Raw genomic sequence first — 72,089 nt, 5'->3', positions numbered from 1 at the left:
CTCCAATCAACCCAATCACACACACTACGATTGCAAGACGCACACAACACTACTCCTATCATGCAACACACTAATCATAAGCACAGACACACATAGATCTATCGAGCACCACACTCCAATCAAACATACATGCACATACAAGAAAAAGAGAGCAATCACACGAGATTAGAGAAGGATTAACCACTAATTAGTTGAGGTCTAGTTAATCTAAGCATCATAGGAAATCATAAGAAGTATGAGAGAGGCATAGTGAAAGAGAATGACTCATTGATTAGTGTTAATTAGATTTCATGAGCAAGGAGAAGCTCAAGGACTCCATAGCCACACACCTCAAGAGCTCTCACCAAAGAGTGCTCTCAACAAATGAGCTTGAGAACCCTAATTTCTTTTACACACTGCCTTATATACCTAGGGTAAAAATATGCAATGTTCGGGCGCCCAAGGCCTTTAGGGCTCCTCCACTTACTAAATCTGCTACCTACGCACACTAACTGTCATATTCTTTACATCTTGGAACTCCCATTGAGACCGTAAAACATTAAAATATTACAATGGCTTGAAATAAATCGGGAATTTACGATACTTGACCATTTTGAGAAAACGTGAAAAATGTGTAACTCCAATCTTTACTGCTTCTTCTTGTTGATCTTCGATGTGCATACGTACGTCTTCGGTCTTTAGTAGCTTCTGCTAACTGACGTTGACTCAGTTAACATGGTTCGAGTTGGATTTTGGTAGGAAATTACCTCGCCTGGGAAAATGAGAAATGCTTGAAGCTTTTTTCATTCTTGGAGACATATGGATGATCACATATTTCTTAACAACCGACAATGTCTTTTGAACGATAGACCTCTCTCTTGAGAGGACCCTTTCACCATATATCCACTTGATATCCTCAAAATCAAGCCCACTTATGATACCTACTCCACTACATACCTTGACACAACGATCCAACTGCTTCCACCTTTTGCTGGTGATTATATTTCTTTCACTACTTGGAAAAAAGACAAATTGTTGTGTCATAATGTGTCTTTTATACATGTTGTTGCAATGCGACCTAGGGAGGCCACAACTAAAATATGTATATCACAGGTATTACCCATTTTGTATAATGTATCTCACACTGTATACGCATAAGTAGACCTTGTGAAACTAATCCCTTTCTTGTAGAGAATGGCTTTTCACAACAGGTTCTAGTTCTGTATATCAAATCTTTTTTATGATGAATGTATATCCTGAATGCAAAATTGATATCTAGAACTTGATTGATCTTTGGGTGGGTGATATGTCCACTCGGAAGTTAATGGCCTATCCTCCACCAGGTGGTCCTTTCCTTGAGGATGGGGAAGGGATACACACACACCCACACACAGAATTGATTGTTTTATTCTTGATATTTTTCTTGGTGCATACAAATGGATCTTATTGAGAAAGATGGATTATGTTTATCTGGCATCATGGCTATTGAAAAAACTTGGAACGCCTTGTACCTTGGTTTTTGCGAATAAATGGGCCAGGTTGTAGATTCACTCCTGAACTTGGTTACATTTGGATGCTAGCTCATATTTGCAAGCTACAATTCTCTCTCGAGATAAGATGGTGGACTAGGTAGAATCCATGCCTCTGTAAATACCTTAATAGTGCCTTTATTTTGGGTTTTTTTTTTGTATTTTCACCTTGATAAATTGTACATGGGTACCCAAATAGACAATATGTCTTGAGAATTTGAATAGTTCTTGTAATTGTTTTGAAAGTGTCTTCAAACAGCTGGATATGTTTATGATAATGTTTCTCAAGCTCATTATGTGTGATACTTACCGTTGTGAATAGGATTTTGTTGCCAAATTTGAGTCCGTTTGAGAGACTTGTACCAGTTCTATCTAACCTATGCAAGGAATTGCGCTTGAAAATCATACTACGTGCTTTGGTGGCCGTATTAAGTAGTAGCCTTGAAACGCCAAGGGTTACTGATAGTATGTAAACCATCGCAAAATAATCCACTTATTGGATAACTAATCATAGTTGTAAATAGTAATACCTCTTTAAGGAACTACTTGCATGCATGTGAGTTGGAGTAGGGTTGATCTATATCAACCATGTAAAGGGAATTGAAGGAAACCCATCTCGATAGGGATACAATTTTTTTATGAGTACATATTTCAACAAAAAGCTATGGCGCTATATATGGGTGTTGTGTAGAGATCAATATGATGCAATAACTAGTCTTTCCTTTGCCACTCTTTTGCAGTTGACCTGTTGGTGTGGTTCAGCATATTGCCATAGTGTCAACCTCTGGCATTTGGTGCAGAGCCTAACATTGAGGCCGAGCAACATGGTGATGGTGGCATTCACAAGTCTGATCAATCCTTCTAACTGGGCACCTTTGCAGGGATACATTCAATAAGATGATGTGTATCTAAGAATGCTACAAATTAGTGACTTACCTTGCAACTCTCTATGATAACAATAGTTATCCACCACATGTATTTGAAATGATTGAAGAGACTTGTACATATCTGGCGAGATATCTTGCATATTTACCCTAATTGTATCACATGATAAACCCTAGTAACTCATTAAAAGGAGGTGATAGAGAGTGTTCTAGGTGAGTTGGACATCAATAACAAGCGGTTCAGGATGCTTGGATAATTGTCTACCCAAGATTTTTGGAGCATATTCTAATATTTTTTTGATGTTGCATGGTGGCATGTAAAGTTCTAAACCTTGGTTTGCTATGGGTCTCCTTCTGTCATCCTCTAGACTAGTGAAGATTTGAGTGTAAACTGCTAATCAATCTATGAAAAATATGTGGTTCTATTGTTAAAAATATTGGTCAGATTGAATCATTCTAATGTGTTTTATCTTCATTTTTCCATTCATAGTAAGTATTGTCTGTCATGGGAATCAATATGATAGGTTTTATGAACTTAAACACACACACACACATTAGTCATTGACAAAATATTGTATTAACTCCTACTACCACATATGGCTATGAACTTTGAGCCTAGGAGTTAAAAGTACAAACCTACCTCTTCGATCACTTTCAAAACTTTTTTAACATTGGAAATTCATAGTCACCTTGAACCATTGTTTTAACCAGGTACAAGTGATGTTTAACCAACTAAAATTACAGAATCTCGATTATCTCTTGAGCTTATGTATCAAAAATAGGGAAATTTACACAAACCTTGGGGTATTACAAGCAAAAAACTTCAAATTTTGACATGAAAAATAGGAGTATTTCAAGTTTGCTCCCTTTAATTGGATAAGGATAATGTATTTTGGCCCCCTTAGAGATTCATCCTACCAAGGAATAAGTGGATGAAAATTCTTTTAGGAAATTTTTATCCCATGTGCAAGGGATATCTTCATCTTGTTAAATAAGGTGCGGTTTGAATCATTGTTGTACACACACACTCACACACACACACACACCTACAATGGCTCTGTAGAATTGTTAGCTTGGCAAAATAGGATACTTGTAGCATAGAAAAATAGAAATTGGCTCTCTCTCTCTCTCTCTCTCTCTCTCTCTCTCTCTCTCTCTCTCTCTCTCTCTCTCTCTCTCTCTCTCTCTCTCACACACACACACACACACACGCATGCATTTACACATGCCTCACACTATTTAAGGGTAGCCTGTGCTGCCTGGATATACCTTTGTTACACACATACATTACACTCACGCTCACTATGCGTATCCATACCCATCCCCATCGAATGCAGGTTACATTCCAAGTTATTGGATTATCTCCTTCTTCGTAAGCTCAGTAGTTTTGGCGTGATAACATTAACAATAAGTTAAATACTACTTTTATAAGCATCGGGCCTCACTCTTGTGGCTGAGATCTCTACCTATACAAAGGTGTAAACCTCAAAAGCTCTAGACGAGATCACACGATCTTGGAGTCGTTTATCGTCGGCCACTCTCGATATGGCGGAAAAAAAATTAGATATTGCACCCGTGGACTCGCCCTCCTCCTCTTAGGTGGGCAGCTTCCTCTACATTGCATAATTGTGTGTTCTTTCCTTCCTAGGGAACTAAAAATAAATAGTACAAGCTTATATTTCTAATTTAGATATAAAATTTGGGTAAATAAATTATACATGACAAAAAAGTTTTGAGTTATTAACCATTTTAGACATTCATAACGATGGCAGTTTAGAAATATGTCTATATGCTTACTGATGTGGGAATAACCATAGGTTGGTCATAGTGCTTACTGCTACATTATGCTATGCCCAGGAGTTTAAAGGAATCTCTTTATCAAACAAATTACTATTATGCGAAGGAGACAATAACCCCGGGTACATAACAAGCACTCAAATAAACTTTTTCAATGCTAGTTACTCAATTTTAGCTCGATTTCTCCTAAAGCATGATAGCTAATACCAATTTTTTTTCTTAAACTCAGCAAACACTACGCTAAAAACCATGCCTAGAAGATGTTTCTCATAGTCTTTAGGGATAGAATCTAATCATGCTCTTATCTAGCTCAGTATTATGCTATGAAAAGTTATTCCCGCTCCTACCTAACTCAGTACTTTGATTTGTAACTCTTGTTTTTCATTGACCTATGAGTCTAAAGGATCTAATCATGGTTTCCATAAGCGTACGTGGCTCTAGACAATGTTGGAATTAGGGTTGCAAGAAAACACACACATCTTGGAGAAGATGAAGGAAGCTCAAGGCACACAACAGAGAGTATATTACTTAGTGTGCAATGGAAATATAGATAGCCCTAGAATGATGGGCGTATGTACAATGCACGTAGAAAAAAACCTCCTAGTGAGGGAAAAAATGCCCCGAGAGTCCTAGGTGTGTTCACACACATCACTACCATATGTATATGGTGACAAATCCTCCCTAGAGTGATGCGGTAAACGAGAGCTGGCACATGAGTAAAGGGAAGTTTCATGCCCTGAGGACATGATCAATCCACAAAGGGGAGTAAGCCCACAGTTTTGCGGAAAGCTTCCATAACTAGAAGTGGCCATAGTAGGTTGCTTCTTGCTCAACCATGATATACATGAACTGCCAAGCATGAAACAAAAACCACTTGTGGACACTCGCGTGTCAAAACAACCAGCCCAATCTGAGTCCGAAAAAGCATGTAAGTATGGCGGCAATGATCCCCCCTTGGGATAAAACAAGACAAGATGTAAAGTGCCACTCAAGTAGCAAAAGATCCTCTTGACAGACTGGCAATGCTTACACCCTGGGATATACATAAACATGTTGACCTATGAGACTGCAAACTGAATATCCGGCCTTGTCTAACATACATAAATGAGGCATCCAACAACAATTTGGTAAAGAGTGACATATGTAGGATCATTAGTATCATGAAGACTCAATTTCAAACCTGTTTCCATGGGAGTGGAAAAATGTTTGCAACCCTCAAGTCCAAACTTACATAGCAATGTCTCAATGTAACTTTTATGACACAAGGCAATACCACCATCACACTGCTTAAACTGTATACCCAAGTAATAATGCAACAGTCCCAAATATTTCATCTTGAAAGTAGCATTCAAATCAGCCTTAAATTCAGCAATATGTCTCTCATTTGGTTCAATGATCAGCAAATCATCTACATAAAGAACCATCATGAGAAGTACATCGCCCTCACGCTTTACATACAATGTGATTTATGTTGGACTGTTACAAAAGCCTCGTTTGACCAAATGAGTGTCAGCCTTCTCATACCAAGCACGAGGAGATTGCTTCAACCCATACAAAGCTTTGTTACATTTGCACACCCTATCCTCTTGTCCTTTCTTGACAAAATTGTGAGGTTGCGTTAAACTTCCTCAACTATGTCACCATTCAAGAAAGCAGTAAGAATGTCTAATTGATGTACATCCCAACCAAATGAGCTACCAATGCACATAGAAAATGCACAGTAGTCATACGACAAGTGGGAGCAATAGTCTCTTCATAATCTATGCCTTTTTGTTGTGCATAACCCTTTGCAACAAGTCGAGCCTTATAACGATCAATTTCACCATCCGGCTGTGTTTCAACTTGTAAACCCACTTCGTACCAATGGCCTTTTTGCCAGGAGGCAAATCACATAAAGTACATGTGTCATTCTCTATAAGTGTATCATTTTCTTATTTCATGGCAGCCATCCAATTTTTTGAATTATGTGCTTCATCAAAAGACAGAGGTTCCTCAACATCGTGTAAGCTAGACATAGCCAAAGCATAACAATCTGATGCATAAGATGCATGGTGAGAACCTGAACGAGTACGACTAGACAAAGGTGCATCCAATTTACTGTCACACAAAGTATGCACCAACTATTTAGGCATACCTCTAGCCTACTCATTCTCTAGACAGCTATTTAGGCATACCTCTAGCATGCTCATTCTCAGCCCTTTCCTCATCAAGTACATCATGTACATCTGCATCAGTAATAGGCTGCTCTGTAACATTTTCAAAACCCCCCATAGGTTGTACATTTGCCTCATTGGAATTTACATTCGTACTTCCACCACTAAAAAGAGGAAACAAAGTGTCATAAATGTCCTGTGAGCTTACATTATTGTCTCTAGTACATGACAACAAGGCTTGAACAGAATCTTCCACAAACACAACATCCCGTGAAACTAGAATATGCTTTGTTTGTGGATGATACAACCTATTACCTTCGCTTTCAGCATTGTAACCAACAACAATACATTTGACAGCCTTATCATCCAATTTTCTGTGTTGTGTTTGTGGCAGCAAAGCATATGGCAAAGGGCCAAAAACACGCATGTGCTCAATAGAAGGCTTTCTATCATGCCATGATTCATATGGAGTAATAGACTGCAAAGCTTTCATAGGACACCTGTTTAGTACATAAGTGGCACACATGATGGCCTCAAGCCAAAACGAATGCGACAAAGCTTGACTTTTGACAATACATCATGCCATTTTTGTAAGTGACCTGTTTTTCCTCTCAGCAACACCGTTTTGCTGAGGCGTACAAGGCATTGTACATTGGTGTTTTATCCCACGACTAGCCAAAAACGCATTAAATTCATGAGACATATACTCCCCCCCTCGATCGGAACGGAGGGTGCCCATAGTACAATTTGAGATATTTTCAGCCATAGCCAAAAATTGTTTGAAGCACATAAATACTTCGGACTCCGCTTTAAGCGGAAATACCCATGCATGCCTGCAGTAATCATCAATGAAAGTCACGAAGTACAGGTAATTGCCCAAGGACGGAGTTTGCATGGGCCCACAAACATCACTATGCACAAGCTACAACCTGCATGTGGCCCTAATTGAACCATCCTTTGGAAACTTAGAACGCTGCATTTTACCCAAAATGCAGCCTTCACAAACATGTTTGACACGTGCTTCAAGAGACGGCAAAGAAGCAACCATATCAGATTTCTATAAACGCAGCAAATTGGAAAAATTCAGATGACCAAAACACACATGCCAAAGTTTTGCATCTGAAATAGCCTTTGAGTCCACAACTGCATTTGCAAAATTTTGCCCAACTTGTCATACAAAGTGAGCTTATACAGCCCATGGCATAAAATGCCAGATGCAACAATTTCATCACCGAAACTGAGATCATGTACAGTACATTTGTCATCCACAAATTTGACTACAAGACCAAGTCTAGCAAGTGCAGATACAGACAAAATATTCTTCTTGATCCCAGGTACATAAAGTGCATCAACAAGTGTAAAAGAACTGCCATTTGCAGTAGTAAGTACAATCTTTCCAAGTGCCTGAACCTTATAATAGGCATTGTTGACACAAGTAATTGAATTCCCATGAGGGATAGACTCAAAAGAGGTGAGCAAATCACGATGTGTTGTAATGTGCTTTGTAGCACCACTGTCAAAATACCACACAAGTGAATCTGCAGCAACTGACATTCATGCATCATGGACAGCAGGATTATAGGTACACTCTGCACTAAAAGACCATTCTACATCAACATAAGCATCACGGTCTCCTTTCACAGAAGACTCAACAACAACTGCATTTGTAGTGGAACAAGCATTTGCAGTGGAACCACCCTCTTTCTTCTTTGCCCCTTTGGCCTTCAACTTAGGACACTACTTGATCAAGTGATCATTAGCTTTACAATAATGGCAATCCATCTTCTTTTTGCCCTTATCACCAGAATTTCCAGATGAATTGTTACCAGCAGAAGCATTAGTAACATGTGATTTTCCACTCGCAGAAGAACCATGAGAAGTGGCTGCATTATTGTTACCTCTTTTTCTTTAAGCAGCAATAAAGGCATGTTCAAATGCACTCTATCTAGTCCTAGTTTTTCTGAAAAGAGACTCTTGCAACAACAATGTGCATACTGCATCAAACTTAACAACTTCAGGAACTCCTTGGGTCATAAGTCTCCAAGTACTAGCAAAAGTCTGGTAAGAATCTGGCAAGGCATCAAGAACAGTCTGCACAAGGGAACTGTATGAAATGACTTCACCTATAGAAATAAGTTGCTCATTGATATCCTTGACACCATCAAGGAAAGTGTCCATGTCATCTTCCTCATGCATAATCTTCGATTCCAGCTCTTTACGTAGCAATGCAATTTTTGCCTCATTGCGACTTGCATAAAGACCAGTCAGATTATTCCAAGCCTGTTTGGCAAATTTCGTTGAACGAATGTGCGGAGTAATAGTGCATTTCACAGAAAACACGATCAATGCATGAGCCTATGCATCTTTTACATCCCAACGAGCTTGCTCAGCTGTAAGCAAAACAACTCTAATAGCAGCAAGACCTACAACATCCTCAACATAGCCTACATCCTCAGAACCAAGAAGAACATCAATATCCTGCACAATATTCCAGACACCTTCAACACAAGAACATCTTGCATCATATAAGCCCACATAGGATAATTGTCCCCATCCAATTTGTCCTCAGCAGCAACAAACATCTTGAACACATATGTGTTGTTGTCAGCCATGGTAAATGTTGCACCTGATGTAAAAATTGTCCAAAAAGAGGAGAAACAAAGCGGGAACAACATGTACTATATAGCACAAACCGTAGAAGATTGTAAGGGACATGTTATGCAAAAAATGGCACTGATAGAAATTCTACACAAAATGAGGAAATAGCTTGTGCAACACTGTGTGTAGTGGAAACGGAGGTTGAAATGAGCCCGAATTAGAAATCTGAGCAGACTAAGATCTTTAAGCTTTCCCAAAAAATTTGTCGACCTACAAACGCTCGCCAAAGATCATTGAAATCGGAGAAAGTGAGCAGGTGTGTGTTGGAGCTGCTGGCAGGAGGACGTAACCTGCTTTGATACCAATTGTTGGAATTAAGGTTGCAGGAAAACACACACAGATCGGAGAGGACGAGGGAAGCTCAAGGCACACAACAGAGAGTATATTCTTTAGTGTGCAATGGAAAGATAGATAACCCTAGAATGATGGGCGTATATACAATGCACGGGGAAAAAACCTCCTAGTGAAAAAAATGCATCGGTGGTCCAAGTGTGTTCACACACATCACTACCACATGTATATGGTAACAGACAATACTCCTTGCCGTTCTTTGTGAATTGTATGTTCAGGTTGCGAATAAAGTATATCGATCAATACTCCAACACACACAAATAGGCAAAAGGACGTAATTGACCTGTCAATTTAGGTCTAAGAGAACGACAAAGATATTTCAATATTAGAAAGATAGGTTTTTTGTTGGGATTCAAGCCCGAAGTCAGCGTGTAAACCCCATAGTGGGAACTTCTTTTATAGCATGCAGTAGAACTTCAGTGCAATAGGGTAAGTTTGCATGGCAAAGCCTTATATTGTACTCTTTTAATTAATCAAAGAGTGTGTTTTTGGTGTGTCGAATCAATCTCTTTCTCTCTCTCTCTCTCTCTCTCTCTCTCTCTCTCTCTCTCTCTCTCTCTCTCTCTCTCTCTCTCTCTCTCTCTCTCTCATCTCTTCTGTGGCTTGCTTTCTCTGCAGGTTGCACCATGGCTTGCCTTCACCCGCCATATCCAGGCTCCAACAACTGGTATGAGAGCTTTGCTTAGGCTTGGCATCAATGGCCTCGGCTCAATCCTTGCAACATGGGAGCAGTCGCTTAGACAAGAGAGAGGAGGCTAATCGACTTGCACCAATTTGGGCATAAATTGCATCAACAGGAATGCCTAGGCCTGCTGGTGAAATTCCGACATTGCAAGCCCGCTTAATTCATCACGTACAGCCCGCTACTTCCTTCATCGTCGTCGTTTGTTTGTGTTGCCACAAAGAGCTCGTTTTTCTTTTGTGCTCACACTTTATACAAAGTGTCCAACCTAATTTAACCCCTCAAGCAAAGTGGGCATTCACACCCTCGCAAGGGCTTATTCCATGCTTACACCTTCCATGCTTGATGCTCAGTAGCACACTAGCTAGTGATTTTGAAGGCTTCTATTCAAGCTCAAAAACAGTGAATTGCAGATTTGCGAGAAATTAACAAAACTTTGGCTCGGAGCACAATTCAAACGACATCAAATCAAAATTTTCAAACATGGAATCGAAAGTAGATAAATTCAATGGATCCGGTTTCCACACCTGGCAAATTAAACTAAAATGCTATCTTATGCGAAAAAATGTATGGAGTGTCGTGAAGCCGCTATCAACCGAGGAAGTAGGTACATCGGCTGCAGTTACCAAGGCATTATCTACCGAGCAACAACGCACGGACGAGCAAGCATTAGGTATTATTTTGACATCTCTTGAAGATGATTTTATTCATTATCTGGATGACGTGCAATCTGCAAACACTGCTTGGATGGAACTAGAGAAAGTGTTTGGTCCTAAAGCCAAATACTCCAAAATGAGCCTTAAAATGGAGTTGTATTCTCTTTCTATGCGCGATGACGAGAATATTGCAGCTTTAGCTAACATATTGAAAAGCATTGCACTTAGTTGATTTATGTTGAAGCCCCTATCCCATATGAAGATCTTATAGCTGTTTTTCTTAATAGCCTACCTGCAAAATTTTATCAAATTGTAACTATTTCAAAGGAGAAGGATCCGCTCCCCTCTTTGGATGGTATTGTTAATTCATTGCAGGAAGAAGAGAAACGAGTACCACATATTAGTTCTGCCGTACCTACTGCATGTAGCTCATGGTTGCACTTCGACTGCAACCATGACCGAAACTTCAACCAGGTCTACTACCAGCACTAGACCTTGTGCGGTATGTGGCCTCTATCATAATAATCAATATCTAATTCTCCTAAATGATTTTCTCATATTAAACTGATCATTTAATGTGGGGAAGTGCCAGGGGAGAAAAAGCTAGAATATTGGTTAAGCTAGCAGACCGGCCACAGTAGGGATCCAAAGGAGGGAAAATAGGGATCCAAAGGGGGGGCCATCTGCAAAAGAGCCATGTGCAACAATGGACTAAAAAGACGCTAAGGTTCAGCCCATTAAGACTTCCAAAATGCTAAGGTTCCAAAATTCAAAGGTTGTGTCCAAAGGTCAACCCTAGGAAAAATTGGATGCTTTATGTGTGCCCTAAAAGTCTTTACACATCCCTACATGGGAGGGGGCGAGCCCCAAAGGTAGGGGATGAGAGAGAAAGACACACACACACATACACAGGCTCCCTTTACACAAAGGGAATGAGGGACACATGTCAACTCCCTAGCCCAGATGCCCACAAGGTGTGCCCAATTCCTATTGGAAGACCCTTGAAGTGGACCAATGAGAATTAAGCTAGAGTAAATGTAGTTTAATTAATTTAAAAACATTTAATAAAAGAAACCAATGAGAATTAAGTCTCCTAGAAGACTATTGGGCAGTCTCCCAAAGGGTCCAATGAGCATTCAGAAGCCTCATGGCTTGCCTGATTCCTATTGGCCAGGAGGCAAAGGGGTCCAATGAGAGTTTAGTTTAATTATTTAATTACCTAAAGCTCTCACAAAAGGGGAAAGGGGGACACATGTCAAAAGGCTATCACTTATGCTGCTTAATACCCATTGGCTTGACTTGGGGAGGTCCAATGAGGCAAAAGCCAGACCAAATTAGCGACAAGGGCTCCCCCAAGAGAGAGAGGGGGCTGATTTTTGCAAGGCATTATCACACACACACTCACACAAGCTCATGTGTGAAGAAAGAGAAGACTATCTCCTCCCAAGCTTTAATGGAGAGCTCATCACCTACTCCAAGCTTGTGAGATAGAAGCCTACATCAACACTCTCTTGGCATGTGGATGCAAATCCAACCAAGAGCCAAGCTTCAATGCATGCTCATCTCCTCTACCAAGCTAATTACTAAGCTAAGCTATGCTACATATGAGTGATTATGTGAGGAGATGTACATCTTTCTCGTAAGATACTCCTTCTTCCTCTCAATCTACTCTCATACCCTGCTAGCTCTCACCATCTTCGAAGGTGTGTGAGGTCTTAGGTCTGAGAACGGGGATAATTCAAGTTGTGTTTGATTAAGTGTTTTGCTTAGTGCATGAAGCTTCCATCTTCATTGCACTAGCTAGTCTTGAAGGAACACAAAGAATTGTATTGTACAATGTCTCTCTTGATGGGAGAAACCATAATACAAAGCCTTTTGGAGGGGGGACCGGCTCCATGCAAATCCGGTCCTCAATGGTTGTCAATAGCTTAATTTCTCTCTCTTTTGAAAGTATTGTTGATGCTATCTAACTAGGTGTTATGCTTTTTGTTGCTCTCTCCACTCAAGCACTCTTGTAATTCTCATTAGGAATCTATTCTAATGAAATGCCCACTATGTTCATGCTAATTTCCGCTACACATAAGTTATTAGGCCATTAAATGTTACAGCCTCAATAATCATCAAACCAAGGATTGTTTCAACAAAAATCCTTGCATCCACTGTGGAAAGACCAATCATCCTTCGGATAAATGTATTAAAAAGAATAAATGATAGATCAACATGGTTGAAAGTGATGAAGATGATGAAGCACCGATTCTTCTCGTAGATAGTGATGTCCTGTATTTTCAGTTTGTTTTATGTTTCTTTTTTTTATGTCAATCAATTGTCAATAAAATGTACAGGTTATAGACACTGCCACACATCAGTGGTAAGACCGCCCTTTTATGTTTGGTTCTGAGTTCTGGTTTGTCTCATGCTGATAGTTGTTTGAGGGAAGTGCACACACACACCTATTATTGTCAAGGGGGGGGGACTTCTACTCATAGTTTCAGGTGATTGAACTCTACCATGGTCTATCTCGAGTCCATTGTCAGTGGGTTGGGCTTGAGGGGGATTTTATTAGGATTTAAGCCCGAGTTCAGCGTGTCATGCCCATAGTGGGAACTTCTTTTATAGCATGCAGTAGAACTTCAGTGCAACGGGTAAGTTTGCATGGCAAAGCCTTATATTGTACCCTTTTAATTAATCAAAGAGTGTGTTTTTGGTGTGTCGAATCTCTCTCTCTCTCTCTCTCTCTCTCTCTCTCTCTCTCTCTCTCTCTCTCTCTCTCTCTCTCTCTCTCTCTCATTCATCTCTTCTATGGCTTGCTTTCTCTGCACGCTGCACCATGGCTTGCCTTCACCCGCCATAGCTAGGCTCCAAGATTTTTGACCTAGAATTCTAATAGGGATACATACACACAATCATAATATCTTCGAATTGACTGGTTTAAAGGATGTATGTATTACCATCTTACTCTTTTTCCCTGTCCTTTTTCTCAGGTAACACTGCAAATACACTTCCTGAATATGGACCCTCAATACCCCAAAAAATCTAGATGCTATCAATGAAACACTTAGGCTGGCTCGTGCCAAAATTTACAAACATAACCGTAGGCGGTATTTGAATTACCATGTAGATAGATAGATACCCTTTCTTGCTAGGGCTGCCAAATAAATTTAAAACTACTGATTATTTTGCCCTCGAGATGGAATTCCCTATCGAGCTCACTTCTTCTAAAGCAAGTGTCTATGTCTTACGTTGCATTGAGGATGCAACAGGTTCTAAACTTATTGCTGGATCTACAAATATAAAGTGTTATCCTCGCGATTCCTTACTGCAACTTATGTCTTTCAATGATTGGATCAAGCTATTAGCTGCTCTAGTTTAAATTATAAGGTGTTCCTAATGGCTTCAAAAAAATTAAAAGGTGCTCCTAATTCAAAGATTCCACTCAAAAACAAGAAAAATGATGCGTTAATCTATAGCACGTAATGATAGGCATGATGAAGCACATATATTTGCAACAATATTACCTAAGAAAGATGAATACAACATTCTGTGTGTCTGTGTGTGTGTGTGTGTCTGAGAGAGAGAGAGAGAGAGAGAGAGAGAGAGAGAGAGAGAGCGAGGAAAACGCTATAGAGAACTTAGAAAAAAATGCCAAAGAAAAAATGAAAGACCAGAGAAACACCTATTTCTTTTGACTTTCCACCTTCATCTGTCTTTTCAATTCCTAAATTCACCCTTCACTTACGCACTTAATATGTTTCGAAAGAATTTATATTTTTTTGAGATTGGGGAGACCTAATCTCTTAGAAGTGGAATTAAAGCAACTTCCTCTTCTTCAAAAAAAATCACACACAGTCACTTGCTACCTTTTCCTCATCAGGTGCAGAGTTAACCAATTTTCTTAAAAAGTTGTGTGGACTTAACTCGGCCTTCATTACTACACCGTCATTACTACACCGACAACTCCATCTATCAACATGTCAAGTAATATTTTTAGTCGCAATCCTACGGTGCTAGAAGCAGTTTAGAATTTCCAACAAGATTTATGCTCTCAATGAGTCTACACTTTTGGAAATGTTTCCCAAAGTCTCAAAATGCTTTCCTTTTCTTTCTTGAAAAAGTTGAGGTAGAAGAGGCAAGCGTAGACAATCAACTTTCTTAGCTCCTATCTCACTTGAATCTTGGATTTTTAAATCCAACTTACCAGTTGCGTGCATGGATGAATGTCGGGTTCATATTCTTAAAGGCACTCAATTCTTGGATAAAGGAGAGTTAATCAATGCTCCCTTAGCCATGAATTTTTTGGATCCGGCCAAATGCTCTACTAATACTGGGATTTATGGACGCACAAAGGGTATTATGGCCTTGTCTAAGCCAAATGCATACTACTATTTAAATTCTATTTGGAATATTTACATGCCTTACATCAAATGTGCCTGTAAGTTCCTCGACAACAAAGCTGCGTGCAGTATCATTTGGTTTGATCATGCAGTCTGGTACATACTTAATCACTTGGAATTATTGTTTCCTAACAAAGCTGCGGAGTTTCACTTATCATTAATAGGTTCTTGGCTTGGAAGCCAATCTTGTAACCTAGTTTTAGCACAGATCGCGTTCATTCACTTCCCCAACATGATGCTTGAAGTTCTCAAAGAGCTTAAAGAGAATGAACCTGTAACTTTTCTGACATGCTATGGTAATTAAAACGGAGTAAAGACTCTTTTTAGTCTGCTTAAACCCAATATGGAGGAAGAATCTACCCCATCCCTAAAAAGACCTATTTCTTTGAAACTAACACCCCTAATTCGCTTATGTCTTTTTTAACTCCCTCTATTACTTATAGTTCTTACTTTGACAAAGGAAAGACTAAAAGTTATATTAGTAGAGGGAGGGCCAAAAATCTTCTTGTAAAACATCTTCTTGATATGTGATTGTAATATTTTCAGGTAATTACTAACATGGCAGGCAAGAATACTTGATTAGTAAGGAGGAGGCTCATAACCATATTTTCGTGCATTGTCTTTTTGTGAACAAAATTATGGAATTATATCAACCTAAATCCATTTTTATGGAAATCTTTTATCAAAATTTTGGTAATACTTTCCTACTTAATTCTTTTATGTTGGGTTGGAAGTACACATATCCACTAGAAAATTGGTTCTACAATATCGACTTTTTAAGACTATACATTACACCTACGTGTAATTGCATTAGTCAAAGTGAGTTACATCTCATTTTGATAAATTTGGATCACACATTTGTACTCCAAACCTAGACATTTGCGAGGATCATGAGATTCGGGCTTTGTTTAACAAAGGATTTAATCATATTCCCCTTCCTCCACTTAACCCTCACTCATTAGCTTTTGTTGCCCTTCTTGATTGCTTAACCAACTTAGTTACTAAACTCCAATTGGAGTCAGAGGTGATCCACAACCTCTCTTAACTACTTTTTCACACCTTCTCGAACAAAGTAGTAAACATGAACCTACAGTGGCTTGTAACTAAAACTACTTGGTATACTCTTGATATACTCACAAAAATCAGAGATCTAGCATCTAAGTTATTTATTGTGGGATTGGACAAGGCCGAAAATATAGCTACAATTATATGTAAACAGCTAGTGCACTTGGCAACACTACAAGGATTGAATGGTGACGAATTCTCCATCTTCTCTCTTAACCCAAATGATACTAGGATTTTACTTACAACACAACTTCAGGAACTAGGCTACAATTCTGCTTACAAAAAACTTCATGTACTCTTTGCAACTTACAAAGCACACAAACATAAATTTAGATGGATCTCAGATGCCTCAAATGGAATTTACATAGAAATTACATCTGGATGACGAAATGTCTTAATTTGATCCTTGACAGAACTAGAACACCACTATCCAACTAAACAAAAAACAACTCACAAGTTTCTTGGATCAACTACAATCAATTTTGGATAATTAAGTATAGTACCGAGCTATTCTTGAACCTCCCAAAACAAACTACACAAGTCTATACGGCGAACATTACACAATGCTATAGAAATATTTCCATTTTTGGACCTAATGGTTTACTCTTTGTCTTAGAAGAGCTGATTCAAATAGCCTTTAAAAATAGAGGCAAAAAAACATTTCTTGGCTATTTCTCTCATTAAGGAACCAACATGGGTTTAAAAATACATGCACAATGCCCCTTTTCACTTTAACCAAATGGAATTGATAATTCACTGCCATTGGCTTCTCAACAATAGCTTTATCCAACTTGGAGCGAATTGTTTTAAACAACAAAAAGGAATTCCTATGGGATTTTCTTGTTCACTGGTACTATGTAATCTTTACCTGGCTTACTTTGAATACAAATGGTATATCATACAATTACATTACTCGGAAACACAAAAAAAACTTACACAATTTATACATATTGCAAGATATATGGATGATATTCTTAGCGTAAACAATAAATTTTTCAAAGAACAACTTATCAACATTTACCCCTTAGATGTGCTTCAAATAGAAGACACCAGTATTGCACTAAATGGGGCACCCTTTATGACTAGTACAACTTATCTTCCGATAAAAATCACGCTACTTGAACCATATACATGGGACTTTACAACAAGATATAGTTGGAAAAGAGATAAATTTCAATTTACTACTATTGAATTTATCAAAGAAAACAGTAATCGCCCGTATAAAAACGTGATTAATACTTGCTTAGGTGTTCTCTACCTCATTAGTACTCTTCTAATGATTCCTTCATAGCATTTGAAGAAATCACTAAACTGATAAACAAGTTTATGCACAATGGGCTTCTAAAACCTAAAATAATGAATACCATTATTCAATCTCTTAAACTAAAGCCAACATAAAATTTGATGAGGCAGTAGACCCCACTCTATGGCTCTACTGCCTCATAGAGTGAGTGTGCCTGGGTTTGGGCGGGAAAACACACACACACACACACACACACACTAGTCATTGACAAAATATTGTATTAACTCCTACTACCACATATGGCTATGGACTTTGAACCTAGGAGTTAAAAATACAAACCTACCTAGTAGGTCACTTTCAAAACTTTTTTAATATTGGAAATTTATAGTCATCTTGAACCATTGCTTTAACCAAGTACAAGTGGTGTTTAACCATCTAAAATTACAAAATCCCGGTTAACTCTTGAGCTTGTGTACCAAAAACTGAAATTTACACAAACCTTAGGGTATTACCGACAAAAAACTTCAAATTTGACCTGAAAAATAGGAGTATTTCAAGTTTGCTTTCTTTTACGGCTGATAAGGGTAATGTATTTTGACCCGCCTAGAGATTCATCCTTCCAAGGAATAAGTGGATGAAAAGTCCTTTTAGAAAATCTTATCCCATTGTAACTCTGCCATGCTGGTCTAGAGGATCTCCAAATTATGTAGTGGGTAGTTGATAATCGGACACCACGAATGGTTTTGATACAATAATTCGACAAAAATTTAAGAAAACATTCTTCGCCCTCCCCTACAAGGATACAATTATGCTCAATGTGTGAACCACATCAAACGCAATAATAAAATACTGACGGTGGCATTTGAGCAAGGACAAATAATAATTTGTGTCAACCTGCAAGGCCGTTCCGGAATTATGAAAGCAAAAATCGTTGCACTCATTGTTGACAGGCCGTTCTTGGCGTGCTTGCCACTTGCATAGGGGATATCTTACTCTCGTGATTAAGGTTCTATGTGAATCATTGTTATAAACACACACACACACACACACACACACACACACATACCCCTACAATGGCTCTGTAGAATCCTTGGCCTGGAAAAACAGAATTGCTCGTAGCATAGCAAAGCAAAAATTCTCTCTCTCTCTCCCCTTTTTTCAAAGCTAAGCATATAGACCCATGGATAGGGAGATACCTCATGGACCCTTCCCTAAAAATTTAAAAAGAAACCACCCAAGAAGAACCGTGCACCCTTGCAATCTTGGGGGTTTTCCTACTCTCCCACTCCTCTCCTAAAGTAACTAACTAAAAAAAAGAGGGAAACTCAAGAGTCATGGGCCTAGCTATAAAAAGGGAAAAGGTCCCCTCACTTAGGACACATGTTACACTCCAAGAAGCTGACACTACCACACATACACACCACCTACCTCTCCATGGAGTCTTCCTCATAGGTCTGAGATTTTTTCATTTGTTTTATTATTAAGTGGACATCTATAACATGTAAGAGACCTCTATGACACATGTCGTCCACCATTGGGCTAACTTCTTATTGTTTTATGGTGATGGAGACAGGTAACAATGATTTCTTTTAGTTAATGGTCTAACAAGTGGAGGCTCAACCCCAAGCTACTCTACACACTTCTATCTCTCTCACTCCCATTTTTAACAATTTTGTAATTTGCAAAGCATTAATAAATACAAGCATGGCTGTGGGTGTTCAAAAAACATGTCGAGGCACTTTTACTACACTTTCTCTACTGAGAAAAACTATAGTAGGAGGTCACCCACTTGGTGCTCTTTGGTCAAGCCTTCTTCATCATAACTCAAGGCATTCATCTTGGCTGCCGTTCATCCCACTAAGGGATCCCATGACAACCGGGCACACAAACGGGCACGCAGTGGAGATCATACACCCCCCAATCGGGGACGGGTGCGCCATGGCACACCTCAACGCTCCGTAGCTTTTGCCACGGGATCTTGATGGAGCCGGGCGTTGCCCGCGCACTCATCCACTAGTAGCACGATCCCCATGCCCCCCTCCTTCCTTCTCATCTATTCTCACCCAACCCTTTGTAAAACCCATCCCCCACACCAAATTCACCTTTAACCCCACCCGTGTAAAAATTGCTAAAATTTTACTCTATGATTAATTGCAAGTAGCTCGTGACCTACATGGACGCCTTGTCTCACCCCGTAAAACAAGAAAATCGGCCTTTTATGTTCATTCATTTCGTAAACCCCTTTTTGAATTTACGGAATGTAGCAAGCTTTTTTAAGCTCTTCTTCTTTGTTCTTGGAATCATAACCACTCCTCTATGGGTGGCAAATAGGTATTCACCTCATAGAAACTGCTTTTACTTATAATTGTAAGAATTCCACTTGGATGGGGTGGAACATGTCATCACAACCAAACTAGATGATTTCTTAAGTCGGGAATTAATACATTTATGCCAAAATGGCCTTGGGCATATTCCTACGAAGCCCCCTAACTTCCTTTTGGCCTATCAAGAGTTGCAAAGGGTACTCGTAGCACTCATAGAGAAGGATTGCTTAATTTTACCACCAAACTTGAACACTTCTCTACTAACTTCCCTCTTCTTAGCCTATTGTGAGCACCATTTACCAACAAAGAAGGTGCATCAAACACACCTGATATTGGACTCAAAGATAGGGGAAATGCGCAAAAACTTCTTTATTACATACATAGACAAGGCTCCTAATAATATAGCCCTTGTATGTAAGACCCTTATATCTCAAGAGGCCAACAAACGATTGGAAGGAGATGATTTCTCCCTTTGGCCACAAGACATGGCAGAAGTAACTCATACCATTTCCCACTTTTTAGAGAACATAATTCCACCTCTAAACCCAACACTACCTTACCTCACATCCATCTACAAGCAACATGCGAAAGCATTCCGATGGATCACATGTGGATCCGCTTGTTTCTACTTGGAAGCATCCCTTCTTATGACTTGTTTACTCAAAACAAGCATACTAGCTCTCAAGACAAGAGCTCATAAACTTGATCAGGAAGCACTCCTTTGTCACAATATCCACATACAATCATGTTGGATAGTAGAGTCAATTTATTAATACATCATTAACCACCCAGAAAATGCAACACAACTCTACTTTGGCGATGTTGAGAGATGCTATGAAACATCCCACATAGAGGAGGGCGTGGACTTATCTGGCTAATAAATAAACTCATTAGGTATGTGTTTTCCACAACACAAGGAGAATTCAAATCTTTTAGGCGACCACCTTCTCAATGTGTTGAAGGCACATGGTCCTCCTATAGACATATAAGTGGGATTTCCTTCAATATTGATGAAGTTATTACTCTCAACACATGGCTAATTAGCAATGTATTTATTCAATTCCAAGGAAAGGTTTACAAACAAAGTAATGGCACCCCTATGGGATCGGCGTGCTCTCCCCTCAGGTGCAACTTGTACCTTCACGCCTTGGAATAGAATTACATCAACGACACATTAACTCAACCAAACCCAAAGAATGTGCTTGCCAAACTTGGCACTCCGTACAGATACTTTGATGACATTTGTTTGATTGACTCAAGTGATCTAGCATACTTCATTGAGTAACATAGGATCTACCCACCGTGCCTAAAAATTGAAGCCTCAACAGGTACAAGCACTTAGTTTCTCAATCTCTCCCTTAACATTTGCAATAGTACACTTCGCCAAGCTACTCTACACACTTCTACCTCTCTCACTCCCATTTTTTACAATTTTGTAATTTGCAAAGCATTGATAAATACAAGCATGGATGTGGGTGCTCAAAAAACATGGGTCTTTTGTCACTTCTTATTATTATTATTTGTGGAGAAAGTTTGAAGGTATTTGGGGCCAATTTGATAACCTACTCTCTCTCTCTCTCTCTCTCTCTCTAAGTGCAACCTGCGTTGCTTGGATATACATTTGCGACACACATACGTTACACTCGCACCCACTCTGCTTATGCATACCCATCCCCATCGAATGCACGTTACATTCCAAGCTAGTGGATTATCTCCTTCTTCGTAATCATCGAGCCTCACTCCTATGGCTGAGATCACTACCTATATAAGGGTGTAAACCTCAAAAGGTCTAAACGAGATCACACATTACATTCTGAGTTAGTGGATTATCTCCTTCTTCGTAATCAACGGGCCTCACTCATATGGCCGAGATCACTACCTATATAAGGGTGTAAACCTCAAAAGGTCTAGACGAGATCACACAATCTCGGAGTCGTTTATTGACAAGTTTTTCAAAACAACCACTCTCAATATGACCCCAAAAAAAAAAACTGATATTGGACCTGTGGACTCGTCCTCCTTCTCTCAGGTGGTCAACTTCCTCTACATTGCATAATTGTGTGTTTTTTCCTTCCTAGGGAACTAAAGATAAATAGCCCAAGCTTATATTTCTAATTTAGATATAAAATCTGGGTAAATAAATTATACATGACAAGGAAAGTTTGTAGTTATTATCCGTTTCAGACATCCATAAAAATGGCAATTTAGAAATATGTCTATATGCTTACTGTTGTGGGAATAACCATAGGTTGGTCATACTGCTTACTACTACATTATGCTATGCCCAAGGAGTTTAAAGGAATCTCTTTATCAAATAAGTTACTATTATGCAAAGGAGACAATAACCTCGGGTACATAACAAGCACACAAATAAACTTTTTCAATGCTAGTCACTCAATTCTAGTTTGATTTCTCCTAAACCATAAGAGCTAATACCAATTTTTGTTCTTAAATTCAACGAAACCCTACACTAAAAACCATGTCTAGAAGATGTTTCTTATAGTCGTCAGGGATAGAATCTAATTGTGCTCTTATCTATATCAGTATTATGCTATGAAAATTTATTCTTGCTCCTACCTTGCTCAGTACTTTCATTTGTAAATCTTGTTTTTCACAGACTTACAAGCCTAAAGGATTTAATCCTGGCTGCCATAAGCGTACATGACTCTAAACAATACTTCTTGTCGTTATTGACATATTTGAATGTATGGATAAGAGGGACATGGATGACAACTAGCGGGTCCGTCTTATACTTGCATTTCATGACTAAACAAAAATGCTAATGATTTTTTTGTTTGCATGATGGTTGCATGTAAAGATTCCGGCTTGTTTTATCTTGGGATTCAAATGTTGTTCGATCAGACTAAGCAAGAAACATCTATTGCTGCTGCTTTATTTTTTTCTTCTTAAATGTAATTAAAACATCAATATTTTATTTCGATTGTACATATATTTATTAAAAAAATGTATGTACACATTTTTATTTACCTTTGTCAATTCTCTTTCTGAATTGTATGTTCAGGTTGTGAATAAAGTATATAGATTAATACTCCAACACACAAATGAGACGAGGAGAAATATTAGCATTGTAGGAACAATCCCAAGAGACCCAAAGATCTATCCAACAAGACTTCAACCCAAGACCCGATACTTTAAAGGGAACTCTATAACCAATCTACCACACTTGTGTTGTTTCCTCTTCTTACACACCCACACACACACGAGAGAGAGAGAGAGAGAGAGAGAGAGAGAGAGAGAGAGAGAGAGAGAGAGAGGCCAATCTACCTTTATATAAACAATACTAAGGTTGGCTACACACCGCTTGCCCAGCCTTGGGCATGCTGGTGCCGACTCGAGGTGGCAACCAACCATTCGGTTAGGTCGAAAAAGAGGGTGGACATCCAACCTCCCTTGCCTAACGTTGGGTGGGGATTGGGTAGGCACAATCAATAAGGTGCACACTTTTTGCTGAATGCATAAACATTTATTCCTTATTTTGTTTGAGATTGGGCAGGCATGTGTGTGAAACGAGGCTGGGAGCCTGCCCATAATAAGCGTAAGACTAGAAATGTGAGGCTTCATGCTCTTTTACACGTTTCGAACCCACGCTCTCCAACTCCGATTCTCATGGGGGCTTGCCCGCTCAAAAATTTGAATGGCAGTGAGCCTTGAAGCTCAAGCTGTGAGACGTGTCGTCAAAGAAGAGAGAAATGCTGGGTGTAGTGACCAACAGCGGAAGCCAGGATTCGCCTCCCCCTCCCCTCTTTGCAGGCGTCTTCTTCTTACTTTCTGGGTTCGACCCATCCACCCAATCTCAGGTACCCCCCTCTCTCTCTCTCTCTCTCTCTCTCTCTCTCTCTCTCTCTCTCTCTCTCTCTCTCTCCACCCCATCCCCGCCCCGCGCGCGCGCGCACACACACACACACACACACACACACACACACACACACACGTATTAATACATACTTGACCGCATTCAGCTCGAAGAAGCCCTCGAACAGCATGGGGGTGTTAATGTGGGTGAATACAATGGATCCTGTACCCATGTTATTGTGCCACGAACTTTTCTATGGGTAAGTAGCGCATTTTATTGCTATCATATCTTGCGTCTTATAGCTATTTTGCCAACTGCTTTTTTTGAACTTTTTCAATTTCCAAGCAGGATGATCCAGTGTGTGCAGCAACCAGAAAAGATGGCAAGTGTCTTTGCTCAGAGATTTGGGTTTCTGATTGCTTGGAACATGGTGTTATTGCAGACGTAAATCACGTAAGTTGTATACCGTCTTCATGTTTATAACTGGGTTTGTTCATTAGTTAGCTCAACAGAAGGCTGCATAGATTCTCTACAGGGAGGACACATAGGCAACCATTTGGAAACAATGATGAGAGAGGGATCGCAAATAGGTGCTCAACTTTGAGATGGCTTTGGCTAGCTAAGAGCCTTGAATGTGAAAAGAAAAAAATGCTGACATAGGAACTGCTTTGAAATATTCCAATTATGGCTTGTTAGACTAGCCAAAAACAACCAACTTGTTCTTTGCAATGGGCCCTTCAACAAATGACAAATGAGAAACATGTTAAAGTGGTAAAAGTACGGGTTGGAAATCCTAACAAGAACATTAAGCATCAATGTCAGGTGCAACGGAATTGAAATGTTGAAGATCTAGGTTTTACACTTGCACAAATCTTATATTTCTTTTCCTTGCGTTAGTGATCGCTTTAGCATGAATGATGGTTCCTTTTACTTTCCTTGAAGAGAGGGAATGAGAGAGAGGTAGAGATGTGTAGAGGGAGATGGAGAGGGAGAGAAGAGGAGAATGACACCCAATGGGGTCTCAACCAACCCTCTCAAGGGCCCCACACAGTTGCCAATGTGGTATTTGCTTTAGATTGTAAAAATGGAATGTACAAACATGCAATACCTCAAGTGAAATCTCTATTGACTCGAATGACGAATGTCACTGTGGTAACTCCTCAAGATGAGGCACCTCCCGGTTTGATTTGATGCACCTTTGGATCCTTTTCAATGTAAGATTGCGGATGGCCACCAAGGGGTAGATCTAGGGCTAAATTGCGCTCTCGATGTGAGAGGAATGAATGAAGGGCTAAAAACGCAGATCTCGATGATCTTGATGATGTCGATGATGGATAGCAATGGGAGTACTCGATGGCGGCGAGGAAATGGCCGAGGAGAGGCTCGATGGGCTGCCAAAGTATTGAACCACAATGAAGATGGCTAGCGAGTGTAGATTCGTGCCAATCTGGCGAGGGAAGGGCTGAAAACTGGAAACGCTAGGGGTGATCTGCAGGGGAGAGGTGGTGATAGGGCTGAATATGAAAAGGCTAGCTGATCTCTACCAAAATGCCTGGGCTGATCTGGAACAGGAAATGCTAGGGTTGATTTGGAACTTTTGCTGCGCTTCCTTCACTGATCTCAAACGCTAGGCCAAGTGCTCCCTTTATAGGCCAAATTTGATGGTTATAAATCAATTAAGGGATAGGTAGGGCAAAATCTTTGTCAAATTCTTACAAATAAATCATAAAAATGATTTATCAATAAGTTTGACGAGGGGGTTTGTTTCGGGGTGAAACTGTTACACATTTGTTCACCCGGGAATTTGATCAACGCGGGGAATGGCTCGTTGGATTTCTCTAACCTAAAACTATTTGCATGTTATGCCAAATGCCCACTGTAGTGTAGTAACAACTGTCAAAACGCGTGTACAAACCATTCATGCAAGATGGTTCCAAAATTGGAAAATTGGCTCTAGAAGTCAATGAAGCATGTCCACATGACATATAGAGCTATGTACATGTGACAACATCATAGGAGCAACCTAATTGCGAAGAAAATTATAGTGGACACTATAAGCTCTATCTCGAATGAGAGCTCAAGCATGAGCAATGTGAGCACATCACGGTGTGCTAACCAATGTCAAGAGCGAGTGGAACCTACGTGTGCACAATAGTCAAATTTTCTGTGCTCTATATGATCACAAACAACCAAGTAGCCATAATTTGTTGCAGTTGTAATATGTATGTCTTCTTTGGCCAAAAAGGCATGCTTACTCCATAATTTGTTGTAGCTGTGTGGCTTCTTTGGCCAAAAGGCATGCCATTAGATTTTGATGGCTTCAAGAGCGAGCGAGATTTAGAAATAGACACACATATGTTCCTTGTGGAAGTGCAATAGCTTAAGGAGTAGCCGTGCAACGTGTGCAAGGCCTTGCTCGAATGGACAAGATTGCCCAACTTGGAATCAAGGGCATGTGCATTGGTGAGCAAAACCAAGAAAATTAAAGGTTTGAATCATTTAGAAGCTGAACCTCTATATGTGAAATTGTAGAGTATTGTATTGTCACTATTGTGACAAATCGCATTAGTGAAAGAAAGCTCTGGATAAGCATGTAAAAGATCACATAACTTGACTTTGAGAAAACACAAAAGTGATAGTGATAAGTAGCTTGATACCGGTCAATTTTTTGGTGTATCTCGATCAATCGAGCTTGAAAAGATGACTGGATTTCCATCCGGGGACTTGCACCAAAGTTAGGGTTAGGTTCTTTCCATAAGATTATAGCTGACAGTAGCATGGTCCATAAGCTCTTGAATAGTCAAAACTGGCTTGGACAGACTACATTTCCGTAGTGGCAATGGTAGTCCAATGATATAGCGATCACATTGGGCCTTTAAGGTTATCAACTTGAAGAGAGACGTGAAGATAGATGTCTAGGAATTTGAAGCTGTAATATGTCAGGGTTTCCGTAGGAAGCATTTTCAAGATACCCCACTCTGCCAAAAACTGCACTTCGAAGGAAGTTGTCATGTAACTTTGGGTAAATTTTTTCTTGAAAGCGTGCTAATTCCTTGGAGTGCGCGGCTTGGTATCTATAGACATCCACCACTGCAAGGCATTGTCTCTTAGCAGAGTCGTGGCTCGAAAGATCTTTGATTCTTTTGAGTAGATCCCCTATCTCCTTGTAGTCCTAGTTGTCGAGGTGACTCCAGGGCAAGCCGAGCATATCTGTCCTTGGGGAGATCCCATAAACTGTTGATAAAGGATATTGATCTAGTCAATGCCTCAACCGACGAGAGGGGGGGGGGGGGGGGGGGGGGGGGGGGGGGGCGGCTAGCTTGGCTCGGATAATCTCATGCGGCATTGAGGCCTTAGCCCGAATCATCCGAGCGATCATATATAAATAAATAAATAAATAAATAAATAAATAAATAAATATATATATATATATATATATAGAGAGAGAGAGAGAGAGAGAGAGAGAGAGAGAGAGAGAGAGAGAGAGAGAGAGAGAGAGAGAGAGAGAGAGAGAGAGAGAGAGAGAGAGAGAGAGAGAGAGAGAGAGAGAGAGAGAGAGAGAGAGAGAGAGAGAGTTGTTGGGACTTTTACAGGTTGTATATAGACCATTACGTGATTCTCAAGGTATTCCTGGCACCAAGAATCTAGTTGTATGCTTGACTGGATATCAAGGATCGGCGAGGCGGAATGTTATGGTATGGTATTTTCTAACAGAAATATAAAGAATAGTCATGCATTAATCAGATGGCCTCTACATAGAATACAAACTTTAGCTCAACCGGTGCTCAATTTATTTTATATTGTGTCTATTTTGAATGAATAATGGCGCTTTGTATGGCTGCTATCAGAACATAGAGACTCATTTCTGCTTACCATTTTTTTTTTTTTTTTGGCCAACTTATATCTCTTAGGTTTCATTGACAGCTAGCTAGTATAGCTTATGAATCAAAATAATTATATTTATTGAAGCTAAAGGCATGTTTTTGCCAAGACTTAGCATAAGGAGGGGAACTTATTGAACAAGGGTTAGGTAGGATGCCATATACCAGTCTTTTTTCAGAAAAATTGTTTGCAATCATTTTGTCATGCCAATTATTTTAGAACAGAGTGATCAATAATTTAATGTGTCAACAAATTCAGAGATGAATACAATCCATTTCTTATCCTTCAAAAGGGGATCGAATTCCTTTTTCTAGATAAGTTTATGAATGAGAGAGAGTGAAGCATAGCCTCATCAGAATTTGGAAACTCCCCTCTCTCATGCTGAAAGGTTTCAGCCAAAAGGTGCATAGTCTTTATGGATGAACTTTTGGGGGACGTATACTTCTGTCTGTTAGTAATGCAACCAATTGTTTGCCTTAAAGGAAAAGGACAGGCCTCATAACGAGATTGAAAAAAAGAGTCAACCCAAGGACACGCCTTTTATATTGTCTTTGTATCCTACCAGGTTTGTGCCTTTGAGGTAACTTCTGATTCTAATCTAATGGTAAAACTAAGACAAGAAAATGGAAACAGGTAAAAATGTGGCCATGTTCGTTAGATTTCTAGAAAGCTGTGAAGCACAGTAATCCTGCCTTTCAAAACTTGGGCTGAGCCTAGAGCACATAAGCCACGTGTTATTCCAAAAATCTACTTCTCACGTCATGGCAAAGCTAATTAGTCATGATGCCTTAAGCATTAACTCTAAGCCAGAAATACCAACTCTTTTATTTCATGGTTAAGAAAATACATGTTTGTGCAAAGAGAAAAGAACAGCTGGATCATATAGGTAGGCCGTGAAAAAGGATTACCGAGGGTTTAAGCTCGTGGTGCTGGTCATAATTTAAATTTATACAGATACTAGTTGCTTTCACCTGTTTGTGAAGCTTAATATCAAGCTTGACTTGTTTGCAATCTAAACTATAGCTGCTTTATTTTTCAGAGAATGGTATACATGATGGGTGCACAATTTTCAAAACCATTGGTTGCCCATAGAATTACTCATTTGGTCTGCTATAAGTTTGAAGGTAATCTGCATAAATAATTGTATGCATGTTACATGCCAGTAAATGCTTTTCTATGGATGAAATCCTAACTGTATATCAGCACTGCTTTAGAGATTCTTCCAATCTTTCTTGTTTTTGGGCCTTTAAGAAGATAACTTCTTTCACCTTCACATGGCTATCCTGTTTTATTTGAATTTTTTGTGAGCTGGTGTAGTTAAGTCTCTTTTGTGTTAGAACTTCAGCAGATTATTGTTGGACACTTCTTAAACTTTGCAAGATGTCAGTATGTTTTTTCATGGAAAAGGAAACTTTTTCCGAACACCATGCCAAAATTGTGGGTAAATTGAATTTTTTAAATACAAAAAATTGCCAAGCACCCCAAAAATCTGTGGAGATTCTCAAATTACCTTGTATCAAATTTTGAGGGATTGCTTTTGTTTTCACATAATTTAATCTTCTTGATAACAAAGATCTGTCTTTTTTTTTTCCGAGAAAAAGATCCTTCCATTAGTTAATAAAACTACCCATAGGGCTACAAACCACCACTACTAGAGAGGGCTACATCAAAAACATGGGGAGACTCTCTCGGTGAGTAAACAAAATATGTACAATGAGGGCTAAGTCACAAAATGGAAGGAGGAAAAAGCCACACTGGTGGACGGTAGTGCCATCTAGGCGTACCATGAACCATGGTGAAGAAAGGCTTTGGGTGGCAGAGTCGCAAGAAAGCCTCTTTGCGCTCTCGCATGCGGTCATTAAACAAATCTTGTACTCACAATCAGGATCTTTATGTTTCAATGCATGTCTACAATGATGAGATCTATCATGTTGAATAAGTTATGACTTCAAATATCCATGGAAGGCCTCACTATGTTGAGGTTGCCTAGCTCTTAGACCATGACAACTACCCTCTCGTAGGCATACCACAACTACAACCCCCGGTATATAGTGTTTGCGGAATTGAAAGAGATGCACAACACAAGACGGGGAGTTGCGGAATTCCACCCCAAGAGAGCACTCCTTTCGGTATTTCTTTATATTGCTTGAACTCAATACAATGTTGGTACTCCACCCTCTGCACCTTTCTACTGAAGCGTGTCAGCGAATGAGCCCTCTGCACATATTTAAAGGCCTTTGGCCATAAAAAGCAATTACACGAAAAGCTTTCAAACTCAAAAGCATTTGGCCCAAAAACAGATGCCCAAAAGTTGTCAGCACAAAAGCAGAAATCCGTACAGCTCTGCCACGTCAGCAGTCATGGTAAAACGCAGAAATTTGTATAGATCTGCCACGTTAGCATGTCAACGTAAAATCCGAAAATCCGTACAAGTTTGCCACTTCATCAGGTGGTTGAGTATCTTTTGTGTGTATGTTGGTCTTGCTTTATCTTCTGCTGCTGTCTCTAGGGTTTAAACTTTAGACCTCTGATCCGGGATTTGCAGGTTGGCTCCATTCTTCAGTGACTTTATACGTCAGTAGTTTGTGACATTGCCCCTTCTTGAAAGAAAGTAATCGTCCGCGATTACAACATATCTGCAAAACAACTCAAGTTAGCTTAAAATTTCCGAGGGTCATTCGAGGGACAATCAGTTTTCTCATTCCAAATCGGAGCTCTTGATTTCTTGGGTCGTTGGTTTCTTAGAAGAATCTCATCCAATAAGGAGTCTCATTCCAGATCGGAACTCTTGATATCTTGGGTCATTGGTTTCCCAGAAGTATCTCATCCAATAGGAATATTCAGTGGTTGTCACATCACAATGCAACACGAATGCTCACATATGTATGTTACAAGACATAGAAACATAAAGCCACCGATGAACACTCCTCTCGCATAACCTAACAAGGTCCGGGCCGGGAGATATTGAACAACTCCCTCATTACTTCTCCCGCATAACCTAAAAAGGTATGGGCCGGGAGATATAAAGGGCTTTTACAACCGAACGCCCCCAAACCGCAGCTTGCATCGTTTGGAGGTGCTAAGAGTAACCATTGCTCAAACTTCTTAATACTCCTCCTGTAAATAACCATACAGGTCTGGGCTATGAGTAACAACAACAATTATCCCCCCATAAATAACCACAACGGTCTGGGCCATGAGTAAAAACAACACTTTTCAAACATTCAATACTCCCCCCGCAAATAACAAGGGTCCCAGCCATGAGTATGAACAAGCATTCTCAAACATTATTTCTCAGTACTCCACCCGGGAGTAAAATCACCAATCATTGAAACCAGTATTAAGACTACAGTAAAACAATTCAAACCGGCACCAAGACAGGTTTAAAACAAATAATATCCATTTCAAACAGATTCCAAATAGGATCACCAAACAAGTTCTCAAACAAATTCTCAGACAAAATTCAAACTTAAAAAGCAATCTCGACATTAGTCGAGCTCAAAAAGTCGGCCGACTTTTCATCCTGAAACCTGTACCAAAAATTAGGGTAAGGTTCCTTCCATAAGGTCGTAGCCGATTGCAGCATGGTCCATCAGCTCTTGGATAGACAGTGTCTCTGTGGCGGTGATGGTAGTCCCAAGACATAGCAATCTCACTGAACCTCCAAGGTTATCAGCGAGAGACACCTGTTGAGAGATGTCTAAAGACTGCAAGTTGTAATCTGCTAGGGTTTTCGTGGCAAGCATTTCAGGATAACCCACTCTGCCAGAAGTTGCACTCTGAAAGAAACTGTTAGAAGACATATAACTTCGGGCAAAGTTTTTCGTGAAAGCTTGCCAAGTCCTTGGAGTGTGCGGCTTGGTAGCTATAGACATCAACCTTTGTATGGCACTTCTTCTGAGAAAAACAACGGCTTGATTTTTTTTCCTTGGATCCCTCTCTTGTAAGTGATCTTTATTGCTTATGCCCTGTAAAACAAATCGATGAAGACGGAGCGCACCCGATGCACAATGGAGTAAGGGTGGGAGAGGCTAATAAGTTCGGGGTCGGGACACGAAGATACTTCAAATAAAACTCCCTGTGAAACTTGGAAGCGCCATCTTGCTCTGTCTGCTCTTCGATAGGATTGGTATGCTTTTAGAAAAGCACATGCTTGAAGCTGTGATACCAATATCACGGTACGGTCACCATGTGAAAACGGAAAAGAACAGACTGAACAACTTTAAGCACTTTCAATAACAATTGAACTAAAAGAGACGCACGACACGAGACGGGGAGTGGCGGGATTCCACCCCAAGAGAGCATTGGCCCCAAATCTTGATGCCCCTTTCGGTATTTCTCTATATTGCTTGAACTCAGTACCTCTGCACCTTCGTATTGAAGCGTGTCAAAGAATCAGCCCTCTGCACATATTTAAAGGCCCTTGGTCATAAAAAGAAGTTACATGAAAAGCTTTTAAACTCAAAAGCAATTGGCCCAAAAACAGATGCCAAAAGCTGCCAGCGCAAAAGTAGAAACCCGTACAGCTTTGCCACGTCAGCAGTTAGCGTAAAACGCAAAAATCCGTACATATATGCCACGTCAGCATGTCAGTGCAAAATCCGAAAATCCGTCCAAGTCTAGCACGTCATCAGTTGGCTGCGTATCTTTTGTGTGTGTGTGTGTGTGTTGGTCTTGCTTCATCTTCTGCTACTACTGCTTCTAGGGTTTAAACTTTAGGCCTCTGAGCCGAGATCTGCAAGTTGGCTTCGTTCTTTAATGACTTTACACGTTAGCAGTTTGTGACAGGAGGACCTCCAAATTGCAATGCTCAAGCCTCATTTCATTGCCTCAAGCTCTTAGCTCACTTGGGCCTTGGCCCTTTAAGCATCAAGCTCCCTTGCTTGCAAGGTGCAACAAGTTTCATGGCTCAAGCTTGAAGCTTCTTGGAGCCTCTGCTATCTAGCATCTACTCTGTCTCAAGCTCCCTCTATCTACTCTCTCTCTCTCTCTCTCTCTCTCTAGCTCTCTCTATTGTCACGTGCGCACTTCACTTGCGCCACGTGGACACGCTTCTGCCATAGTCTAGCACGAGTCTTAGCTTAGGATTGAGCTTGGCACCTTTGTGAGCCTCTAGCAGGACGTGCATGTCCAAGCCAATCACACTTGCATACCCTCTCTTGCACAAGAATAGTCATTTCATCATGCAGGCATTTTACCGCGCGAACCACCTTTTATAAGTCATTTTATTAAAAGTGACTTTTGGAATTCTTTTTGTAAGTTTGTTGGAAAAGTAGGTAGGGCAAATTGCTAAAGATCTACAAAAGAAACCCATTGGGCACTCAGTAGAAGAGAAGAAGCAGGGACACAAGAAGGCAGACACCCAACAGTCAGGCAACACCTCAACAGTAGCCCTAGCGTTTTCTCAAGAAGAAGAAGGCCCGGTGTTTTCAGTTTTCAACAGACAACCCAACGTTTTCAACTTTCAGCCTTGACGCCGTCATCGTCGACACCATTGTTGTAATTGACATCGTCAGTCATCGCAATCCCTATTTTGACGAGGACACCTTCGTCATCGTCATCGTCATCGTCATCGCAGATCCCTATCTTGACGACGACACCTTCGTCATCATCATCGCAGTCCCGGACTTGACGACGACACCATCATCGTCATTGTCACAGTCACCATCGTCGTCGTCGTCGTCGACATAGACCAGTAGAACTAGTCGTCGACATCATTGTCTTCGACATAGACCCCGTCGTCGACATCACCATCTTCGACATAGAACCGTCGTCGACTTCATCGTCTTCGACACAGAACCATCGTCGACTTCACCGTCTTCGACAGAGTACTGTCGTCGACTTCATCGTCATCGACAAAGACCCTTAGTACCTCGTCGTCGACTTCATCATCTTCGACATAGATCTCGTCATCGACCTCCCCGTCTTCGACATAGAACCCACAGTACCCGTCGTCGACATCATCGTCTTCGACATAGAACCTCAGTACCTCTTCAGTACCTTAGTACCCAGTACCCAACATCAGTAGTGTCAGTACCCATTAGCATCAACATCTTAGCATTTAGTCATTGTAGCAGCATTGTGCAAGAGTAAAGAAAGTACTTGCTCTAGCAACAGAGCAAGGGGGCCCTTGAGGGTTGGGAACCCGACATCCCTGTGTCGTCGCTTTTCTCTTCCTCGTCGTCTCTCTTTCTTTTAGCTCAGTTCAGTTCTTTCAAGTGAAGTAAAGTGTCCCTTGTGTTTGTGTACGGAGTACTAGATCCGAGCAAAATCCTTATTCTTCGGCTTTGCGAACTCAAGGGAAGAACCATCAAGAACCTAAAGAAGAACCTCAAGAACCAAGAAGAACCATCGAGCCCAAGAACCCAAGGAATCTCTCCCAGAATTTTTTCCTTGAAGAATCTTTGAGTCCCGACCATGGATTTACCAGATTCTATCTTCATTGCCATGTCTTTGAAAGAAGATTGACATCGGATACACGAGAACCTAGATCTTGAGTACCAAGATCTCCTAGCTTTGTATGCGGATATGAAAGGAGTTGTAGACAAGATCCCTAACCTCTTCTGCATTCGCATTCGCATGTAGCGTGCATCCATTTCCCTCATCATTGAACCTTTGGAAAGGACTCCGGAACCACACCTAAGTCCATCAGCACCGGTAATGCTTTCACCACATTCAGTGTTTCGGGAACAGCTCTTGCTACGGCAGGCAGAGTCAGCACTATCTGGTATAGAGCCCAGGCTGATATTCGGCAATCGTAGTAAGGTTGGACAGTGACCCTTACACGATGTGCATCGCCAACAGTACCCACAGCACCCGTACTACCATCAGACCTTGGTTTCAAAGGAATCTGCATTGGTTTGTGCATCCACGACATCAGAAGCATTCATCAGTCAGCATCAGAAGTACAAAAAGAAGTTCGACAGCTGTGCCTCACTTGTAACAGGGGGGATGTCACGTGCGCACTTCACTTGCGCCACGTGGACACGCTTCTGCCATAGTCTAGCATGAGTCTTAGCTTAGGACTGAGCCTGCCACCTTTGTGAGCCTCTAGTAGGACGTGCATGTCCAGGCCAATCACACTTGCATACCCTCTCTTGCACAAGAACAATCATTTCATCGTGCAGACATTTTACCACGCGAACCACCTTTTATAAGTCATTTGATTAAAAGCGACTTTTGGAATTCTTTTTGTAAGTTTGTTGGAAAAGTAGGTAGGGCAAATTGCTAAAGATCTATAAAAGAAACCCATTGGGCACTCAGTAGAAGAGAAGAAGCGGGGACACAAGGAGGCAGGCACCCAGCAATCAGGCAGCACCTCAATAGTAGCCCTAGCGTTTTCTCAAGAAGAAGAAGGCCCGGCGTTTTCAGTTTTCAGCAGACAACCCAACGTTTTCAGTTTTCAGCCTTGACGCCGTCATCGTTGACACTATTGTCGTCATCGACATCGTCATTGTCATCATGGTCCCTATCTTGATGACAACACCTTTGTCATCGTCATCGCAGATCCCTATCTTGACGACGACACCTTCCTCATCATCATCGCAGTCTTGGACTTGACGACGACACCATCATCGTCACAGTCTCCATCGTCGTCGTCGTCATCGACATAGACCAGCAGAACCAGTTGTCGACATCATCGTCTTCGACATAGACCCCATCGTCGACATCACCGTCTTCGACACAGAACCGTCATGGACTTCATCGTCTTCGACACAGAACCGTCGTCGACTTCACCGTCTTCGACATAGTTTCGTCGTCGACTTCATCGTCATCGACAAAGACCCTTAGTACCTCGTCGTCAACTTCATCATCTTCGACATAGACCTCGTCGTCGACCTCCTCGTCTTCGACATAGAACCTGCAGTACCCGTCGTCGACATCATCGTCTTCGACATAGAACTTCAATACCCCTTTAGTACCTTAGTACCCAGTACCTAGCATCAGTAGTGTCAATACCCATTAGCATCAGCATCTTAGCATTTAGTCATTGTCGCAGCATTGTGCAAGAATAAAGAAAGTACTTGCTCTGGCAACAGAGCAAGGGGGCCCTTGAGGGTTGGGAACCCGACATCCTTGTGTCGTCTCTCTTTCTTTTAGCTCAGTTTTGTTCTTTCAAGTGAAGTAAAGTGTCCCTTGTGTTTGTGTGCGGAGTACTAGATCCGAGCAAAATCCTTATTCTCTTCCGCTGCACTTGACATCTATCTACTCTCTATCAAGCTTCTATCTCTCTCTCTCTCTCTCTCTCTCTCTCTCTCAAGCTGTGGGCTCCCTCTATCTACTCTCTGTTTGGATTTTGCATCAATGGTGTCTCCTTAAGCCGGCACCTCTCGAAGATAGCGTGCCATGCAAACATGGACATGGTGGGATGAGGTGATTTCCGGTGGTGGTGCAAGACCTTGGATTTGCAATTTTTGCTCCTATAAGAGGATTGCCAACGCCAACAAAGTGTGCACACTTTTTTTGCATGAAGAAGGCCAAGAGGTGAGGTTTTCACATGCATCATCCCCGAAAAAAGAGTGGAGCTCTTTGAGAAGCTCGAGGTGTTTGAGGCTACCAAGGCGACGAAGAGAGCTTGGCATGTTGCTGTTGATCTCTCCACCATGACGACACGCAACCGACATCAATGGAGATGGAGGGTGGCTCCAATTTTGGGAAACTTTTTAGCTCTTAAGCACATTATCATTCTCCTTCCGCAATGGGTGTCCCCGTCACCAATCCACCCTTGGGAGACTTGGAATCCAAGATTGAAGGAAGAGGTGGATAAGAGCGTCGCTTGCTTCTTCTACCACGATCGCATTGCCTATCATGTGGCTCACTGAGTGCAAAATTTCTAGTTCTATCTTACATTGCAAGGACTCTTTGATTGCATACTAATTGGATTCTCTATTTGTAATAGGTCTTCATATCTCAAAGCTATGGTTACAAAAATTAGGGAGTCTGGGTCCTCTTATGTGGCCCCATTATCGAAGACACTCCGCACGACCTTGCTTGATAGGGAGAAGCGGAGTGTAGAGCAAGCCGCGGAGACAACGACAGAACTATGGGCTACAGATGGAGTGACACTCGTAAGAGGTCTATCCATGGAGTGGTGGCCTATTCTCGAGGAAAGATGTACTTCAACAACTCTCATGATCCATTCCGCAGTGGAAAGTCTGCCGACGTGCTTGCGGCCGAGTGGGTGACGACCATTGAGATCGTTGGGCTCGAGAATGTGGTGGGCATGGTTGCGGATGGAGAGGCATCAAATAGGGTGTTTGTGGCCATCATCGAGCGTATGCCCACAACTCACGTTTTCATTTTGCATGGCGCATTCCCTAAACAACTTTCTCAAGAACATAGGGGCTTGAGGACTGGATGCATCCTGTTCTTGAAATTAATGAATGGGTTCAACCTTGTCTTGAATCGCCTTTGTCTTGACAAAGACCATTGGTGCAAGGTTAGGGATCAACTCTCTCTCTATCAGTAAAAGAAGGGCTCCTCTGGTTCTCTAGATGCATAGTTGTACTACACTAAGATTGGAGTGCATGTGGTGGGAGGATTATGGATCAAATGGGCTTGAGTTGCAACAATTTTCTGTTTGTGTTCTTGGCTAGGCCATGAGCTCCAGTTGCTTGGAGCAGCTTTGGAGTGTGTACAACCACATTGCCTCTAGGAAGAGAAACCGTATGAGGGTCCAGAGGGCCAATGGTGAGTGCCATTTTGTGAATGCTTTGCAAGGGACAAACAAAGAAGGCGGATCCCTTCATTAAGTGGGAGATGACTCAAGATTAGGCGACTTCGCCAATGAGCATTTAGAGGCAGAGGCAGAGTCGGCTCTTGATCTCAGCCTTGATGACTTCGACTCTCAAGATGTGGAGATTCATATTCGGCCTTCTCATGAGGCAAGCACCTCCGGGGCTTGATGTGCCATTGTGGGCCCACACTCTCCCTAGTTAAGCTTTATCTTTTTTTTTTTGTGTGTGTGTGTGTGTGCCTCTTATCACTTGCCATTTCGAGCCCTTGAGGCTGCAGGCATGTACTTATCTTCTTGTATTTTCCATCACACCATCGCTGTTTTTATTGGCATATTTTGCTATTATAAGTCAGTTTTCTATTTTGGTGCAATTCGATGCTCAAAGTGTTCTTAGCTCTATGGTACCTACATGTAGCCCAAAAAAAGAGAGAGAACATGAATTTGTTTTGTCGTTCCGGGCACTGACCCCATTCCCTAACTATTGCTGTCCCGACCCCGTTCTCAATACCATGTTCTATGCTTTAGAGAGGTGCTTTTGTGTTGATCCTATTCTAACTACAGAGGAGGTACCGCTTTGGAGATTGTGGATATGGTAGGGAAGGCCCTTGGCTGAGTTGGATTGGGATCATGGTGAGTGGCAGTGACTGAGACTCGAGAGAGAGATAGATAGATAGATTAAATTATTGTCCACCCATGGGACTAAGAACAAACATTACAATGGTTTCATCTAAGCAGAAGATGTGGATATACAAATCAGTTAAGGATTGAGGGTCCATCGGGATGGCCAAAAAAAAAAAAAAGGAAAAGGGGAAACAAAACCTAGGGTGGATCAGCTATGGGAAGAGCTGATTTGGGATTTCGAAACTCTTGGGTGATGGCTTTTCCATCGCAGTAGACTGCCCATTTACCTTGTTTACGGGCTTCATGTACCTTTTTGAGCTCGCTTGCCTTACCTTTGAGTTGATTTATGGTCAATTCTTGAACAATCCAAAATGATTTAGGAGGTGAGATTCGTGTAGTAGCTTCATGCGTTCTTCTTTGTCCTTGATTGTGAGGATACAATGCTCGGGTGGCACATGTCTGTGTGTGTTGTTGCTCCAAGAAACGGTCTCAGGCTTGATGTTGACAGGTTGAAGAGTGTCATTGAGCTTGACGATTGCTTCTTCGAGAGTGTCCTCGCTAGTGCACCATGCCACATGGCGAGTGGAGTCCTCTGATTCTGACCTTAAGACCAAGGGATTCTTGCAATCAGCATTCTTGTAAAGCTACTTGTATCTTGGCGTCAATCTCCTTGTGATTCACTTCATGGACTTCCTTCATTGCTTTGACGGTTTCGATAAGAGAGGCTTCAACACCTTGGGCTTTTGTGAGTAGAGCTTGGCTCTTTACTTCCTTCGTCTCCTCGAGTTTAAGGAGGCGATGCTTGAGTTTCTCATTCTCCTCGATGAGTTCTTGGATTTGAGCCTCGAGGGTAGTAATTCTTGCTTCATGACGCTCAGCAGGATCCTTTCTTGGTGCAGCGGCCACCGTGAGGAAGCTTTTGCGTGTGGTTGGGGTGCCCAAGGAAGACATTGGAGCTTCCTTTACTTTTCTAGAATGACAGAATATGGATGGCGTCTGACCTTCGAAAATTTGTAGGATGCTTTGTTGTACAAGGGTTGAAACTGCCTCGGCATACACTCTCCATTTATGTCGAAAGGCAATGTCAACAAATCCAACTCTGGGAAAAGACTATTGCGTTGTTTTTCCACGTGCTGTGAGGGTGTCCAATTCTCTCTCTCTCTCTCTCTCTCTCTCTCTCTCTCTCTCTCTCTCTCACACACACACACACACACACACACACACACACACACACACACACGCACACGCACACGCACACGCACACGCACACGCACACGCACACGCACACGCACACACGCACGCGCACGCGCACGCGCACGCACTCTCAATTTTGATTTTCACAAGAAATTTCACACTTTTCTCAATTTTTCTCTATCTTTGAAAAGAGAGAGAAAATGAAATGATATATTAACGTCTTCAAAAGGCCAAAATGACCTATGAGACCATCAGATACAAAGTGGTGAATCTAATACAATGTCTGAAGTACAAGTACAAAAAGTACTGAAAGTAAAAATGAAAATTGAAATGAAGTGTGAAATGTGAAATGTGAAAATGTAGAATAGGCCCTCAATGACAATCTGGGTGTCGTGCTAGAATGCCTCTGATCCTTTGCTGGAGTCTCCGTCGATGTAGTGTGCTCCTGTGTCTCGGTCATGGTCGTCTCGATCTCCCGAGCTCAATCGCCCTGTCAATGAGGGTGTCTTTGGTATGAATGCGGGTACAACCCTGTGCTGGTGGTTGGTCTCTTGGCTCCCTCGATCCAAAGAAATCTGTAATCTGTCTCTGCGACTGTCATACTCCATGTCTCCCCAACAGACTGTCTCTATGTTGGTGTAGCTCAAGTAGATATAAGCCAAGGCATCTCTGGTCCTGATACCTCATGACTCTATCTAGGGGTCCAAAACCCTCCCTGAATAAGCAATGGAAGCGCCCTCGTATCTCATAATACAGAGTGCAGTGGCATATGTAGTGTAGCTCTGTCTCTGGCTCTCTACCGCATAGTTGACATATCCTAGACTCTGGTGGTATCCCTCTGAATCTACCCGTCTCAATCTCCAGCTGGTGTGAGGGTGTGCGAATCTGACCAATAGCACATCGCAGACCATGAGATAAATGAGTGTCCATGTAGTTCGGACGAGTCACAAACCCATCCCCCGAAAGTTGGAGAAGGTGCTCTTTGTAGAAAGCCATCTTCGTGCTCAACTCCTGTATCGGCTCTACCCATGTCCTCCTGTTGTCCAACTGTATAAGATCCTGACGAATGAGTCTAGTGATCTCCGTCCGTGTGACTGGTAGGGAGGGTGCATCCAAGGAATACTGAAAGGGAGGCAATCTATCCATGCTGAGACCATGCCTCTGAAACCATGAGGTCATCTGTGCATACCAACATGATGCATCTTCCTGCATCGCTAACTGTCTAGAGGACTCAAGAGCCAGTCTAGTATATCTGCCTCTATGTGTATCCCATAGACTGTGCATAAAGGACACTGATCTGGTAAGAGCCTCAATCTCTATAGGAGGGGCGGCTACCTCCGCTCGAATAATCGCATGTGGTACAGAGGCCTTGACTCTAATCATCCGGGATATCATAAATACCAAGGGTCTCTCCATGTTCCTCCAATTGTCATGATCACAGATGGTCCCCAAACTTGGATCCCATAAAGCATAGCTGAAGCAACCAAAGTATCAAAGAGCCATAGTTTTGTTCGTGGTTCTTGAAACTGAACCTGCGAACACATCCTCTCTAGCCCTCCTAATGCCGCATAGGCTCTGGATAGTCTAGTCTCTGCTGCTCTCCTCAGGGTAAACCTCGGTCCCGTGAATACCACCCCCAGATATGTATATTCATCTGTATACTCCACAGTGTCTTGGCCATATACGAGTGTAGGTGCCGATCTCTTGACCCACTGTGGTGTGGTGTTAAACACCATAACCTTGGTTTTACCAAGGTTCACAGACAGTCCACTATCCTCTGCAAAGTTGTGCAATGCATCCAAATGTCTTTGCATGCCCTCTGGCGACTCTGACATTAACACAGTATCATCGGCATATAATAATAAAGGGATCCATGTCCTTGCCAGCTGAGCGCCTCTGTCACCCTCTCTGTCAATGTAGTCAGAGACCTCATCTACATACATACCAAAAAGTGTAGGGGACAAAGGACACCCCTGTTTCACTCCAATAGTGGAATGAACAATGTCAGAAATCCCCTCAGGAGTGCGTACCTGGCCAGTCATTGAGCCGTATAAAGCCATGATCCCCCATATGATCTCTGTGGGTACTCCCAACTTCAGTAGCCTGTGCATCAATCTGGCCCTCGGCACCGTGTCAAATGCCTTGCGGAAGTCCACAAAGCAACAATACATCCATCTCCCATGTGCCCGACCCTCCTCAATAATGGCTCTGAGTGTAAGAATATGGTCCAAAGTGGAGAAACCTGAAACCGGCCTGTTGAATCCAACAAGGGCGGTAGACTTTACTTCAAACCTTGATTTAGCTTTCACCCATTATTAGTCGTCTATTATACTTGCGCTATAGTGACACAAGAGAGGGGAATGGGATACAGATGCTAGAATGCACCTGTATGAGAAGATCGACACCAGATTGGCCCCTAACTTAGGCGCCCCTTTCGGTATTTCTTTATTGTTTAAAAGAGGGAATATACGCTGTGGTTATTTCCAAGCTGCCCCGCACAACCTTGGCTGAATTTTGACTGTTCTAGCTTGATTTCGGCAACATAACTGTACTAGAACCCTTCACGGTCAGTATTCCCACGCATTAAATGACTTTCCCGACGCATACGGGCACTTTGCAAAACCTGGCGAGAATCTGCAGCACGCTGAATTCTCTGTTTTCAGCCCTGAAAATGCGCCAGATCGCTTGTACAGCGGTCCCCTTGCGTCCCCGAACCTCCTTGGGGTATTAGGGTCCGTTTAGGGCCAAAACCCTAAACCTGCAAAAATACACAGCAGGCTGTAATTTACTGTTTCGGGCTCCGTTTCGCGTGCCGGTCCATCCGTAGCAAGTCCTCGAGCTCCCGCACCTATAGGGCTACTTGCCCTTTGAATCGGACGAGATTTCGAGCGTAAAACCTCTCCGAATCACCTGTACCTGTGGGGGATTAGCCGCTAGCTAATCTAGTACTTGTGCAAGAGGCTCTTGCCTCGGCAATCGCGCATGAACCCACACAACTGTACATTGGTCAAATGAAGAGCCCACTAGTGGGGCATAACATTCTGCCAAAGGGGAGAGAGAGGGCAGTGCGTAGCGTGCAGGGCATCACTCCTGGCACCGCACTGTGCATAAGAGGGAAAGCAAGCACTCCATAGCTCTTAACCTGTGACAAAATTGAAAATGAGGCTCTCCTTCTCCTAAATTCAGCGCCAACTCTTGTTGCATGAGGCAAGTGCACCAGAAGGTGCCACTTGGCACATTTACAAGCATTTTCCCGTTTCGGGGTTGCCGCCTAAAAATCTCCCAACAGGCTGCCCAGTTGACTTCAGGGCAGAGTAAGAAAATGTTCCCTTTGTCATTCCGGAGGTAATGATTTAACACATTTTCAGGTCCAAAAATAGCAGTTCCCTAAATTTTAGGAGATGCTGCCATTGTATCTTTCTAGGTCATCCGACCCTCTTTGTACACTGCGGCCACATCCAGAACTGAAATGTAGCCTCTGTAGCAAAGGATTCCACTTTGGCTAGTCAATGACCCCACTTGGCTAACCATAGTCCTTGTCCAACCTTAGTGCTCTCTTGCCCTCAAGCCTGGACTCCCTCTGGACAGTTCCACACTAGCTATGCAATGCAGGGCAATTAGATTTCCCGAGGGGTGTTTCCAAAAAGTGAAAGTAAATAGATAATAAGAAAGAAATCAACCAAAAGGATAGATAGTAGTCACACACTGATGACATACCCCCCTCTTGAAATCTCAAACGTCCTCGGTTGCATCTATGTCGTACATGCTCACTGTCAACACTGATGTATTCAACACCTGTCGACACATATACGACACATACATGCTCATTGTCAACCCTGGTGTACTCAACACCTCGTCGACACATGTATTGCCTGCGTGTGAACCCTGTCCCAATGACATAGTGGTAGCTTCGCACTCTGTCATTGCTTTGAGTCACTAACTTTCCAATGACAAAATGGTAGCTGCACATTTTGCCACTATCTTATAGTACACATTGGATCCAGTAACACTTTCGAGCATACCCAAACCAACAGTTTAAGAATGCAGTTACACATGTACCCTTTAATAGAAGCAATTACTGTATCCTTGACAAACTGACAAGAAATACTCACTTCTATAGCACTAACCAAACTTTTGGACATTCCATAAGACCAATTGCCAAACTGACAATCTGTACAGCTCTAACATTCATGTAACAGGTATTTCATTTGAGCTCACTTTAAATACCATGTACATCATTTGTTTCAAAAGCCATTGTCACACTGACAATCCATATAGCTCTGAAACTCAAGGGGTCAAGGTAGGTTGCAAATCAAAGGCTTCAAGGTAAAGTGATAACACAGTTGGTGATTCTGCAAATTCACTTTCTTCCATCCACTTAGCATCCATTGGTGGATAGTTTTTGAACTTTACCAAGTAACGCCTAGCAACCTTGCCTTTCACTTTCCTTTCTTTGTGTGCCAAAATTTGCTCCGGGACCAAGATCTCGTCAAGTTCCTCGACTTCCGACTGATCTTCAGCTGGCATATCTTTTGGCACATCACCCACATAGGGTCTGAGAAGACTCACATGAAACGCATTATGAATCTTCCAACTGTCAGGCAATTTCAGCCTATATGCAACATCACTGATTATGTCGCACACTTGAAAAGGCCCATAGTAACGCATGCTGAGCTTTGGAAACAGTCTTTCCTTGCCTTTCATCTTCTTTAACCTTGCCTTTTCAAAGCGTAAAAGCACCCAATCACCAAGTGAATATACCACTTCATGACGGTGACGATCAGCTGCTTTCTTTTGCTTTGCCTGAGTCTTTTCCAAGGCCACTTTGACCTTCTTGTACATTTCATCCATATCCTGAACATACTTATCTGCTTCAAATATCTTGTCCTTTGTATGCAGTATGGGAGGAACTTTCTTGCCACCTTCAACTATCTCAAAGGGTGCCTTGCCAGTTGATGAATGCACTGTATTATTGTATGCATACTCCACCAATGGCAAATACTGCTCCCACTTTCCTTTATGCTCTGACACATAGCACTTCAGCAGATCTAGGACAGTAGAATTTGCCTCTTTTGACTGCCCATCTGTTTGAGGATGAAATGACGAAGAGAATTTGAGCGTTGTGCCCATATTCTCAAACAAGCCTCTCTAGAACAAACTTGTCATGCGTGGATCACGGTCGCTAACAATCGACTGTGGCATGCCATGATACTTGAAAATATTGCTCATAAACAAGCGTGCCATCTGATCTGGCTTTATCTTCTTCCTGACAGGAATAAAATGAGCCTATTTGCTGAATCTGCAAATAATGGTCCAAATACCATTGTTTCCTGTTTGCGTTCTCGGAAGATCAAAGATAAAATCCATAGCAATACTTTCCCATGGTTTATCTGGAATAGGTAGTGGTTGCAATAATCCTCGTGCCTTTTGCCTGTCAAACTTGACCTTCTGGCAAATTAGGCATTCTCGCACAAAGGCATCCACATTCCTTCTCAATGTAGGCCAATAGAAGAATGTCTCAACCGCTTTAACAGTAGCATCGATACCACGATGCCCTGCATACGGTGGGACATGACTTTCTTCTATAACTTTGTGTCGCAATGGCTTTGTGACACACAATCTGCCATGCATCATCATGAACCCATCTTTGAGAAGATAGTGTTCATGACGTTGTCCTTGCATTAGCTGCTCGAAGACCCTTGCAAAATCTTCATCATTTGCATATTGTTCTCTCATATCATCAAGTTCATGATGATAAGGAATTGACACAGCTGAAATTTGTGGCTTCTTAGACAAGGCATCAGCCACAACGTTCTTCTTGCCTTCCACATGCACAATCTGAAAATGGAACATGGACAAGATATTTGCCTATCGCATATGCTTCTCAGATAACTTTGTCTGTGTCAAGAAGTATCGCAAGGTCTGATGGTCTGTTTGGACAACGAAATCTGCACCTAGCAGGTAGTGTTTCCAACTTAAGAGCGCATGAATCACAGCCAGTAACTCTTTCTCATAGACCTGCATGGTCATCTCTGGCCCTTGCAAAATTTTGCTCTCATAGGCTACTACCCTGCCATCTTGCATTAGCATTGCACCAATGCTACTACCACAGGCATCACACTGGACCACAAATGACTTCCTAAGATCTGGCAATACAATGACTGGATCTGAAGTCATCTTTTCCTTTAAGAGATTAAAAGCTGAAATCTCTTTCTGTGTCCATCTAAAGGTGATTGCTTTCTTTTGAAGAGCATGTAAAGGTGAAGCAATCTCAGCAAAATTTCGGATAAACCTTCTGTAATAGGAGCATAGTCCCAAGAAGCTTCGGACATCATGCACCGTCTTCAAATTTGGCCATGACTTGATCACTTCAACTTTTGCAGGATCCATTCTGACACCATCCTTTGAGACAATGTGTCCTAGAAAGTGAATCTCTTCCAGAAAAAACTCACTTTTCTTTGCATTGATGAGCAACCTATGACTGCGTAGCTCTTCGAACACAATGGCCAAGTGATGCCTATGCTCCTCTTCATTCATTGAGTAGACTATCATGTCATCAAAGAATGTACCAACAAACTGCTGGTGTGGACGGAAAATTCTGTCCATCATCCTATTGAACGTAGCAGGAGCATTTGTGAGACCAAAGGGCATCACTAAAAATTCGTAAAGGCCAAACGTGGTTCTAAAAGCAGTCTTGTGCACATCCTCTGATCTAATGCGGATCTGATGGTACCCACTCTTTAGATCTATCCTGCTAAACATAGTTGCTCCTTCTAATTTGTCGATAATATCATCAATTCTAGGTATAGGGAACCTATTCTTGATGGTATTCTTGTTCAGTGCACGGTAGTCAATGCACATACGCCACGAGCCATCCTTTTTCTGCACCAACAACACTGGAGAACAGAATGGAGATGAACTGGGCTGAATCAGCTTGTAGCGCGGATAATGCGTCGTGCTCTCTACAGTGTGGGTGCCCCTCAGTGCAATGAGCGTGACAATCTCACTCAAACAAATGAAAACTCTCTCAAACAGAATGAAACACAGAAACAACGGATAACAACACAGAAACAATGGATAACGACAAAGACACAACAGTGGACCAGAACATGTGGACTCGACTAGCTCCAAGAACCATGTACAGACTCTGGCGTGGCAGCACACTCCGCTCCAGCCCAGGACTCACAGGTACAAATGGGGTGTCGAGGCTCAGATGTGCAGGGATGGTGAAGCAGTGCTCTGTGTAAGACTCTCTAGACGACTACGTGCAAGATAAGATGGAACTGTCCCAAAACGACTACTGATATGTACAACCATAGGAGCCACCAACGGCCCATAAATGTCCAGCCAGCTAAGTCTATCTCCAAACTGAGTGGTGGTGGTGACCTGGCCACGACGTCCACTAGACCACCGTAGGTACCTTGCCACGTGTCACTCCCAGCCAAAGGGTCCGTCCAGTGTGAACCAGACCAACTGTAGCTAACTGTCCAACTGCCTGTCCTGTGAAGTGACACTGTAGCAGGCTACAGGTTGCCCGCCACAAGACTGGTCACCGTCTCGGTGAGCCAAAACTGAATGAAACTGCAAAAGTAACTATATGTACCATGAAAGATGAGGTAAGAGCACAATCCTGTCACCCAAGGGAAAGGGTCGTCCCCACTGCTGCTCCAAAAGCTTCCGGATCGGGAGGAGCCATCATATCAATAGTGTAACCATGCGGTTGCTGTCCTGTGCTTTGCATACCTTGATTTCCTGTGGTTGTAGCAGCCATCTGCTGCACAGCGGATGGGAGTACCTGCCCTGAAGTGAACTCCGGACGCCTAGTAACGCAACCATGGCGGTGTGCACCAATAACACCGTCACAGCAAGGAACACTCTGGCTCTGCATTTGTGGCATCTGGATATGAGACTCTTGCTGAGTGAAGTACTGGACCTGGGGCTGTGGGTAGTGTCCCATGAACTGTTGAGAGTGCTGAGAGGGACCTGCTGGCGCTGCAAAGGTGGCTGGACTCTGGACCTGTATCCCTGGCCTAGTCCATCCATATCCCACAGTAGCCTGGGTAGGCCTGTTATCATACATAAGCATTTCTTGAAATCCTTGCACCTGTGCTTTGAGGTCATCAATAATTCTCGACTTTATCTTCAATGCCTGCTGTAGTGCAAAAATCGTTGCATCTCGATCTGCGATGGCACTCTCGGCAACTCGCAGGGATCCCTCCATAGCTGCGTATGTGGCAGAGTGATACTGGTGGGTTGCAGCTAGCTGCTCCACGCCTAGCTCGATGGTGGCAATAGCAGCTCTGGAGTCCTGAAGCAACTTCTCTGAAAGCTGAAACAGAGAAGTGGAGTTGGTCCTACCTGAAGATCCCTCAGATGGATGTGATGCTGGAGGGCGCACATGTGGCATTGCCGGCGAGCTAAAAGTAGGTGCAGATCGCGGTACAATCGGCGAGCTAGAAGTAGGGACACTCGGTGTAGAAGGTGCTTCATAGATTGTTGTTGTAGGTGCAGCGAGTGATATGTTGACCGGTGTATGAGTGAAGATGGGAGAAGAAGGAAGAGGATCTTGTATGGGTGAAGTGACCATCCTGTCCTGAGGAGTGGCAGTAGACATTGATGTCGGCACAGCAGAACCAGGTGTAGCAGTGGACGTATGACGCTGAAGATGTACCCTAGTCTGCTGTCTCTCAGAAACTGGCGAGGAGAGTAGAGACTTCACTGTATCCTTCATCACTTTCGCTTTGATCTTCTTTTTCTTGGTGACTGTGGGGTCTACTTGCATGCTCACGGGTTTCCTTTTCCCTTTCGAGGTTCCCTGTTCCTCATCCACTTCATTTATGTTGATAGGTATGTTTATGATCCATGCCAAGAGAGGCGCCGCAAAACATCTAAAAGTTAACTGCACAGACTGCACTTGGGCCCGAAATCTTTTAGCCCTAGACTGCAGAGAGCTGAAGAGAATTTGGTGGAATCCACATGGGATAGTGTGGATTAAACAGTATAGCCCGTTGCAGTGGGAGAATGTAGTGATCGCCAAAATGAGAGCACCAGTAGCGCGGATAATGCGTCGTGCTCTCTACAATGTGGGTGCCCCTCAGTGCAATGAGCGTGACAATCTCACTCAAACAAATGAAAACTCTCTCAAACAGAATGAAACACAGAAACAACGGATAACAACATAGAAACAATGGATAACGACAGAGACACAACAGTGGACTAGAACATGTGGACTCGACTAGCTCCAAGAACCATGTACAGACTCTGGCGTGGCAGCACACTCCGCTCCAGCCCAGGACTCACAGGTACAAATGGGGTGTCGAGGCTCAGATGTGCAGGGATGGTGAAGCAGTGCTCTGTGTAAGACTCTCTAGACGACTACTTGCAAGATAAGATGGAACTGTCCCAAAACGACTACTGATATGTACAACCATAGGAGCCACCAACGGCCCATAAATGTCCAGCCAGCTAAGTCTATCTCCAAACTGAGTGGTGGTGGTGACCTGGCCACGACGTCCATTAGACCACCGTAGGTACCTTGCCACGTGTCACTCCCAGCCAAAGGGTCTGTCCAGAGGCAACTTTCCGATGATGGGTGTCACAGCCTCTGTATGGCCAGGACATGCCAAACTTGCTTGTGCTGTATACCCCATCTCTTCAGGTCTGATTCCCAACTTCGAAGCCAATTCTGGGGAAATAAAGTTGGCTTTGGCACTTGGATCAAAGAAGATAAGCACTGTTTGATCCTTGACCTTTCCCCATGCTCTGCAAAGCTCACTTGCATCTGAATTTGGCTTGTCGCCCACCATATCTGGCACTAGACCAGCCATGGGCTTCTTTCCTTTCTTGTCTTCCTTGTCATCAGAATCAGCTGGCCTTTTCTTTGTAGGACAATTGTAAGCAATGTGGCCAGGTTGCTCACATATAAAGCATTTGTTCTCTGATCTCAGGACCTTCTTTTGCTCTTCTGACTTGCGAGGAAAACGTCTTTTCCATTTCTTTGCTGGTCCCTTTTCTGATTCAGCCCTAGCTTTATCTTTCCCTGCGTTGGCTGACTCCTGAGTCCCTTTAGGAGCCTCATTGGGAAGGTGCTTCTTGGCTGAATTTTGACAAGGCCTATGCAGGGGGAAACTTTACAGAGGCTTCAAAGGTCCTCAAGGCAGTCACTTTCTTGACAGGGAATGCGGGACAATGGTGGACAACTTTATTGCTTCAAGGGCAAGCCCCATCCACATGGATTTACTTCAAACAGATTTTTGCAGCAGCATGGTTATCTGATGACTTTGAAGGAAATGTCATGACAGAATGGCACCAACTTAATGCTGCCAGTTGCAGAAATCTGGATGATTACAATCGGAAGTTTTGGAAAGCTCTACTTCCAATAACTTCCTATAGGTTTGTGCCATTGACAGAACAGATTGAAAAATACTGTTGTGGCCTACCTAAAGGATTGAGAAAGTATTGTACGAAGACAAAAGTCACTACTTTGACACAGCTCATCGAGGTAGCAAACACTGGCAATGGTTTGCTCAAGGGAGAAGATTGTGAATTTAACACTGGCGTCAAGGCAGGATCAGGCAAGAGGAATGAGAGAGCCTTCTTCCTGTCATCAAACCCTGCAAAGGTTGTGAAAGACACACCTTTGCCACCTTCTTTGTACGGAGTTTGCCTCTCCAGCGGCGTTAAATTGTCATATGGAAGTGACTGAAACATGGGAACACTGTCAGGGTTCATTTGTGTTCCCTGACCGCAATTAAGTTGACCTGGAAATGCCATATTTGGCTGCTGATTTGTAATTCCAGTCATACCAAAATTTGCCTGTGGCATCCCAAATTGGCCCTGAGTGCTCTGAAACCCTGGTTGCATACCCATGACACTGTACATGGGGTTAGGCATCATCGTTTGAGCACCCCCAAACACTGTTTCTGGGGTGTAAAACTGATTTCCAGGTGCATGACCAGCCATGCTCTGGAATACCGATCCACCTCCAAAATAGCCAGGGTGTATTGAAGGTGGTGGGAAGACCTGTTGCATAGCCTGTAGGTTGCTTCCCTGCCCATTAGAACCAGCTATAGGCTGCTGAAAGGTGGCGGACTGAACTGGTACAGCTTGAAAGACTGGCATCTCAGCCACCTGTTCTTGCACCTTAGGCACAGGTTGTGGAGACTGCATGTTCTCCGTCAAGTGTACAGGTGTTTCCATTGACTGTGTGGTATGAATCACCTGTGCTCGAGCCTTAACAGGCTTTTGAATATGATCCAGTGACCCAACTTGCTCAGGCGGAACAAGAGGTTGCAGAAAGGCTAAAAACCTCGGGTTCTGCATTACTTGCGTGAACATAGCCACAGCAGTAGCCAACTAGGTCCTGAATATATCATCATCTGTCTGTGGTGGTCTTTAGAACTCACCTACTTCATGTCTGTTGACCCTGGGAAGAGGAAACCTCTTCAGTCACATCATCTGGTCTGTCAGCCATAATTGCTATTTCCTGTGTCTGGTCTATGATCCCCTGTGTCTTCAAGTCCAAACTGACCAAGGCTCACTTCTATAGGAAAAAGTGATTTAATCCCGTCGATGGAACCATGAACCCGGCCTTTTGAATCCAACAAGGGCGGTAGACTTTACTTCAAATCTTGATTTAGCTTTCACCCATTATTAGTCGTCTATTATACCTGCGCTATAGTGACACAAGAGAGGAGAATGGGATACAGATGCTAGAATGCACCTGTATGAGAAGACCGACACCAGATTGGCCCCTAACTTAGGCGCCCCTTTTAGTATTTCTTTATTGTTTAAAAGAGGTGGTTCTTTCCAAGCTGCCTCGCACATTCTTGGCTAAATTTTGACTCTTCTGGCTTGATTTCGGCAACATAACTGTACTAGAACCCTTCACGGTCAGTATTCCCACGCATTAAATGACTTTCCCGACGCATACGGGCACTTTGCAAAACCTGGCGAGAATCTGCAGCACGCTGAATTCTCTGTTTTCAGCCCTGAAAATGTGCCAGATCGCTTGTACAACGGTCCCCTTGCGTCCCCGAACCTCCTGGGGGTATTAGGGTCCATTTAGGGCCAAAACCCTACACCTGCAAAAATACACAGCAAGCTGTAATTTACTGTTTCGGGCTCCGTTTCGCGTGCTGGTCGCATCCGTAGCAAGTCCTCGAGCTCCCGCACCTGTAGGGCTACTTGCCCTTTGAATCGGACGAGATTTCGAGCGTAAAACCTCTCCGAATCACCTGTACCAGCGGGGGATTAGTCGCTAGCTAATCCAGTACCTGTGCAAGAGGCTCTTGCCTCGGCAATCGCGCATGAACCCACACAACTGTACATTGGTCAAATGAAGAGCCCACTAGTGGGGCATAACATACTGCCAAAGGGGAGAGAGAGGGCAGTGCGTAGCGTGCAGGGCATCACTCCTGGCACCGCACTGTGCATAAGAGGGAAAGCAAGCACTCCATAGCTCTTAACCTGTGGCAAAATTGAAAATGAGGCTCTCCCCCTCCTAAATTCAGCGCCAACTCTTGTTGCATGAGGCAAGTGCACCAGAAGGTGCCACTTGACACATTTACAAGCATTTTCCCGTTTCAGGGTTGCCGCCTAAAAATCTCCCAATCGGCTGCCCAGTTGACTTCACGGCAGAGTAAGAAAATGTTCCCTTTGTCATTCCGGAGGTAATGACGTCAACACATTTTTAGGCCCCAAAATAGCAGTTCCCTAAATTTTAGGAGATGCTGCCATTGTATCTTTCTAGGTCATCCGACCCTCTTTGTACACTGCGGCCACATCCAGAACTGAAATGTAGCCTCTGTAGCAAAGGATTCCACTTTGGCTAGTCAATGACCCCACTTGGCTAACCATAGTCCTTGTCCAATCTTAGTGCTCTCTTGCCCTTAGGCCTGGACTCCCTCTGGACAGTTCCACACTAGCTATGCAATGCAGTGCAGTTAGATTTCCCGAGGGGTATTTCCAAAAAGTGAAAGTAAATAGATAATAAGAAAGAAATCAACAAAAAGGATAGATAGTAGTCACACGCTGGTGACATCCCTCTTGAATCCAGCCTGTCCTGCTGCTTGTATGCCCTCATTTTTTACCCATTTACTCAGTTGCTGTTCAAGAATGGATACATACAACCGTGCCAATGTGTGCCCTATCATAATAGTACGGTAGTTCCATGGTACCGTGGGGTCCCCTGCCTTGAAAAGAGGTACAATAGTAGATAATCTCCAGGACTCGGGTAGTCCCTCATACATGACATGGTTAAACAACCGTGCAAGAACCTCTGACAGTAAATCTCTAGCATGTATCAAGTGCTCTGCCACCAAACCGTCATGATCATATGCTCTCCTAGTCCTCATCCTGTCAATGACGTTCTTCACCATCTCAGTGGTAAAGAAGGTACTAGTGGCTGGACATGGCTCTAGAGGGTCTGGTAATGGTGGTTGCCCAGGTACTGTATATAATGATGCTGCATATTGACCCCAAATCTCGGGAGAGGTAATCACTGGAGGAGGTGAGTGCTCATGGAAGAGACGCCAGGCCTCACCCGAATCTCGGCTCAAAAAGAGCTGATACAAATCACGTTCCATCTGGGCTAAAAAGGTCCGCTTCTTCCGTCGCACTAAACGCCGAAGGGCAATCCGAGACTGTCTATATGTAATGACTCCAAGTATAAGCTCGCTCTGAATCTGAACTCTCATCTCTCTGCACTCCTCATCATACCAACTATTCTGAGGCATGTTCCCATAACGTCTTTTCTGATTTGGTTGAGTGTGTGGGTATGCCTCTGCTGTTGCCCCATGCAAGATCTCCGTCAATAAAGTGGTGATCTCCTCCACTATATATACAGGCTCGGCTGCCCCCATCCGTTTGTAAATCTCTTCCACATAAACTGAATCCGTCTCTGGTGTAAAAGTATACCGTGTGTGTGCAATCCTCCGTGGTGTCTGAGAGACACTATATTGGAAAGAGACTGAAAAAGTCAGGAGAGCATGGTCCACTGCTACTCCAACAGGCCTAGGGCCCACACTGAGATCTTGAATATGAGAGATGAAGCTAGGTGAAGTCATGACATAGTCCACTGTATTGGCCCCATGTCTGTGTGGAAAGTATGTGAATCCCCCAGACGAAGGAAAAATCTCTAGACCATTAAGTATGGCCAGACCATGCGTAGTTGTCATCTCCATGAGATATCTCCCATACTCTGTGTGCTCTTTATCCTGTGAGTGTCTGTCAAGTCCCATCTCCGATATATCCATCTCTCTAAGCATCTCCTCCGAGGTATCATAAAATACCGTTTGGGAGTTGGCCGTCCTGGCATTAAAGTCTCCCAAGAGAATGATATCTCCATCTCTAGAGAACTCCCATATGTCATCATCAAGTATAGAGAAAGGGGATTGCCCTCTAGGTGAGGTATAGACTGATGTGCTAGGGGGAAAGTAACATATAGCAATGTATAAGAATCTGTCTGTCTCAGCTCTCAGTCTCACCCACATGTATCTCGCCTGGTCATCTCTCCAGACAATCTGTAATAGCGGTTGCAACTCTTCCTTGGATAAGACTGCTACCCTCCTGAACCTCGACTTCCATGCTGGGATCTAGCGTCTGGCCGACAAGCTGTCTCCCATAAATAGCCAGTCACACTTGGCATCAACTGTCCAGATTTTTGATGTGTCTCCGAGTAAAAGACAATGTCTCTATCTCTGAAGCTATCTTCAAAGGCACCCACATCCAGCCTATATGATCCATTACAATTCCATGCCGCCATCCGGAGTGTGGTCCCATATGTCTCGCACCGTCATGCTGTGCGTTTTTATAAAATCACTACTTTCCCTCCTCTGTAAAAGGCAATTTTTCCCTTCTCCCTTGCTGCCTTGATCTCTGGCATCAACTCTTGCATATGTGCTATTTGTGCTAAAGTAAGGTCATCCCCCATAAATATTCCAGTTTTCTTAAGTGCTGGTCTCTTCTTCAAGAATTCCTTCCTTGTTTCCAAAGTCGGGAAACGCAAAATAAGTGCTTTCTCTTTGACGTTTCCCTTCTCATCCACTCCCTTCTTTCCTACTCTCCAAGCACCTGTGTGCATAGGTTCCGGGATGCCCATGCGTTGCAAGAGTTCCTTCACTTCGTCTTCTACATTTTCGGTGTCTTTGATACCAGTAATACGCACATGGAGGGCTCTAGTCCTCCTCTTCTATTCCTCCTCAATGGTCATATTGATGATGGTAGAAGTCTGTGCGGCTTCTGGCATCCGGGCCTTTCCTTTCTTTGCACCTTCAATCCATTTTTCTGCTTCGTCAACTTTATCCTGTGTTTTAGAAAGGCGCTCCGCCCATGAGGAAGCCTCTTTCGAGTTTGGTTCTTCCACTTCGCACAGAGTTTTCACCTGCTCCTTAATATCTTCGAGCTCCTTTAACATCGAGGTTTGATTTCCCCCTTCCGTTTTGGGCATAATTTTGCACGCTGCAAGTTCCCCTTTAAGCTCTTCAATCACTGCATCTTTTTCCTTCATGCACTTTTCCACATTGGTTTTCCAAGATTCAAAGCTTGCGATTGCCTCATCCAACTTTTCTGCATAATACATTCCATTACATTCACTTCTGCCTGCATTAGAGCCTGCATCTCCCCTTTCACAGATAGATACATCTCATCATGCTTACCAAGCATCGCTTTATCGAATTCTTTCCTCATATCTGCATACATAGAATTCTTATAACTTTCTGCGTTTGCGTACATCTCTTTCCTGATGTCATCTCTCATAAAGCTGAGCTCAGATTTAATCATCACTTGAACCCTCTCCATCATTAAATCATCTTGGATTCTGACGGTTTTACCAAGGCCCGCAATGAGCTTGGCGAGAGTATGCTATCTCTGTTCCTCCGCTTGAATGTCGCTTTCATTTTTTGTGGCGTGGTGAAGCCACTTGCATCACCATCCTCGATTGGTTGGTCCATCCGAGAGAGAAGAACAAAGCGAGCACTGAGTCAAGGCCCTCACCAGATGAGGTCTGGCCTCCGCCCTGGTTGGCCTTGCCCTCGTCACCAAGTCCTAGCCCTCGTCCTGGCTGACTTGACTGCTCTCGTCCTCGCCCTGGCACTGGCCTCGTCTGGTCGCCCTTGGCTCTTCTAGCCCTCTCCCTTGGTAGGCAGCTAGCTCTCGCCCTTGGCACAGCTCGCCCTCGTCCTTCAGAGGTTAGGGCCCTCGTCCTCGCCCTTGGCAAGCTGCTCGCCCTCTTGACACAGGACCAGCAGCTCGACCAGGTCCACCTGCTCGCCCCGCCTTCGACCAGCAGCTCGCCCTCGTCCCTCGACCAGCAGAGAGAGAGAGCTCGTCCCTCGTCCTTCGTCCAGCAAGTTGGCAGCGCGACGAGCTCGTCCTTCGTCCAGCAAGGCAGCGCTAGAGGGTTTGACTCAGCCTGCTCGCCTTCGCCTCAGTCTCCTCCCCTCAGCCTGCTCGCCACATAATGCTCGCCCTCCTCAGGCTGCTCGCCCTCGTCAGACTGCTCGCCACAGTCTGCTCGCCCTTAGGCTGCTCGCCCTGGTCCAGCTGCTCGCCTCAGGCTGCTCGCCCACGTCCAGCTGAGAGAGAGAGAGAGAGAGAGAGAGAGAGAGAGAGAGAGAGAGAGAGAGAGAGAGAGGCAGGCGTGGTGCGGTGCAGACACTTCTACTATGCTTTGTGTGTGTGTGTGTGTGAGAGAGAGAGAGAGAGAGAGAGAGAGAGAGAGAGAGAGAGAGAGAGAACCTATGAGTGAAACTTTGTGTATAGGGGAGAAGTTCAGTCTAGCAAAGCAACTTGGCCTTAAACTGGTGAATCACCAATGGCTTGAGGACTGGTGAGATGCTTTCTTTCTGATACGCTCATAGCATCTTGTCCTTGAAACAGATGAAATAGTTGCTTATATGCTGCTACTGCTTTGGTATTCTGAGTAGCTCTTAGGTGTGTTGGAAGTTGACCATTGGCTACTTCTCTTTTATGGCCTTTGCAGCCTGAGGACGTGGGCTCTTCTCTCAGAAGAAGATTATAAAAAAAGGTACTTACTAAGTACACCTTTTGCTTGAGTCTGCATTCTCATATGGAATTGCTTTCTTGCTTGTGGGGGTCTAGTGGTTTTGAAGTGGAGCTTTCAGAGGTGGAGGCAAAAGATTCTGAAGATGACGGTAACTTAAAGTCTTCCCTCCTAAAGAGTGAGGTTCCGAAGGGGCCAGCTATACCATGCTCAGGTGGTGAAAGAGAGGAGGTAAAGTTTCAGGCGGAAATTAACAAGTTTAGTGTGGAGCATTCTGCTAAAGATAAACAGAAAGAGGAACACATTTTTTCAGACTTCTCATCGCCTCAAAAGCAGGGAGATACTGTGAAGAAAAGTAATGTGACAAGCATTATGGGAGAGCAGAACGTTGTCATTGAGAATGAGTTTGTTTCTGAGATGCAAGAAGAAGGAAGGCATGCAAACCTCACTTCTCCACAGATAAAAGGAACTCCGGATGTTTTGAGGAGCTCTAAAAAACAGACAATTGTGGTAAATGTAGATGATAGTTGTTCTCTGCTAGAGCAAGGTGTGCGCGTATGTGCTGGAGGTGACTCTCCTGGCACTATACTATTAGAAGGATGTGATCTGGGATCATCATGCAAGGGTAAAAATGTTTCCAAGCTTGCTACACCTAATGTGGGCAACAGCAATTCTGTAGAATTTAAGCTTGCTTTCAATAGTTCCAGCATAAACAAAGATGAGAAAGATAAAAACACCCTGATCCCCCAGGAAACTCCATGCAAGGTTTCTTGTGAGGTGGAAAAGATGACTTTGGATGTACCTGTGGGTGGAAGCAAGACGACTAAAAGGAAGTCAAGGCTGTCTGCTAAGGAAGATAATAAGGTCAGTGGGACCAAAAAGCAGGGAAAGATGTCCAAAAAGTCAGACTTGACAAGCACAACAGAACAAAAGATTCACACAGCAGAAGAGGTTGTTTCAGACAAGAAAGTAACTAGTCATCCGGAGGTAGCAAGCAGCCCCAAGAGTCAGAACGTTGAAGGGAGCACTAACAACAATGGCTATCTATTTATGCGAGGTGGCGATACACATGGTGCAGATGAGTCTGTTTGCATTCTTCAAATGGAAGGAGACAATCCTGGTGGTTCCTTGAGCAAGGCTGACAAAGTTTTGAAGGTCATAACACCTACGAAACCGGATGAAAACGCTGCCAACTTGGAGCCTGTTCTTGGGAGACCAGGCTTAAACAAAGGTGGGGTGGTAACAACCCCTACTGCTGAAGTTATTAAATGTGACATGGCTGCTATTGGAGGGAAAAATCTGCCTAACAAAGCTGTACCTGTGATTACAAGCATGAGTAAAGGGAAACGAAATCAAACGGCAAAATCAGATGTTGAGGTGAGTGGGACTAAAAAGCAGGGCAAGCAATCGAAGAACTTGGAAATTGTAAGCACAACAAAAAAAAGGATTTCGACTGCAGAGAAGATGGTTCTAGATAAAGAGAATGTGGCTTGTCAGAGCCATGACTGCAAATCTGAAGGCAAGGTTTCTCAGGAAGCTGCAGTAGGAAGAAAGCCCCATGAAATGACAGGGTCTCAAGATAAGATGTCAAATGTGGCCAAGGTCACAAGCCAAAGATGTTTTGCGTTAAGTGGGCGTAAGGATGACATCAAGCCCTTGCAAGCTCTGGTGAAAAAGCTTGGAGGTAAACTTTGTAGAGAGTCTCACCAGTGGTCCCATCAAACAACCCATTTAGTGGTTGCTGGGCAGCTTCGCCGCACAGAAAAGCTATTTGCAGCTGCTGCTGCTGGAAGGTAAATATTCTCTGGATACGTGAAAGTCATTTTCGTGTTCGTATCTTGTTTGCCTCACTTCGTATAGTGGTATGTGCTAGGTCAGATGGATTGTTCGAGATGATTATCTGCGGGACAGTTGTGAGGTTGGCTCCTTTTTGGATGAGAAGAAGTATGAATGGCATGGAGTAGGGATGACCAAGGATGGAGCTATCAGTTTTGAGGCTCCAAGGAAGTGGAGAGAACAGCGAGAAACAGCTGGTTGCTGCGCTTTGGAAGGATTGCGTATATTGCTCTATGGAGAGTGCATCATACCTTCTTTGGTAAGGATTAATTAGCACATGAGCATAAACATTTAATGTCCCTGATGTATTTTTCATGTTCTTAAAGATACATGGGTATTCAGAACAAGGGGTTCATGAACGCAGGATACTCTGAGAAGGGCCATTAGAGCGGGAGGAGCTGACCTTGTTGCAACATGTCCTCCTTACACCAAATTCCTTGCTTCCAAAGTCGACTTTGCTATTGTAAATCCAGGAACTCCAAAGAACGATCAATGGATCCAAGAATTCTTAAGCCATGACATTGCCTGTGTAACCACAGATTTTTTTGTGGATTTTGTATGTAAACCGTCGTCTTCTCTTGACAGACATATACTCTATGATACCCATTCTTTAGTTGAAGCTGTGGTGACACGTCTGCAAGCCAGCAATGCAGGGGCCAAGAGGGGCAGGCAGGAAAGCATTGATAAGGGGGAAGAGGGTGCTGGAGGGGAGGATATCTGCTGTGCTGTATGTGGCCGATCTGACCGGGAGGATGTGATGCTCCTTTGTGGAGACGACAAAGGGAGTGGATGTGGAACTGCAATGCACATAGACTGCTGCAAGCCTCCCCTGGAGAAAGTCCCTGCTAATGATTGGTACTGTGAGCAGTGCACTAAGCCATCATCTCCCTTAAAAAGAAAAAAGAAAAGGAGGGCTTTGCTGAAAGGTTGAGGTGTGCCTTGGCTTTAGTTGAAGCAGTAACTCACTGCTTGTAAAAAGGAAGAGGATGCATGTGAGATTCTGATGTACTTACAAAGTTTTAAACACCAGTTTGCTTTGCAGTCTGAAAGGGTATTGCATTTAATTGATGTAATAAACATTGCAATAAGCTTCTATGGAATTCATGATGCTGCTGACTCATTGCCTCTCTTTATAGAAATAGGAAAACAAATGTCAACTCTCTCACATGGGCCCCAGTGTTCGCCAAAAACCGGGTTGTAGTGTATTTTAACCGGCTAAAATTGTATCCCGGGTAGATTCCGAGCTTGCCTTGAAAAAACCGGTAAAATATAATGAGTTTGTGTAGTAACTGGCCATTTTCTTAGTTGGTTTTGGGAAGCCTTGCACATGGCCTGCATATACATAAGCCAATGCTTAGTTGATGACCCTGCGAGGAAAAGGAAGAGAAAAGGTTTGCCATCACTAACTTGCTATGTGGCACTAATCAACAAGGTTATCCAACGGCCACAGTTGTTACCAAGAATCCCTTGGTTTACATGTGGACATACTAAACAAAAGGAGGCACTAAATAGAAGACATCCATAATGTGCCACAAAATTTGAATGCCTTTCTCTCTCCTCCTCCCAGGCATGTTATAGCATGCTAAGAAAACAAGGTGAAATTTTACAATAGCTTGTTGGAAAAATGTGCGAAAGATCGAGAAACACAAAAAAAGTAGATAAAGTTAGATTTTCAATAAATGCGTAAAGATTCAAAAAACAATTGAAGTAGATTAAGTTAGATTTTCAAAATTGCAACGAAAAATAACTCTTAATGGCTTAAAAAAAATAATATTCACTACCTATATAGTGCAACGACATTGTAAAGAGAAGAAAACGTTAAAGAAAAAATAATAAAAAGAAAAACAGATATTATGTTTCAATGTGCACTCGACCATCTCTCTTTATGGACCCAAAGTCTTTGGACTTCCCATTTTCATGGGTCTTTTCATTCCTTAAACTCCCCCGTCACTTATGTACTTAAGATGTTTTGAGAGACTTTATTTTTTCGAGATTGGAAAGATCTAATCGGTTGCAGTTTCAATGAGTTTACCATTGGCCTACTTCTTCCCGAAAGCACACCATCCTTCAAAGTTGGACCTCCTCAAGCCCTCTCCAAGGAGAAGAGTGAGGGAAGGTCCTCTCCCTTGAAGGAAGAGCAACTCGAGGAAGATGAGGGAGGGACGATTGCCCGTATGGCTTATTTCAATGATTTCTTTTCATTCCTTAATGAGATTTGATTTAAGATTTATGTGAATGATGAGTTTTGATGTGAGTCTTTTTTCATCGCAAAATAATAATAAAATAACGAGTGTTTTCTTTTATTTTTGTCCAAACAAAAATAATGAGTTTTCTTTTAGAGATTTGATGTTTAATTTGTCTTAGCTCAAAGGATCACCAAAATGAGTTGACTGTGTGTGAGAGAGAGAGAGAGAGGGAGAGGGAGGGAGGATTTTGGAGTTAATATATATATCAAATCCCGTGTGGACTCCATCCCCGAGCTTTGATACCAGTGATACGTAGCTCTCACAAAAGAGACGCACGATGTGTATGCTTCATTTGGTGTACACTACCTACATGATGTCTTGAGTTCAGGGGCCTTCCAAGTAGATCTTTAAGTTCTTTCACGTTGCTCCTACTACGTAAGAACCCCCCCCCCCCCCCCCCAAAATATACATTTTATAAATATAATCAAAGCATGTCATAATAATCAATATCTAATTCTCCTAAATGATTTTCTCATGTTAAATTGATCATTTAATATGGGGAAGTGCTAGGGGAGAAAAAGCTAGAATATTGGTTAAGCTAGCAGACCGGTCACAGTAGGGATCCAAAGGGGGGGCCATCTGCAAAAGAGCAATGTGCAACAATGGGCTTAAAAGACCCTAAGGTTCAGCCCATCAAGACTTCCAAAATGCTAAGGTTCCAAAATTCAAAGCTTGTGTCCAAAGGCCAAACAATAGGGAAATTGGATGCTTAGTGTGTGTCACAAAAAGTCTTTGTGGATCCCTACATAGGAGGGGGCGAGCCTTGCAAGTAGGGGATGAGAGAGAAACTCTCTCTCTCTCTCACACACACACACACACACACACACACACACACACACAAGATCCCTTTACACAAAGTGAATGAGGGACACATGTCAGCTCCCTAGCCCAGATGCCTACAACCTAAAAGTTGTTAGAATGGTTGACAATAGTAAAGAGAGTGAAATTAATGTTGATAATTTTGATTTTGCTAATGAGCAAGCTATTAATGATGCCTCGATGCTTGTTAACTATCCTGTTTCTAGGCTTGAACAAGCCATTGGAAATACATTCCTCCAAAGTGAAGTGCAATGGCAGCTTCGTGCTCATGGGATTCTCCAAGATCCCCACCATGACGAGAGAATACCTAGGAAGCCTCCTTGTGAGACTTCCAAAAGAGGTCTCTCTTTGATTCGCGAAGAAGAAGAGGATCCCTATGAAGGGCTCACAAATTTGCTCCTTGATGACGCATCTCCTTCTCAAAGGAGAATTCAAGAGCCTCCACTGAAGGAACGAGAAAGAAGTGAGTCTCCCGCCACCTCGGCGGAGATGGCTCCACGAAGACGACGGGCTAAATGCTCTCCATCACCTCCAAAATGGAGAAGACCATCGCATACGTCTCCACACCATACTTCAAAGAGGGATGACAAAAAGCAAGAGAAGAAAAAGGCGAGAAAGAGGACACCCTCTTCTTGATCTTCTTCATCCTCTTCCTCTTATGAAAGTGATGGTCAAGACGACGAAGATCAAGGTAAGAAAAAGGCGAGAAAGAGGTCACCCTCTTCTCCATCTTCCTCAAATTCTTCATCTTTTGAAGAAAGTGATGGTGCAACCTTTGAACCATCAAAAAGAGGAGGCCATAGGAAATCCTATGCCATGTGGAAGAGGTCATCCAAGCTCAAGAAGTTCAAAGAGGGACGAAAGAGCATCCCTTTCCTTACCTACGATGGCACTTTTGGTGCTATGGACAAAAGTCTTGGCCTTTATCCAACAATTCGATGCGGCGTTCGAAGATGAGGGCTTCACGGAGTCCTCTAAGCTATGCCATGTAGCTATGCACTTTCAAAAGTCCGCAAGACAATGGTGGTCTAACCTACGGTCCAACTGTGAAGCTCTATGAACATGGAAAGCTTTAAGAGCTTCCATTATGAAGCAGTTTTTGGCCACCGATGCCAAAGACGAAGTACTCATGGAATGGCATAGCTTAAAGCTCTCTCCCTATGAATCTATCCACAAATTTGTAGACAAGTTTTGGGACCTACAACTCAAAGCCACTGTCTTCAAAAGTTGGATTTTGGAGAGCAAAAACAGCAATTTTGTGCGGGCTTAACCAAAGAAATGGCAGAGTATGTCAAACTCCCAAAGGCCACGCACCATATCAGTGGTAATACATCATACTATGGTGGCCTCTTGAATCAATTTCCAAACAGGGGCTAAGAAGAATTCTAAGGCCCCTGAAAACAAAGGTTCCAATGAGCCTGAGGGGAAGGACAATGCCCAAAAGTCTCCTAAGGGCAACTCCAACAAAGCTAAAGAGGAGGGAGTTTATAAAGGCAAATATAAACTCTCTCCTTAAGAGCTTGCGCGTTATCGCAAGGATAACCGATGTTTCAAGTGCGGCGAACAAGGGCATGCGTACTGCGCTTGTCCCCAAAAGAACAACCGCCATGATCCTCCTAGAGCTACCTTGGTCGAAATCCAAGAGGAGGAAACTCACGACAAAGGATCTCCTATATGACATGCTTGGGGAAATGTAAGCGAACATGATGATTTTATTCTCTTTGACCCCGGTTCTACTCATAATTTTATATCTATAGAGTTGGCCACCAAGCTAGGCATACAAACCTACGAGATGGGAGATGTCTTACCGGCAGACGGTGCTTTCAGGGGGCAAGAAGCTTCAGTCACTCCCTTAATCGGGAAATTGAGGCTCCATGTTCAAAGCTATGTGGACAAAGAGGACTTTTTATCTCTCCTCTCAAGCATGAGGATGTAATCGTAGGGGCACCATGGTTTGATCGCATGGCTGCCAATGTTAAATTCCCTGAAAGGAGAATCTCCTTTAAGTTCAGGGAAAAAGATATGTATATAGATGCTAAGGAAATGGGTAACTCTATACCCATTGTACATACACAAGCTTTCAACAAGTCAACAAAGAGCTCTATTTCCGTGTACATGATTTTTGTTGAAGATTCTCAAAATGAACCTAATGTTTTAGCAAAAGAAAATATACACAATCAAAAGGAATTAGAGTTATCCAATTTTCTCAAAGGGTTTCAAGATGTCTTTATTGACGACATCCCTTGTGAGCTACCTCCTAAACGAGGCAATGATGACCATGCAATTGAACTTTTCCAGGAAGTTCACCGCCTAACAGACCTCCTTGAAGAGTTTCTCAAGCTCAACAAGAGGAGATTATGTGGCAACTGCATGAGTTAGTTGAGAAGGGCATGGTTAGGCCTAGCTCATCTCCGTTTTGTTCTCCTGTGCTACTAGTGCAAAAGAAAGACGGCACATATCGTATGTGTGTCGACTATAGAGCACTAAATAGGATCACTATCAAAAATAGGTTTCCCATTTCACGGGTAGAAGACCTATTTGATAAGTTACAAGGCTCCACCTACTTCAGTAGGATTGACCTAAAAAGTGCCTTTCATCAAATAAGGACAGTTGATCAAGACATTGTAAAGACCGCATTTCGTAGTATGTTTGGTCTTTATGAATACATTGTCATGCCTTTTGGCTTGACCAATGCACCAGCCACATTCAACCGCTTGATGGAGAAGCTATTCAGGCCTGATCAAATCTCTACTGGATTCAAATTAGTGTGATGAATATGCATGCCACTCCAAATTAGCCTTTGCTAAACACTAGGGCCCATAACACCTACTGTGCACGCATTAAACAAAAAATAGATTCGAACCTGTATATCCATGATCATCCTTGCCAATACTGATGGCAAGGTGTGATGCTCCTAGCACACATTAAAGAGGAATGTAAATAGTTCTAAAAGGAAACTAAATACTTTCTACTGCAATCATTTGCAAGCCTTGCTGAAACATTTGAGTGATAATAGAAGGTGAGACGTTAATCAATTCTAGGTACAAACAATGAAACCTTTTCATTAACAACTCATAGCCTTGCTATATGTATAAACAACCATCCGTTAATGTTGTGTAGCAGCACTTGTACGTTTAACAAGTCATTCCGAGTATCCGATAACTTCTGGCCATTGAAATTGTTCCTGATACGACGTGCTGAAAACGGTTTAGAAAATGGATTCGACCAGCACCTAGGGACTTTGTCGTGACACATACTCGAAATAGTAGGCGCCGGTGTCTATCCCAGAGACGCATATTCTCCACATGTGGAATATGTCTGATGTAAGGGTATGTGAAAAAAGAACATCCTTTAAGTACAAGATGTACTTCTGCGTGGAGGTAATTGCAAACACTCTATGACAAGAGTGAGATGGACCCTCATTAGCCTTGCTCCACACTGCCAAACCGAACTCCTTGAGTTCCTAGACCATGTTGTATCCCATGTGACAACATGTGCCAAATCAAGCCCTACAAGTGGGTCCATAACTACGGAATGCAGAAACTTATTTTGGACACTACAACCCAAATTTCTTCACTCTTACATGACCTTGTCATCTCACTGGAGGCTGAACATAGTGTTCACTTTGTTGTAATGAAAGGCACCTGCCAAAATTTCTTGCCTGCAAAGGCCTATGAACACTAACTAAAAATTAGTAAAATGCAAGTAGTATTGCATATGTAAACTTGGGTGTTGCCTTAGCAATCCAAACCCCCTTGGTCAAAATCGACATTGTCAACCCCTTGGTTAGACTTTGCAGGGAAACTGTTCAACTAGCAGCCAATAGTAATTGAAGTCAACTTTGAAAATTGAAATTGTCCACTACCCCGTGGAAGCTTGTGGACACTTTCAATGTTGTAGATGAAATAGGAGATCCACTCAAGTTGTAATCGTATTAACAATTGGATCTTTTCTAGACCCAAAAATCCATAATCTTGGGTTTTTGTGAACAATTGGGCTATAAAAAATGCTAGCTTTATCTATACACCTTGGTAGAGATAAGCTCTTACGAGTTTAAGACGTTCAAAAACTCAACTTGATCTTCACACTCAAAGTGTAGTGCTAAAATAACACCCAAAAAATTAGTAATGTCAAGACTCTTGCTTGTCCATTAAAATTGATGGGTAATCAACTGGATCTTATGTTTAGGCACATAAGAGAAGCCTTACTTTCCATGAAATGTGGCAAAGCACTTTGCTTTGTTCAACGGCTTCGTATGGAGTCTGCCCAAGCACTTTGCTTTGCAGAGTAAAGAGATCTTGTGTGAAGTGAAAAGTAAAAAATAGACAAAACAAACATAATTGGACAGTTACTAACCTTGTCGCCCACTTGTGGCTAGGTTTTTGGTGATTCGCTCGAATTTGGCTCATAGCCATATGTACTGCTCGAGTGAAGTTAGCGTATGTATCATATACAACCTCATGGGATGTAAAACCATGCAAATATCTTGGAAAGTTTTCCCACGTTCGTATGCTAAGAGCGTATTCCAAACTATGGAAACCGTGATGCCAAATACCAAAAGGGAAGCTCTGCTTCACATAAGTACTCGTGGAGTTCTGGTGCGCATAGCGAGCAGATACTCATGCAAATTTACAATGGCATAACAAAAGAAAGTCGACCTTGTGGAGCATTCATAGATAATTGACCTTGTCGAATTGACAATGTATTGAAAAACAAAAAAATACTTGTAAGTGATGTACCTCATACCTGCTTGACTTGATTACTATTGTCCTTGACCATATATATTTGTCTTGATCGGAGGATGTGTAAAAAATAGTTTTCCTAGGATCAATGCCCTAGCAAAATTGCAAATCCAGAATACGACATAGAAGTACCCTTGTCGGCTTTGCAAGCTGTATCAAGTGGTCCGGGGACTTTCTCAACTTGATTGCGGCTCATAGCCTTTGCGTGTCTTACACAATCGATTTAAACAAAAAAACTCCATATTGCACCTTGCCTTTGAAGTAGCTGCCCCTTGCGGTGTGCACCCATTGCCATGAACTTGAAAACAATGGCATGGTCGTGAGTGTATCGGGTTTGGAAAAATTTTCCTAGGAGCCATGACCTAGAAAAACCAAAACTCCGAACTATGGAAATAGAGCCCTGCCGACTTCTTGGAATTGCAATATTGATCAACCTTGTCGCATAACTTGATCTACAAGTCACAGGCCCTGCATTGCTTGCCTTTGTTTCCAAGAAACCTTGTCTACATGCGTTAGCTATAATTTGAGGGACTGAAATAAGAGAAACTAAAAGAAGTTACCTCATCCCCAATTTCTAGCTCATGGCCCACGACCTTGTCAACTCAGGGGCACTTGAACATTTGCTCCATGATAGTTGCCATACTCAAAGCATCAAAACATTTACATCAATAGCACAAACAAAGCGTACCTGAGTTGCATTTTTGTAAACAAAAACGATTAAGCTGTCAGGCCAAACATTTGTGCCTTAGTGACCACAGGTTGTGCTTGTACTTTCATGCTGAGCATGTCTCATCCCATCTCAAGAAAGCCCTAGGGGTAAATTCTCCAAGAGGGCTGATAATGAAGCTTTGAGATCGCAAGTTGGTCTCCTTGTAGGGCCATGATTCTCCATACCACCGTGCCTTGCATGGCTTTGGTATGGGTTTTGTCCGACTGTTGGCTTGTCGAACTATGATATTCATACCCTGAAATTTTCTTTGCTTACCGAGCTTGTAATACAGAGAGATCTCGAGCGAGCGATTGAAGGTATTATGCCTTGATGAATCTCGAGCCTTGCTCGACTATTTTCAGATTCTTGGAAATAATTAAAAAAATTGCAGTCCCCCAATCAGCTGACTCAGTGATGGATGCACTTGGTTGTCAACTTTTGGCACCTTATCGACTTTGCTACGCTGTTAATAGGGTGTGGGAGAGTGTGTATCCCCCCTTAAAACTACTTAAGGTTGGCCACCCCTTGGCTTTGGGCGGCCAAAAGTGAGAAATATCCCGAAAAAAAAACGAAATTCCACAATGGCTATGGCGAGCAAAACTGCGCCGCTGGAGATAGGGAGAGAACTTGTAGGTGGATGCTCTCCTCACCCAACAGCAATGACGGGTTTTGTTCCTGTCCCCAAAGAGCTCACCCTAGCACGATTTGGTGGAGTTCGAGTTTGGCTCTCTTCTTGGCACAAGCCTCCTTGCACGCGGGTCTTTGACCTTGTCCTCCTCGTCTTGTCAAGCATCTCTGCACACGCCCTTTGACTTTGACAAATTCCCCAATTGCATGAGCATGCTAAAAGTGGAGGTCCACGAACCACTTTGCCTAGAATAGACTGAAGCTCTGATACTAGTGAAAGGCAGAGGGGACTGGAACATGCTAATCTCCACCCAACCATGCTTTATATAGGCCGTGGGCTTGCTAAACATAAAGACCCCCTTGACTGCATGTCCATCTTGGCCCTTGGCCCTGCTCGGTCCTACCCTTGGCATGACAGCGGCATGACAACAAAAGCTCCATCAAGGGTATAATCCCTTTGTAGCCTACTTCTTATTTGAAGTACCAAATATATTGAGTGGCTGCTTTCCCGTGGATGTATCCCACATTGGGTGAACCACATATATCATGTGCTCTCTCTCTCTCTCTCTCTATCTCTCTTTACTCTATGATCTCTCGTGTGTGAAGAATTGTCTCTCTCCACTAAGTAAGCTACTCTACTATCTACTTAGCTACGTACTATTTTGTAACAATTGGTACCAGAGCAAGGTGTGCTTGTAGCTAAAGTATCTCAAGGAAAGGATTCCTTGAATTGAGTGGGAGTACTAAAGGCGGAGAAAAGTAAGCTCAAGATCGAGAAATTCAACGATAAAAATTACCAACACTGGAAGATGCAGATTCAAGGCTATCTCTATCAAAAGGACCTTTATTTTCCACTAGGCGGTCTTGCAAAGAAGCCCACAACAATGGCAGATGAAGCATGGATTGTCCTTGATCAAAAAGCACTAGGAACAATCTAAATAAGCTTGGTGTCAATGGTGGCCTGTAACGTGTAGGAGATGAAGACCACGGAGGACTTGATGAAGTCACTTGACAGCCTCTACGAGAAACCATAGACATCCAATAAGGTATTTTTCATGAAGCGCTTGCTCAATTAAAAAATGACAAAGAATGGTTCAATTGCAAAACACCTAAACAACTTTAATACCAACATAAGCCAACTTCGATTGATGAAGGTCAATTTTGACAATGAAGTGCAAGCCCTCCTTATACTATCGTCTCTACCAGATAGTTGGGAAACTCTTGTGGTGGCTGAAAGTAACTCTGTCTTTGACACAAAAAGTCTTAAGTTTGATGATGCTGTGGGTGTTCTCCTAAGGGAGGAAATGCGAAGGAGAAGCACAGGTGAATCATCAAGTGCTGCAATGTTAGTGGAAACAAGAGGACAGCTAAAGGAGAGCTTCAAGAACCAAAAGGGTCGTGATTGCTCAAGACAGAGCAAGTCACAACAATGTCAGTTCTTGAATGTTGAAACTACGGCAAGAAGGGCCACGTCAAGAAGGATTGCTGTTTCAAGAAGAAGAAGGAGTTAGAGTCTCAAGACAACAAGCCAGCACCAAAGGCCAATGTGGCAGGTAAAGTAGAGCAAGATGCTGTATCATAGATAGAAGCCTAAGGTCAAAGCTAGATGCAAAGTCTTAAAAGTGTTTCTTCATTGGGTATGGAGAAGCTGACTTTGGGTATCGCCTATGGAATCCTGAAGATGGTAAAATCTTTAGAAGTAGGGATGTAATTTTCAATGAACAAAATTTACTTGGAAAAAAAACAAACAAAATTTTGAATGTAATTTACTTGGAAAGAAAACAAATAAAAGACACAGGTGATGAGTACATGGAGCTTGAGGATGGTGAAGACTCAAGGAGTGCAAACGGTGACAACGTGCAACAACGTCAACCAAATGAGGAGCCTCAACCAATTCCCTGAAGATCTACAAGAGCAAGTAGACCTCTAGAAAGATTTGTCCCTTCCTTCAAATATCTCTTGATCTCAGATTTTGGAGAGCCAAAATCATATGAAGGAGCTATGCAACACGAATCCAAATAAGAAAGGATGAAGAGCATGCAAGTAGAGATTGACTCATTACATCGCAACCAAACATGGAAGTTGATTGAGGTGCCTAAAGATAAGACGGCACTGCAGAACAAATGGGTGTACAAGCTGAAGAAAGAAGAAGGTGGGAAAAAAAGGTACAAATCTAGGCTTGTGGTAAAAGGGTTTTGTCAAAATAAAGGTATTAATTTCAATGAAATATTTTCTCTCGTTATAAAAATGAACTTAATTAGGCTTGTCTTAAGCCTTGTGGCTGCTCAATCTTGAGCAAATGGATGTAAATACGACATTCCCTCTCATGATGACTTAGAGGAGGAAATTTACATGCTTCAAACCAAAGGGATATGAAGTAAAAAATGGTTTGCAGTTTAAAGAAGATCTTGTATGGCTTAAAGCAAGCATCAAGATAGTGGTACTTGAAGTCTGAACGATGGATGCTGGATCATGGATTCAGAAGATGCAGCTCAGATCATTGCGTCTACACAAAGAATTTGGGAGATTGGCAGTTCATCATCATAATTTTGTATGTTGATGATATGCTGATTGAAAATGCTAACATGAAGGAAACCAAATAACTAAAAGAGGATTTATATAAATCTTTTTCCATGAAAGATATAGGTGCTGAAAAGAGAATACTTGGTATAAAGATATCAAGGGACAAGACAAAGAAGACAATAAAATTATCTCAAGAGGATTACGTCAAGAAGGTACAATTTTTTTTTTCAATGCAAGATGAAAAATCAATTTATTGAGGTGAGATATCACTTCATACACACTCTTTTGGAAGAGGGACAACTAAAGCCAAGAAAGGTACACACAAGTGAAAATCTTGTAGACATGTTTACAAAGGTAGTCAACAAGGAGAAGTTGAGCTTTTGCTCATCTTCAATTTCAGCATTCAAGGATAAGAAGCCGGGATGGAAAACAATCACAGGTTTGGTGTGGAGACCAGTCTCCATGTGGGAGCTTGTTAAGCATGTAGCTTGATTTACCCCTTGTAATTTTCATTATTAAAAATGCATATTTGTAAGGCCCTCTTATAAGGAGAAGCCATTGTGAGTGAAGAAAAAGTACTTGCTGAAAACCAATAATTAACGGCCTTAGTCAGAATATTCCTTTTCACCATAATATTATGTTCGGATGACAGTCAAAAAGTGGTCAAAAAATGGCAGGTCGACTGGCCGGTTGTCAATGGCTGGTGTCCGGTGGCCAAATTCAATGGCCAATGGCTGATTTCAAGGTGGACTTGTCTTCTCAAGGGCAGCCACACATGGGCGCATTGGAGAGTCCAACTTAGACTTGTCTACACAAGGGCATCTACACATGGCTGCCTCTCATGAGAGAGGGCAACCCTTTTGGCCTATAAAAGGAGGCCTTTTCTACACACAAAACGTATCTTTGTAATGCATTGTGAAGTTGATGCAACAAGGTGTGTGTGAGGTGGTGAGAGTGAAGCAAGGTGGGAGATCCATCAAGGGTATAATCCCTTTGTAACCTACTTCTTGTTGGAAGTACTAAAGCCATTGAGTGCTTGCTTTCCTATGGATGTAGCCCACATTGGGTGAACCATGTATATCATGTGTTCTCTCTCTCTCTCTCTCTCTCTCTCTCTCTCTCTCTCTCTCTCTCTCTCTCTCTACTCTATGATCTCTCGTATGTGAAAAATTGTCTCCCTCCATTAAGTTAGTTACTCTACTATCTACTTAGCTATGTCCTATTTCCTAACAGGATATGGACCAACGAAAATTGTCTCTCTTTCATGTGGATGTAGCCCACATTGGGTGAACCATGTATATTGTGTGATCTCTCTCTCTCTCTACTCTATGATCTCTCGTGTGTGAAAAATTGTCTCTCTCCATTAAGTAAGTTACTCTACTATCTACTTACCTATGTCCTATTTCCTAACAGGATCTGGAGCAACAATAACCTAGCAATAAGTGTACCACATTCTTCTAAGATTCATGGCATTTGATAGGCACAATATGCCAACAGATAGAGCTCCCACTAAGTAGCACCACAAGAAATACGTTCTTTTAGAGGTAGATGACTCTGCTAAATGGTGGACAATGTTTGTTTCCACCACAATTGATTACCATGATGCACAATCCATGCATTAGATTGCAAGAGGGCATAAAAATTGCTAATTGAAATGCATTCTTGTATGGTAGTAGCAAGATTCCAACAAGAGAAGCGGGAGTCCACATCCAAAGGAGGAATGGGTGAGTGATTAGAAAGAATCTTGTGAATCTCCCACCAAAAAGGGACATTGCATCAGTGAACAAAAGAACATGACTGTGCCATTCACCACGTGATGCACCTAGAATATTCCCTTTTGAGAAAGAAAATATGCATGGTGAGGAGACTGTTGGACCAAATTTGAAGAGAATGTTGTGCTCTAATGCAGACTCTCCAATCAAAGAAGGTTGCCTAGAGAAGATTGTCGACCATGCCATAGCACATGTGAAGTGACAACCTTCCAAATACACAATAAGAGAAGAAGTTAAGGGACATTGTGGAATGTGTCCTTCAAGCTTTCCAAAAATGATGTCGTAATATGTAGGCTGCCAATGACCAAGGATGGAATGACAATATGGGGACATAATTGTGATACCATGAGTGTCCAAGGTTGTTGCTGTTCCACCAAGACTAGCAATAACATAGCTTTTTGAGCCAAAACATGACTTCACAAATTCAAAACACTCAGCCCTCCAAGGCGCTTTTCAGCAGTCTTGGGAGAAGTCAACTTGTCCATAGATAAAAGTTGAAGACCCTTTCTGTATGGTTTCAATTTGCCTAAATTTTCATGGTTTAACACCCCCCCCCCCCCCCCCCCCCCCCCCCCCCCCCCCACCCCCCCCAACACACACACTTTAAAAAAAAAGTATTGTTGGATTGAATTACTGATCAGAAACCTCAGCTCAAGGAAAACCCATAGAACATATTACAAGCAATAAATCAAAAACATTCAAAGTAGAGCTTGTAATGAAGAGAGGGGAGCCGGGCTTATCCAAGTTATAGGCAACTTTGAGAGTCTGCCAAAGAGATGTTTTGAAGAAGTGTACATACTCCAGTTGAATATATGGAAAGATGAGGAAATTACGTGCTCTCCACACCCAGTCTA

General features: G+C 42.6%; 1 protein-coding gene across 2 annotated transcripts; it reads left to right on the top strand.

Moving 5' to 3' along the window:
• Window positions 1-23,328: 23,328 nt before the first annotated feature.
• On the top strand, window positions 23,329-58,925 carry LOC147442659 (transcription coactivator). 2 transcript variants are annotated; one of them, XM_086528765.1, is made up of 10 exons: window positions 23,329-23,530; window positions 23,693-23,785; window positions 23,875-23,979; window positions 27,120-27,221; window positions 28,448-28,532; window positions 55,721-55,787; window positions 55,941-55,985; window positions 56,060-57,754; window positions 57,840-58,056; window positions 58,162-58,925. In XM_086528765.1, exons 1-10 carry the CDS (start codon window positions 23,423-23,425, stop codon window positions 58,726-58,728), a joined length of 3,084 nt encoding a protein of 1,027 aa, XP_086384891.1. In that variant the 5' UTR covers window positions 23,329-23,422; the 3' UTR covers window positions 58,729-58,925. The 2 variants fall into 2 exon arrangements, with proteins under 2 accessions (XP_086384891.1, XP_086384892.1); XM_086528766.1 differs by lacking the exon at window positions 58,162-58,925 and having other exon boundaries at window positions 57,835-58,051.
• The last annotated feature ends 13,164 nt before the right edge of the window (window positions 58,926-72,089 follow it).

This window comes from Adiantum capillus-veneris, chromosome 14 (assembly GCF_014529385.1).
Source record: "Adiantum capillus-veneris isolate H3 chromosome 14, ASM1452938v2, whole genome shotgun sequence".
NCBI classification, from domain to species: Eukaryota; Viridiplantae; Streptophyta; class Polypodiopsida; order Polypodiales; family Pteridaceae; genus Adiantum; species Adiantum capillus-veneris.
This window is presented reverse-complemented; position numbering and strand designations above follow the sequence as displayed.

Excerpts from the sequence above, each read along its gene's own strand:
- LOC147442659 (XM_086528765.1), top strand. The coding sequence starts at position 23,423 with ATGCTGGGTGTAGTGACCAACAGCGGAAGCCAGGATTCGCCTCCCCCT. Across the intron at positions 23,980-27,119 it reads TTATTGCAGACGTAAATCAC|GTTGTATATAGACCATTACG; the intron begins GTAAGTTGTATA and ends GGACTTTTACAG. Across the intron at positions 57,755-57,839 it reads GCAGCTGCTGCTGCTGGAAG|ATGGATTGTTCGAGATGATT; the intron begins GTAAATATTCTC and ends GTGCTAGGTCAG.